The sequence below is a fragment of the Miscanthus floridulus genome, chromosome 8, assembly GCF_019320115.1.
Source record: "Miscanthus floridulus cultivar M001 chromosome 8, ASM1932011v1, whole genome shotgun sequence".
Lineage (NCBI taxonomy): Eukaryota > Viridiplantae > Streptophyta > Magnoliopsida > Poales > Poaceae > Miscanthus > Miscanthus floridulus.
Window position 1 is genome coordinate 208548625 of NC_089587.1, and position 70742 is coordinate 208619366.

The 70742-nt window shown below is 44.4% G+C and overlaps 5 protein-coding genes and 3 non-coding genes across 10 annotated transcripts in view; 1 reads left to right on the forward strand and 7 right to left on the reverse strand.

Moving 5' to 3' along the window:
- Positions 1-11425: 11425 nt before the first annotated feature.
- Positions 11426-12877, reverse strand: LOC136474755 (pyruvate dehydrogenase E1 component subunit alpha-1, mitochondrial-like). The gene is made up of 5 exons (XM_066472309.1): positions 12791-12877; positions 12639-12710; positions 12443-12496; positions 12289-12354; positions 11426-11547 (listed from the first exon to the last, which is right to left on the reverse strand). Exons 1-5 carry the CDS (start codon positions 12875-12877, stop codon positions 11503-11505), a joined length of 324 nt encoding a protein of 107 aa, XP_066328406.1. The 3' UTR covers positions 11426-11502.
- A 5628-nt stretch (positions 12878-18505) lies between these two features.
- LOC136478651 (small nucleolar RNA R71) lies at positions 18506-18614 on the reverse strand. Its single transcript, XR_010764370.1, has one exon. It is a non-coding gene; the product is annotated as a small nucleolar RNA R71 (small nucleolar RNA).
- Positions 18615-31604: 12990 nt separating this feature from the next.
- On the reverse strand, positions 31605-31693 carry LOC136478867 (small nucleolar RNA Z266). Its single transcript, XR_010764535.1, has one exon. It is a non-coding gene; the product is annotated as a small nucleolar RNA Z266 (small nucleolar RNA).
- Positions 31694-31779: 86 nt separating this feature from the next.
- LOC136470557 (classical arabinogalactan protein 9-like) lies at positions 31780-32306 on the reverse strand. The gene is made up of 2 exons (XM_066468363.1): positions 31989-32306; positions 31780-31881 (listed from the first exon to the last, which is right to left on the reverse strand). Exons 1-2 carry the CDS (start codon positions 32304-32306, stop codon positions 31780-31782), a joined length of 420 nt encoding a protein of 139 aa, XP_066324460.1.
- LOC136478863 (small nucleolar RNA Z266) lies at positions 31786-31874 on the reverse strand. Its single transcript, XR_010764532.1, has one exon. It is a non-coding gene; the product is annotated as a small nucleolar RNA Z266 (small nucleolar RNA).
- Positions 32307-32757: 451 nt separating the features above from the next.
- LOC136478057 (putative disease resistance protein RGA3) lies at positions 32758-39601 on the forward strand. 3 transcript variants are annotated; one of them, XR_010764172.1, is made up of 5 exons: positions 32758-33152; positions 33548-34684; positions 34788-36785; positions 37057-37779; positions 39449-39601. XR_010764172.1 is itself a non-coding variant. In XM_066476381.1 (4 exons), exons 1-4 carry the CDS (start codon positions 32877-32879, stop codon positions 37222-37224), a joined length of 3579 nt encoding a protein of 1192 aa, XP_066332478.1. In that variant the 5' UTR covers positions 32758-32876; the 3' UTR covers positions 37225-39601. The 3 variants fall into 3 exon arrangements, 1 of the variants encoding a protein (XP_066332478.1); XR_010764171.1 differs by having other exon boundaries at positions 37057-37284; XM_066476381.1 differs by having other exon boundaries at positions 37057-39601.
- Positions 39602-63629: 24028 nt separating this feature from the next.
- LOC136474756 (pyruvate dehydrogenase E1 component subunit alpha-1, mitochondrial-like) lies at positions 63630-67848 on the reverse strand. Its single transcript, XM_066472310.1, has 8 exons — positions 67078-67848; positions 66893-66972; positions 66400-66477; positions 65188-65283; positions 65036-65107; positions 64840-64893; positions 64686-64751; positions 63630-63936 (listed from the first exon to the last, which is right to left on the reverse strand). Exons 1-8 carry the CDS (start codon positions 67757-67759, stop codon positions 63892-63894), a joined length of 1173 nt encoding a protein of 390 aa, XP_066328407.1. The 5' UTR covers positions 67760-67848; the 3' UTR covers positions 63630-63891.
- Positions 67849-69371: 1523 nt separating this feature from the next.
- Positions 69372-70742, reverse strand: part of LOC136474757 (E2F transcription factor-like E2FE) — a 3337-nt gene continuing 1966 nt past the window's right edge. The window contains exons 8-10 of the mRNA XM_066472311.1: positions 70708-70742; positions 70207-70621; positions 69372-69721 (exon numbers count right to left, since the gene is read on the reverse strand). The exon at positions 70708-70742 is cut by the window's right edge and continues 27 nt beyond it. Of these exons, the coding sequence (XP_066328408.1) occupies positions 69603-69721; positions 70207-70621; positions 70708-70742 (569 nt within the window). The 3' untranslated portion in view covers positions 69372-69602. The remainder of the gene's footprint in view (positions 69722-70206; positions 70622-70707) is intronic.

Genomic DNA, 70742 nt, shown 5'->3' on the forward strand with positions numbered 1-70742 from the left:
GATTTGTTTCTGTCTTTTGTTGAATTTTTTTCACGGCTTGATAGAGAATTTGATAAGCCAATGATTTTTTTCCTTCTTTCATAATACGGTTAACCACCACGTTAACTAATCGATTACGAAAAATTGGATCGGATTTTGCGGTTCTTTTTCTACAGTACCTCGACGTGACATGAGCGTGAAAGAGGTTCCAGAATCTGTTTTCTTTTTATAAGGGCTAAAAACAAATCACTTATTTTTTTGGCCTTTTGGCCCCATATTGTAGGATCGACAGCGACGTGACCATGGACCCCCGCTTCCTCGACCCCTCGCACAGCACGGTCGACTACTACGTGTCTAACGAGGGTGCCTTCTTCGGAGATTTTATGGCGGCGATGACCAAGCTCGGGAGGATCGGGGTCAAGACGCCGGCCACCGACGTTGAGATACACCGGGACTGTCGGCTCCCGAACTAGTTGCTACTTAATCTCGTCGGCAGTGCTGCCGCGACGCATTGAAACGAATATGAAACAAATAAATGAAGTCCGTGTGCAAGTTGATAAGCTGCCACATAACATTTTTATTGGTTCGACATAAGTTCGACATAACATAACCAACTAAGCATGCAAGTATCTTTGAAGCGGGGCTATCTGTAGCTGTGTGTCCTCCCTAGTGGCAATGTCGTACACATCTTCGATCACATCTTCCTCTGAGTCCTCGTCAATCGCCTCCTCAGTGTACGGGGGCTTGATATGTGTCCTCATAGACCTGTGAAGCCACCGCAGGTACTCATCGAAGGTGTGTTGGTCGTGTGGGGGACCCGCATGGACCAGCTGTCGTTCCCTGGTCTGCCACAAATGGATGTACGCGTTGTGTGTCACGCGTCAATCCTTGGTCTTGTACCTCTTCCTACGGTCATACCTGCAACAAAATGATGTTAGTTGTACCACACATACCTCTGAATTATAGGTTTGTTATTAATAGATAACGCACCCGTGTAATTCTTGTTGTTGGAGTAAAGCAGTGGTGGGCAGCATATCATTCTTCCAAACTATCTACAGACCCTGATGGGCAAGTGAATCTCGACCACGTGGAAGAAAATAAGAGGGACGTTGCAGCGATACTCGTCTGACTCGTCCCTAGTGATAGGACTCAGATAGTACTGGAGCTCTGGAGCATCCCAAGGACACCAATGCACCTGAACATTTCATAATTGAGTTGGGTTGTGATATAGTGTACATCGAACAAGACACATGTATGATAGTAAAGAAAGCGTAACCTGGTGTCGTATCAGGACGTCGAGACCGTCTGTGTACTCCATATACTCGTGCCTCGCATTCCCTCTAACTAACTCTGCTTTCATCCAGATATACAGAGTTGTAGGGAGTGTATCTTGCCCGTTCCATTGCTATATTGAACACGATAATAAATTAGCCATTAATAATTTAATCATATGTAACTGCCTCGAAGAATATAGTGAACTGAAGTACTTACCGATAAACCAGTATTAAGGGGCCTCCCAACGGGCCATCATTTCCAACACCAAACCTAGAGTAGGTAGGAGCAACCCCCAAGGTTCGCATACCCTTTGGTGCGACGGCAGACAACGCACAGCTGTCGATACGTCCATGTCAGGACTGCGCTGCCCCAGTTGTACGCCTCTATGTTCTCCCACGACTGGCGTAGTATGTCAAGGAAGATCCAGTTGATGGTGTTGCCCGAGGCGTCTGGGAAGAGGAAAGCATCAAAGAAGTGTCAGAGCCACACTCTAGCGAACCTATCGATCTGAGCCTCCTCAGCCTATGAGTCTAAGTAATCAAAGTGCTCTGTGATCTAGGACGACCAATCTCTGGAACTTTTTCTGAAATTCACCAAAGAAAATAAGACCCGATGGCTGCAGAAAAGCAATGCAAGTATTAAATAGGCTTAAATTGCTCACTTATTTTTCTTTGAAACCTCGTCGTCCGATGGAAGAAAGCCAGTGAATTGAGCCACCAGCTCCCTCCAGTGATCGTTGTCAACTATACCCGTCACTAGAAATCCTCCCAACCGAAGGCCAAAGATAGCCTTCACATCCTGCATGGTCAAGCTCATCTCGCTGTAAGGTAGGTGAAACGTGTGGGTCTCATGCCTCCACCTATTATAAGAATAAAACGACTGTTAGTTGACTCAAATTTATTATAAGAATGTTTACATACAAAGAAGGCACTTGCACCTGTCTACAGCTATAGTAAGTAGTGCTGGGTCAAGGGGCGGAAGACCGTAGTTAACAACACGGACAAGCTCGAGGAAGCCAGCACGTCGTATATACGGCGTGTAACGCTCGTCCCACTGGTGCGCCCTGGTGTGCGTGTGGAGCCTCAAAGCAGGCAAGACCAGCTGTGTGTCGATGTCACTCAAGATGTGTGCTCGGTGCTGGTCGTCCTATTACAATATTCAAAATGGGATACAACGGGTGCTGCGTGGGAGGGGCAATCCTGTTACAAATTGATAAACAAAGGGTTAGAGTATTCAAAATAATAATATTCAAATTAATATTATGTAGCATTGCAAAATTTGAACTACTTGTTATACAATACGAACACAATATGAAAGCACATGTATATATTCAAAGTAACATTAATAGACATATTAAACAACTTCACTAAGAAAATAAGCATTTGACGAAACTTCATCAAGTCATCCAAATCGACGTATCACGCACTATTAAGTAACGACACTTGAAAACTAGTATCTATACCCAAAATCCCTAACTAAATAACTAACTATAAACTAAATAATAAATACCTAATCAATCCCTAAACCCAAAATCCTAACTAACAATAACCTAAACCCTAACTATCTAACCAAACCTTAACTATACTACAACACACAACCTCAAACCTAAAAACTACCTACCTAAATCACAAACAAATTCACTAACCTAACTATCCTAAATCACTAACCCTAACTATCCCAAATCACTAACCATCCTAAATCAATAACAATCATAAAACCCTAACTATCCTAAATCACTAACTATCCTAAATCACTAACCATCCTAAATCACTAACCTAATTATCCTAAATCAGTAACTATCCTAAATCAATAACAAGCATAATAACATGAAATCGAGAGGGGGTACCTTGAGCGGGCGGCCGTGACACGCCGGCGTTCGTGGCGCGGCCAGCGCGGGCGCTGCGCGGCGGGAGTGGGCGGCCGTGTGCGGGCGCTGGCGACGGGCGGGCGGGCGGGCGGGCTCGCTCGCGATATTTATCTGGTCCTGCCGCGCCAAGATTGGTGGCGCGGCAGACCCTGCCATGTCACCGGTTAGCAGCGCCGGTCGTCGTCACGTCAGCCTCCTGCCGCGCCACCATGCATGGCGCGGCACAGGCGTTTCGCCGTGCCATGACAATAAGCGCGGCCAAAAGTGTTAGTTTTGAAAAAAAAATAGTGTTAAATTTGAAATTAGTTTAAAAAAGTGTTAAAAATAAAAAAAAAATTCCCCAAGACAGGAGCTGTTTACTGTTGTGCAGCAAAGCAAATTGCCAAGTGGCTGGCGCTTAAGCGTCTTCCACCCGACAACGAAACTACCCCCAAAAAAAAAGTTTAACAACCTGGACGGCCCAAATGCGAAACGATCGTGAACGCACGAACAGATACCCATGTACGTATGCGTGATGAGGGCGTGCACAATCTGCTCCGCCGCAGCTAGCTGTCTGCTGGATCGCAGGAATGCAGAGAGCGGCACCTGCAAATGGAGAGCGCTCAGCACGTAACTGCGATTATTATAACCATTTTCGTTGCTAAAAGTGGAGTAAACTGGTCTATGCGTGCGTGGGTTTCAATGTCGTTGAAGCAGGGGGGCAAATTGACACCACGACCAGCTGCAGTCCTGCTGGATTTGCTTTGCTGCACAGCTTGTGTTCCGTAGAGATCCACTGATCCAGGGGTCAATTGAACGGAGCCGCGCATTTGAAATACCAGTACGTGCTTTGTTTGTGCTGTGGTAACTAAATTGTCCATTATCACGGGGTTACAAAATAGTCAGCCTTGACAGGGAAATCACAATGACTCCCTGGAAAGTTGACGCGGCATAGTAAATATATATGGACTAAGTCATAACAGACAGTGTTACGGGTAATCTTGGTTCACCATTCATTAAAAACTGCCAGCAAATTAATTGCATTTGCTGAAGAAGAAGAAGAAGAAGAAGAAGAAGAAGAAGAAGAAGAAGGAAGAAGGAAGAAGCATCTGTGCTCCTGGTACAGTTTTGCTGGCTTGCAGCTGATAGCACTATAGCAACATGTTCTGCGAACTGTGATATATGCTGTTTTGTTGGTATATATAGGCAATGCTATAGCTAGGCTGCATATATGCAAACCTGCCAAGTTCCATTGATGCAACTCGTCGCGTGTGACAAAAATGTACGTATATACGTCGATGGCAAATCTTGTTGCGTAGCATGTATTTATGAACAATTGAACATACGAAATTTATACGGTACCGTGTTCCATGTGATGCCAATATTCTTTGTACCACACGCCCATATACATAATAAATTTAACCTTTTTTTATAAAAGTGGCAAGGAAATCAAAATTGGTCAGCCTAACGGCTGAGGCTGAAACGATCATATACGATTATAGATTATTACTACTGACTGGTTTAATGTGAGAAAAAAATACTATTCTAATTAAAAATTTACTATCATTTACAAGGCTATCTCTGATTTTAGGAGGGTGCCGCACTGCCGCCAGGGGGTCCCGGTCAAAATTCGCTCACACGGTATTCCCTGATCGCGGTCTATTCCAGGCCCAGCGTCGCGGGCTAGCCTCGGGGCCCAAGACGGCGCACGCTGTGGCCTGTGGGGCCATAGAACAGTGACCGCTTTTAGGTGTGCACAGGCAAGTTGAGGCCCTGATTAGATGCAAGCCAAAAACAAAAAATTTTCAAGATTCCCTGTCACATCAAATCTTACGGCACATACATGGAGTACTAAATGTAGACGAAAAAAAAACTAATTACACAGTTAGCCGAGAAATCGTGAGACGAATCTTTTAAGCCTAAATAGTCCATAATTGGATAATTTTTGCCAAATAAAAACGAAAGTGCTACAGTAGCCGGAAGCCAAAATTTTTCGGAACTAAACGGGGCCTGACTCTAAAAAAAAAAAAGAGAGGTGTGCACAGGCAAGCTGACCTAAACGTGGCGCCACGTGCTTGGTTCCACCTCCGTGTTCCTCCCCCGATGTAGTAGTAGCGTGCTCAACAAACGTGCACAACAAACGTGAACGTAGTGTCTCGAGAAGAAAAGGGTTTCCGTGTTGGAAGAGTCCTCCGCTGGTGGCCAATTTGCTGGTCCTCTCACGGCGATGGTAAAAGGGACCATACGCCGCCACATAATAACGGGAGCATTTCAGAATTCAGAGGATCTTTATATATACAGCACAAATATTCGAGAATTCAGAGATAGTTGCTCGCCGTCGAGGTCCCCCCATCTCTGCTGTGGCTTCGGCTCCTCCTTTCCTTTAACTGTGGCTTCCGAATGAAGGCTTCCAACTTTCCAAGGCAAATGCCAGCAGCTCGTGAAGCACGGAAAAGTTGTGCGTAGACACGGATGCATCGCATCGCATCGCATCGCATATATGGTTGTCGAAGGCCGTCTGGTGTGTGGTCGGGTCGCGGGTCGCATCGATCCGCCGTGAATGCTTGACGTCGCTGCCAAGTTTTTCCATGGCGTAGTAAAATCCATCGTGCCGTCGTGATAACCTGCTGCGTAACAGCATTCGCTACTCAAACTACTGGACCAACAATTTCGAGAAACAGTTCGACCTCGACACGTACTACTGGAAATTCGTTTTCTGCGTTCTATGGTATTATTTGCCAACGCTGCCTGCACCTCCGGAATGGCGAGCAAAAGTGGGGCCTTCTCGCTGCTGTACACGCACCGCATCGCAAGTTCGCGACGCCGACAGGCCTGCACGTATTGGTTTTCTATGTGTGTGAGTTGTTGAGGAAAAGCACCGGGCAGCTACTCGATCAGCTGGCACATGTCTCCAATTCGTTTTGCAAATTTTTAAGGACAAAAAGGGGCCCTTGATCTCTGTAGTCTGTATACATTTTTTTTAATACATGTGGCGTTTTCCACAGGTAAAGCGGCGTACACGTTGATACATTTATAAAACCCTTGGAGATCTGTGCGGGACTGAGAACAGATCTTGACGAGAATCATTTCACACTAGTAAGAACTTCATTTATTTGATTGATAATACTGGTTATAGAGGGATACAGTATTGTATTTTGTACTAATACCACTACGTGTTAGTAGCCGTGGTAGTAGCGACCATCATGACAGGTTGCCATACTTTTCTACGCTGCAAAACGCTTGCTATGTTGCCGGGTAATCCACGTCTAACCAGGTCCTTTTCACGGTAGTACGTTGATAAAATTGGCAGCGTCTTTTCACCCTGAACTTGACGTCGCTGTCAGGGTTTGTTGCGTGCTTCTTGCAGTGATCCCTTCCCATTGCTTTATGCACGAGCCTGACAAGTGTGAGAAGGCTAATGGTACCATTACCATAGCTAAGTTAGTTTTGGTTAGTTACCTGTACTAAGCAAAGTTGTTTGCCTGCATGTTTGTTACGTCTCTCCATCCCGGGAATGTTCTGATTCTGGGTAGCCTTCTAGCCGTGGATTGTGTGTGATGACAGATTAACAACAGTCATCCGACCAAACGCAACAGTGAACGACGTCGTTGGTGATAGGTTGCGTTGCGTGCGCTAGTTTGTGACTTGGACAAAGGAGTAGTTCTCCCAATAATTGCTGCCACAAAGTAACACCACTACTACTAGTAATAGAACCTCGTAGCTTTTCTCATAGAAGAAAGTATGTATGTATATGTACACAAATGCTGTGAGTTGTTACGGCAATTTAATTTGCCAGTGCTGACAATAAACAAATCCCCAATTTTCTCCGTGCATAACTGCTTACGCAACACTCGTCAATGTCTGAACCGGTCGTGCATGTATATATGCAATTGGGATTGTCCCCGTCACGGAGATTAGAAAGAACGGGCACCGTACCCGCCGGCTCAGCACATCTAGTAGTATATGAGTACTCTACTAAGCTTCAGTTTACTCGATCAAACATGCAAGTGATGCCCATTGTCCCGTCCGTACTAATGAACCGATCCGCGTCCCTGTCTCACCAATCGCGTCTTTCAGTTGCAATTTGCCACCGTAAAAGCGATGCACGGGAAAGAAGAAATTTGTTTCACTAATTTTTTACCGGGAAAGTCCGGAGGCCGGACAGCTCGGCCGCTGGACGTCTGCTTCGTCATCAGCATCCAAGCAACTGGTACTGAAACGACTGAATATGACTATGCGAAAAGGAAGGAAAAAGAAAAGGAAAAGGAAAACTCCAGTTGCGGCGGGTAGTCAAACCCCAAGCCTTAACGCGAAAGCAAGAGAAATGTAGCCGAAACTCATCAGAACGAAGCACAGATATGCCTGTCAACTACAGTAGTAGGAAGGGAATACTAATAACTGTCACCAACAATTGCCCTGTTCACTTGACTAATAAGCCATGACGAAAATTATTGTTGACTAATTTATTATGAAAGAAAAATACTGTTTGTTGGATAAAAGATACAGCTCGTAAGCCTAGCGAACGGGACGAATATTGAGCCGGACTCGAGAGAAGCTACACGAAACTGGACGGGCTCCTTGACCGACCGGAGGATGGGGATGGGCGGTCTCGATCGCGAAAGAGAACACGGTGAATCTTGGGAAAAGCTTTGGGTTTATTCGGGTTGGGTCGTTTTAACTTGCAGACACAGACGACAGCGACCGCGTCTGAACTCTGAAAGAAGGAAAGAACTCCAACGCGTCGCGACACCGACGTTCACACCGAACGAACAACAAAACGGAGGAAACGGGGCAGTTTTCGGGTCTTCTGCGGCCTGGGCTAGCTCTGCCATTCGTGTGGCAGATGCCCTGGTTTAAGAAGACGGCGTGTCATGACAGGCGGTGGCGATCAGTAGAACGTTGCCGCGTAGGTGTGGTGCGGGGCGTGCACCAGAACAGGAATGTGGGGGTACGCTCCTAAGACAAGATCAAGACGTGCACGACGCTGCTCGATGTGCACCGCATAATATTGTATAGTACCAAATAGGATACTTACCTTATAATCATATCTCCTTCAGAGTATATAAGGAGAGGTAGGGGTCCCCTAGCGGATAGGCTACATCAAGCTACTTGGTCGTTCAGATCAATACAATACACTAAAGACACAGGACGTAGGGTATTACGTCGATCAGACGGCCTGAACCTGTCTAAATCGTTGTCTCTACGCCTTGTGTCAACATCTGATTCCTAATTACGCGTATCCCCACCGATAAGGCCCTGTTTAGATGCAAGCCAAAAACCAAAAATTTTCAAGATTTCCCGTCACATCAAATCTTGCGGCACATGCATGGAGTACTAAATATAGACGAAAAAAAATTAATTACACAGTTAGCCGAGAAATCGTGAGACAAATCTTTTAAGCCTAAATAGTCTATAATTGGACAATTTTTACCAAATAAAAATGAAAATGCTACAATAACCAAAAGCCAAAAATTTTCAGAACTAAACATGGCCTAAATCTAGCATCGTGGATAGCTCTCGGTGAACTGTCGACGAGGAACGTTCTTGGGTTCTTCCGGTCACGTGTCCCCTTGCTCTGATTGAACCAGGAAAACGAAACGAAGGGGTGGTGGGCTCGCGCCGGGGCCATCCAGGAACTGGAAACAGGAACGGATGGTGCTGGTCTCGTGGCACCCGTGCAAGCTATTGACCGCTTCCAATTATGTGCCGCGTGCGCTGCAAGTCCTCGTGCGTGCGTGTGCTCGATTCGCGCGTCCACGAATTTTTGTGAGCGAAGAATATCATACAGTGCATACTTGTGCGCGCCAAGAGAAAGAGTTCGTCGCTGGAGAGGCAGGGAAGGAATTGTTTAGCCTTTTTCTTTGCCTCCTGCTAATCAGCCAAAGTATTTGGATTTGGTTTACGTATCCGATTCGCTGGGTCTGGGTGGCTAGTTGCCTTGTGCAGAGGGGCCTTCAGAATATGCTACTAGCACCGAGCACCGGAGCGGAGAGCGGTGCTCCTCCTTTGCACCCACCGACACCGTTCGGCGTTCGTCAGCGTGCTTCGTAGTGGCAGCCGAGCCGGGTAGGTGCCACGAGTCGAGACGTGCTGGAGTAGACTCTAGAGCAGAGTAGCAGTGACATCCGCATGGCGTCATCCCCAGGCGAGGGCCATGCCAGTTTTCTGACGGGCTACGAGCCTACGACTACCGGGCCGGCGTCCAGTTCATGCGACGCGCGAACCAATCGGCGCCGGACACGCGAGACCGGCTGGCTCGTCACACGTGTCGCCCAGGCGCGCCACGCGGGCCGCCGCCGGAAGCACGGCGGTGCGCCGGGACTCGGCCGGCGGTCATGGGGCGGGAACGGTAAAAGGTCTCGTCTCTGACGTCTCTCCCGCGGCCTAAGCCTACGCGGTCAAGCACCGAAGCAGCCAAGTCGCGTACAGCGACGGACACGTACCGGCGTACCTACCCACACCGCGCGCTTTCCCTCCGCTTTTTCTGAGACCGCGCCCGAGGCCTCCTCCGCCTTCGCGTCTCGTCAGCTGTCCGCCTGGCCGATGGCCCCCTACGGTTTGGTTTGGACCGGTAGTCTGAGTGCCCGTCTCATCTGATCCCCACCGGCGGCACGCAGCTTGCGAGCGGGGCAGCGTGCCAGCGTGTGCCTTTCGAGTTTGAAGCGGTCCCGCGACGCGGTGCGCGGCGGCGGCCACGACGATCAGATCGCGTTCGCGACTCGCTTCAAACTCGACGTGCGGGTTCTGACGGCAGCCCAACTACTACTTTGTACTACCTCCGTCCGTAAAATATTGCAATTATGGGATCCGTGCTGGTTAGAGAAGCTCAAATCTGATCAAGTTTATAGCAAATATTATTAGTATTTATGTCTCCAAATAAATTTATTATATAAATATATTCTATAACTAATCAAATGGTACTTACTTTGTATGATAAATGTTTACACTTTTTATATAAATTTAATCAAAGTTTAAATTGTCTGATTTATCGAAAAACGAGAATCGTATGTTTTCGTGGACGAAGGAAGTACTTTCTACCTGCGCGTGGCAGCAGGGGGGACTTGGGGCAGTTTGGTATCTGCGTGCTCTATGGGCTTGTGTGGCTGGTCATGTCTCTAGGTCTTCCTATCAAGTATGATTTTCAGAGTTGTTTGGCTATCTATAGAGCCTTTTACCTACATCTACCGGTACCTCTCCGTTTCTGAATAAATCAATTCTATAGTTATTTGTGTTAAAGTTTATTAGGTTTAACAAAATTTGTAGAAAAGAACATCAAGATTTATACAAAATTAGCATCATAAGATACATCATAAACTAAATTTTCATAATATGTTTATTTAATGTCATAAATATGTGTGCTCTTTTTTATAATTTTGATCAAATATAAATAATTTGACGTAACACAAGTCTGAAAAATTGATTTATCTGAAGAACGCAGGGCTTACAAACTAGCAACGAATTTGGCGAGGAGAATGTCACGTATCGTGTCCAAAGTACGTTGGCACACAGCCCAGCTTTTTGCGTCCAGGACCATCGACCGTCATGCCTCATGCGAGGCTGCCGCCACAGCCCATAGGCAAGAGCCCAAGGCCACAGCCATCGAGTCGCGTTCGGGCGTTCGGCCTAGGCTTAGGAGCGGACAGAAGCCCCAACTCAGGCCTACACAATTTCTTTCAGAAAAGCCCACTCTCAACTGAAGTGCCTCATGTTCCGAAAAAAAAAACTAAACTGGCGCATCCTCCATAAATAAATGCCACGGTGCGACTAGCAGAAAAATCATGAGATCGGTTCCATCTAAAATGCTTAATTGCAATCGTCAGGAGAGATTTAGATTTTGACTATTGCATGTACGATAATCTGAGTTACATTATCCGATCCATGCACCACGTTTGGTAGAAAAAATTAATTAATCTACCAGTAGAAGTGTAATGACGCACTGTATGCTGGTAGAAACTGATAAAGCAATCACCGTAAAGCCTGGGCAGGTCTAGACGATAGGCGTGAACAAATTTATAATCTCCAACTTCGGTTTTCTTGGACCGAATCAACTGCAGACGAGCCTGTTCGCCTGTTCGCTGGTTGATTTCTGAGCTGATAAGCCCGACTAATGCTGATTTGTTATGGTTGGAAAACACAGTTGGCTGGCTGATAAGCCCTGGCTAAAACCAACAAGCGAACGGGCTGATTAGCTTCAAAAAGAAGCCAGCCAGCAGCAGTTAAAACTGAATTGTAGAAATGAAAAAAAAAAGCGAAACAAAGAAGCTGATCCTCCTGACAACGCATATCTATACAGGTTCATTTGCCAACAAAAAATTTCCAGCAATGTCTGAGGCCTTCATCAATGTTTATTTCTCCTGGCTATCATATCATATTACGAGGACTGCCCCCATCATGCTGCCAACCTACGGAAGGGAAGCTCTCAACTCCTTCCTGTCTGGCCCAAATGACTGCACAATCAGCGAGTCAGGTCAGAACTAGCACCCATGCCCATATGATCAAAATGCACAATTTGGAGTAGCAGCCCATATGATCAAAATGCACAATTTGGAGTAGCAGTATATTAGATGATGGCATTAACAAATGAAGCAAAACCACCCGTTCCTGCACTTTTACGCGAGATTCTTGTAAAAAAAGGAAATAAAAACTACCATTAAAATGGGACTACGGTACACTTTCTGGCCATAGAAACTACCAAACTTAGGCATACCTTTACCAAATTTTTAAAATTTCGGCTATTAACAGCTTTCAAAGATTTATAATGGAAATATTAAGCACTTTCATAGTAACACTGCAATCAAAATTAATGACTAAAGTTATGATTCAAGCCTATGCCAATGTCAGGAACAGAAGTGTTTGTGACCCTGATGTAGTTCCAAAAGAGACATACTCTAAGGAAAAAACTGTAAGTCATGGGAACTACCATCTGAAGAGCTGAACATATGTACTACAGTCTACAGGCTGGAGAAGTTCAACTCCTTATAAATAATCCTATCTACTAGTGCCAAGATATCAGAAACAAAACTAATGTCACTTCACAAAATTAAGAGAATGCAACTAATTTCAGGCCGAGAAATGAAAGTTGGGTGTCATAGCCTGCTCCAACTTGCTTAGGACAAAAATTTGATGTTGCAAATGCAAGTAAGGTGTTATGCACTTCAGCTAAGATAATTCTTTTTTTGACAACTTACCTCCACGCCGAAGCCCTTCTTATAAACATTTGTGAAGAGCTCAGAAGTATCAGGCATAGAACTTTCCTGCAGATCAACAGGAGCATATGAAGTGGTAAGCATAACTAATTTGAAGCAAAAGAACTAAAAAAAGCATATCTAAATGCAATGAGACCTTTGCTTTAGCAATGGCGTCATCTACTTGTTTCCTGATTTCTTTCTCCATATCCTGAGAAGATAATAAGCGTATTAAACACTAGAATATGAACTGAAATAAATAATATTTTGATAACAATTGCCCTTATAAACATTCTTTATGCTTCAATTATACATTTATATACTCTTTACGTATTTCCAAAAGAAACCTGTACCTTGAGCTCAGCAGCAGTTGCCAGGTCGTGAGTCAAAAGCAATTTTCTAACCCTTTCAATCGGGTCCCACTCCTGATGATATTGTAACACAATTAATTGAAACACTCATAGCATGATTTAAATTTCAAACTGAAAGATTAAAACAACCTTACCTGTCTGACACCTGAAATCTCATCCCTGGTGCGGTAAGTGCTTCCTGGATCTGACATAGAGTGGCCATGGTACCTGTAGGTATCCATTTCAAGGACCTAGATACATAGAACGTGAGGGTTTTAATAACCATTAAGCACATGAAATAAAATAATTATGAACCAAAAATAAAGCGAGCAAGTTATCAGGAATAACACTTGAGCATATGTACTAAGTTATCATGAGCAACACAAAGTTCCTCATGAGCCAATTTTAGCTCATCATGTGAACAAGTAGTAACATAAAGTAGATGCTTTTGTTGTTCACATGATTTCTTTAGAAATGAGTTTTCATTTTTTAATTTCTTTATTTTAGCCAACTCATTTTCTAAATATTTGATCATGCTACCATATATATCTAGAAGCTCCTCATATGAATCAAGATCAATCACATTTGTATTAGATACCTTGGTGTCACCTTGTGACATGAAGCAATGTGATGTAGTGGATGAGCTTATAGATACATCACTCTCATAACCCGAGCATGATCCATCATCATCACCATCAAGTGTGCATGGAGTAGCATCATCATTGGCATCACTTGTGGCATCATCGTCAATCTTGTCAAGTGATCTTGTGGTATGATCACCATCATCATCATCACTTGACCATGAGGTGGAGCAATCTTCCACAATCACCAAATCGTGGTCATGCTTAACACACTCATGCGCCTCCTTCTTGGGTTCATCATCATCATCAGAGACTGTCGCATACTTCTCATTGAGATGAATCCAAATCTCGTGGGCGGTCTTCATGTCTATGATCTCACCAAATATGCAATCATCCAAAGATCTATACATGATGTTAGTATCTTGGATGTCGAGATCTAGGCATTTCTCTTGTGCATGAGTTAGATTTTCTTCATCCAACACATGAGAAAAGCCTACATCTACCATCCACTACATTTGAGGGTAAATAAACTTAAAATTGCATATCATCCTATTTTTCCACCGTGCAAAGTGCGTGCCATAAAAAATATGTGGACAATCAACATCTAGCCCATAAGTCACCATACTCTTGGGTCGGTGAAGACCATAAATGAGAGACATTGCTCCGATACCACGTATAGGGTCGAGGTGGCGGACTAGAGGGGGGTGAATAGTCATTTCTAAAATTAAACGTGCCGGCTAACCGAAATAAATGCAGAATTAAAACTATCGGTCTAGCCACGACTATACCCCTCTATCTAAGTAATCAAGTACCTTACAAAGATCCTAATTAGGCAACAAAACTGTCGAGCTAGATAGAGCTCACCTAATCAATTCTAGAGCAAGATCACACAAACCTATGCACTAGTACTTTGGTAACCGGAGAGCTCCTACACATATTAGTGATGCAAAAACACAAAGCTCCTAAGCTCATTAGCAATGCTCAATAACAAGGCTACACAAGCCAAATTAGAGAGCACAAATCACTTAGCTACACAAACTAAGCAATGTGACTAACAAGGTTACACAAACCAAATAGTCACGCAAGGAAGCTACTTCTATGCTACACTAGCAAGAAGATAACTAGCAAGCTACACAAGCTAACTAATTACAAGAGCAACTACACAAGCACAATGTATAAAATATAAATACAAGCTTGTGTAAAGGGGAATGCAAACCAACGGGAAGACAAGGATGACAAGATAATTTTTATCCCGAGGTTCACTTGATTGCCACCAAGCTAGTCCCCGTTGAGACAAGCTCTAAGGTTGCCGCTGGTCCTCTTGCTAGTGGTGACCTGCAAGTCACACTCTCCCATGTGGAGTACTTACCACAAGCTCTAGCACTTGACACGGCCGGACCACTTGTCGCCCTTTGCGTCTCGCTCTACTAGAGTTGCTCTTCGCGGCTCCCGCGGGGTGAGCACAATACCCCTCACAATCACTTCTCCGGAGCACCGCACAATCTTCTCTGCATGCTTCGACGGAGACCACCACCAAGCCATCTAGGAGGTGGCAACCTCCATGAGTAACAAGCACCACTGTCTTGCAACTCGAACACCTAGTGGCACTCGATGCAATCTCACAATGCAACGCACTGGAATCATTCACTCGCGATGGATTCACACTTCTCGCAAGCACAAGTGAGTTAGAGGCTTCTCAAACCAAGCACACACAAGGGCAACACATCCCCAAGGTGCTCAACCTCAGCCAAGCCCGAGCTCCACCTCTATTTATAGCCCCCAGGCCAAATAAAGCCGTTGAAGCCTTGGATTACATTTCTACGCGATCACCGGACAGCAACGTGCGGGCACCGGACATAAGGTGGCGGTGCCCATTGGTACAATTGCAATGGCTATTTCAAATTATCCGTTGGAACCCTAGCACCGGACATAGGGGGTGGTGCACCGCCCTAGGGTGGCGGTGCCCCCCGACGAAGTTCCCCCCTCTCTGGAAAAAAGTGGTGGTGCCACACCGCCATGGTCACCGGACAGTTCGGTGACCAAAAGTTTCTCCAAATTTAATTCCACTTCAGGCTTGTATAGCTACTCGTTAGCTTTCCAAAAAGTCCTAGATCATCGAAATCGGAGTTCATAGCTAGGAGTTATTCCCAAAATACGAAAGTCTACTGCTGCTGTTTTTGGGCACCGCTCTGGGGTGGCGGTGTCCTGTCCGGTGCACACCGGAAAGGGCGGTGCCACCCTCTACAATGGTTGTAAGTTGGCTACAAGTTAGGTTGCAACTTTCGACAACCGCACAACCAAAACCTTGCCCTTTTCTTCTCCTTTTCAACTCCAAATTGATCCAAATCAACTCCAACACCTTCTCCTTTGCAAATGTGCTAACACCACCAAGAGATCACCGCCTTGTGCACATGTGTTAGCTTTTCACAAACATTTTCCCAAAGGATTAGCACTCTTTTCACCACGCCACTCGATCCTAACACGTATGCAAAGTTAGATCGTTCAAGTGGCACTAGATGACCGATATGCAAACAAGTTTGCCCCTCTTGATAGTACGGCCATCTATCCTAAACCCGGTCATAAACTTCTCTACACACCTATGACTAGTGAAATGAAATTCCCTACAAATATATATTTGCCTTGTGCATTCCATTCCATCTCCTCCATTGTTGATGCAACATATGCACCAACCAACCACCAAATGATATGATCCACTTCATATCATCACGTGATCGTATTCATTGATCTTGACTTCACTTGCTCTTCACCGTTGCCTCAGTCCATCGATGCCAAGTCATCACTCAACTTGCCCTTCACACTTGCAATCCGGTCCATTGACCCAAGTCTTGTCTTGATCTTCTTCACCTTGATCACATGACTCCACGTCATGTCTCATGCAATGAGCTCCTTCATCACATGTGTGAGCTTTGCAACATATCCAAGCCATTTCACCTCTATGGCATGAGTTTCTCACATAAGTATACCTATAGACTAATCACCTGTGTATCTCATATTAAACATAATTAGTCCACCTAGGTTGTCAGTCAATTACCAAAACTAAGCAAGGACCTTTCACTAGGCTAGGTCTAGAGGGAGGCAATCTTTGCTTGGATTTTCGATCTTGTCAAGAGCATGGTTTGGTATAGCTTTTGTACCCCTATCTCGTTTGTATCTCTCATTATGTTTATATGTTTGCTATAATTGTTATGACAATGTTCTTCATTTCATTCATGTTCCTAGTTATAATGTTCATCGTTTACTTTGATTATATGCTTAGTATAGCTAGATTATCATTATATTCAAACATAAATTCGTATAGCGCTCGCTCTGGTGTACACGGGGTGAGTGGTTGACATTGTGTAAGCGTGGTGCTTATACGTTGTTTACCTATAGATGCACCCTATATTCTGAGCCATGTGGTAGATCACGGATGTAACACTCCCGTTGAGTCCTTTGTAGTCCACTCCCCGAATATAGGACAAGTAGGATGCGGTTACGAAGTAGGACAAGCTCTGTTCTTAATCTTCCTTAGGCCCCGTTTGGCACGGCTTCAGCCGGCTCCGGCTTATCTGACAAAAACATTGTAGCAACACTGTAGCAAAAAGCTGGTTTTCTCTCTCCTACTTTTCTGTCTCACTGTAGCAACGGTACTGTAGCGCACGGGGAAAAGCCAGAAAAAATGGCTTCTCCGGCTTCGATGAACAGTGCCGATGTCAGTGAGAGGGGGAGGGGAGGAGAGAGAAAACCGGCTTTGCGCTACAGTGTTGCTACAGTACCGTTGTCAGATAAGTTGAAGCCGCCGCGAGCCATGCCAAACGGGGCCTTAGTAATATCCCTTATGTGTAGATATAAAGTTGATCTTAGCCATGACTACTAGGTGTAATTGCACTAATCAACATATGCTCACTGTTCGCCTAAACAACCATTTAGCCCGTTTACACACCGTTTAAACGCTACACGGTGGTACACCGTTTCCGTTTAATCGGTTGTTTTGACCGTTTAAACGGCCATTTTCCCGTTTAAACACCCGTTTTGCCCGAATAGTGGGCTAAACGGTAGGTGACCGACTGTTTACCGTTTAGCGTTTAGGATAACACTATATGCTTTGACTTGTAATTAAGAATGACTTAGGAATTATACCTCTAATATTCTACTTAGCCATGCTAATGCCATAGAAAGGAGTACTCTGAGTGATCAATGATTAGTTATTATTTACCATTCATATATATATTTATCTCTTGACTTACCCTTGTTGTGAGTAGAAGTAGGTTATGGTTAATCTCTCCATCATACATATGAGTTATCAATATATTCCAACTGCTCGTCCTTCCGTGTGGTAAAAATATAAATAACGATACCTGGAATACTCCTGAGTAAAGTGCTATAATGGTATATTATTTGTGCGCTTACAGATTCCTTTCACACACATATATATATATATATATTCTTTCTAGTCACATGCAATATTAAAGTACTTCTTAGTGTCATTCTAGAAGTGGCACTAGGTAGTACCAACAAACATTTCTGGCACCATCACTAGAGATGACAACTTAGTAAAAGATGCTAAGAAATGTTAACAACAAGGGTGACTACTTAAAACAAGTGACACGTTAATAAATACCAACAAGTATTTTTGGCGCCGTTGCCAAGGAAGGTAGCTAGACAAGAAGTAAATATTGATAAACTTGTACTTACTGATGTGATTGAGATAAACCATTAACCTCTGCTCAAACAGACTTACCCTTGTTTTATCTACTTTTGAATCTTATGTAGGGTAATGTATGATCGGTTTTGACCTTTCGACAAACTATGTTGAAGATCCAGAAGCATTAATCAGGAGAACAAGAGCCAAACTCAAGAAATTCTCAGCTTTAGAATCAGAAGACAACCAGATAAGGCGAAGCTTAACACCAGAATTTGAAGCCATGGCTGACAAGACTCTTCGTGAATTCTCTGCTCCAACTACAACCAACATCCGTACTAGACCGGTGGTCAATGTCGGAGACAATGGCTTTGAACTCAAACCAGCTCTCATCAACATGGTGCAAGCCAGCCAGTTTTATGGAAAGGCACATGAAGATACGAGTGCTCATCTCCAACATTCCCTGGAGAACCGCATCACTTTCACCATCAAAGGAATTACTAGAGATGCCATAGTACTTCGCCTCTTCCTATTCTCACTCTTGGGGAAGGTTAAGCAATGGTTCTACGCCAACAAAGATAGAAACACTACATAGGATAACTGCTCCACTGCCTTCCTAGCAAAATTCTTTCCCACAGGCAAGACCAATGCTCTGCGTGGGAGAATTTCAAGTTTCCAACAGCAACATGATGAATCTGTTCCTAAGGCATGGGAACACTTTCAAGATTATATTTCAGAATGTCCTCATCATGGGATAGAGAATTGGCTACTCATGCAGATGTTCTACCACGAGTTGACCAATAGTACCCGTGAGAACATGGATGCTGCTGCTGGAGGTGCTTTCCTCTCACTCACAGTCCCAGGTACAATAGCTCTCACAGAGAAGATGGCCTCCAACCAAGGTTGGAATAAAGAACGTCTTTAGACCCGCAAGAGAGGTGGATGTATGCATCAACTCAAGGAGGTAGACATGATGTCTGCCAAGATGGATCTACTGATGAAGAAGCTCGAAGACCGAGCCATAGAGAAGCAAGAAGTCATGCACATTTATGATTTCTGCATGACATGTGAAGAGTGTGGAAACACTGGGCATTCAGGGAATAACTGTCCTAAAATTCACGAGGATGTGAACTTCATCAACAACAACAACTATTGTCCTCAAGAGAATTAAGGATGGAATCAGCAACAAAGGCCAAACTACCAAGATAATTACCAGGGTAACTATCAAGGTAATAATAATTTCAATAATCAACCACCCTTGAGAGAGTTAATTTCTAGCCAAGCTAAAATAATGAAAAGTTTATCTAGAAAGTTAGCTTCTAATGATAAAATTCTAGAAAACATAAACAATAGAATGGATAGCTTCTTCTCTGCCATTAAAAACCAGCATAGCTTTAATAAAATGATAGAATCACAAATAGCTCAACTGGCGGTTGTTGTTCCTCCGACTGACAAAAGTAAGATTCTAGGACAACTAGAAGATTTAGAAACTGCAAATCTTGTCGATATTCATATTGCAGCATACTACTGTATACAACCGTTAGCTGGAGGATGGATAGATTATTCCTTGCCAGAGAAGAAAGGTGATCTGGGAAGACCTATCATCCCCATCGCCATTGGACCTCAGATTTTCCAAGAAGCTATTTGTGACTTCAGCGCAAGTATCAACATCATGCCTAAGGTAATATATGATAAAATTAATGGAGATACTTTGTTGTACATAAATATGTGTTTGCAGCTTGCAAATCAGTCACTCTGCTACCCCAAGGGAATTCTTGAAGACATCTGTGTACGAGTGGGACAATCATATGTACTCGCAGACTTCGTGGTTTTGGAAACAGGTGGAGATGCAAAGGCACCCATCATCCTAGGCCGACCCTTCCTGAACACCGCGAAAGCCACCATCTACATGGACAGTGCCAAGATCTGTTTCACAATTAAGGATAAAAAAGAGTTTTCTTTCAAGAATCGCATCTTGCAATCTCCTGGTCATCCACAGACATCGTACCCGCCCGAAGAGACAACAACAAGCAAGAAGAAAACCAACAGAAGAAGGAGGAAGAACAAGGCCAGGCAGCCACAAGAAGAATCAATCAACATGATCAACACACTCTGATCAAAGTACGACCACCTACTTGCTTCACCATACCTTATCAAGAAGGACGATCTAGGCATACCCGTGATCGAGTGTACAATTGGGCAAAGAATATTCCACAAGACCTTCTGTGACATTGGGTCAGGTGTCAATATAATGTCCAAGGTAACATATGAATATTTATTTGGTGACGAACCTTTGTTCCCTACATATATGCATTTGTAGATGGAGGACAAATCAATCCAATTTCCAGAGGGAATAAATAAAGATGTCATAGTAAGAATACATGATCATTATGCTCCTACCGACTTCATGGTCCTAGACATGGGAGAAGAAGAAGACGTACCTATCATCCCTGGAAGACCGTTCCTCAACACCACAAATGCAATCATCTACGTCGGATTTGGACAAGTCCACTTGCAATTCCCTGGACAAAAGGTACACTGTTATTTCAATAGTTATACCACTTATGAACAGCCAAAGAAGACCCACTGCAGGAGGAGATGTCGATCATCCCAACACCAAAGGACTCAACCCCCAAAGAATAAATGGGAAGAAGATGAAGAATTTGAAGAAGTTGTAAAAGATGAACCTACTCTACCAAAATCGAGTCCACAAACCAAGCAAGTATGGAAGGAAAAGGTAACAACATCAAGGTCACCATCACAAGAGGTGCAGCCATCAAGGTCTCCATCTCCGAGACCGACATATGCACCCAAGGAATGAACAAGACTGGAGAATGTAATGTCCGAAGGACTTAAAAATCCGAACCCTCGCCAAGAGGTAAAAGTTGGTAGTTATCCATATTTACTTTTCTTGCATTGCATGAATTATTTCACTTTAGCATATTTACTTTTCTGCATTAGTATTAGTAAAAGAAAATAAAAAGTTTATTGTTGCATTTTAAAATCCTAAAGCCCCATGTGAATAATTCCTCGAAGTGTAAAGACTCGCAAGGATATTTACCGTGGTGGCATAAAAATAAAAATACCATGCATACGTATTTTCTTTTCTGCATATCATAAATAAGAAAATCCAAAAGTATTAGGTAAACATCCTGCTAAAATTTTGCTAATATGAAAATATTTCTAAACCTCAAGAACAACTAATCTCAGGACAGCTGACCGCTAACCCCTTATCCTAATTCGTTCCACGAGTTTTGGTGTTCTTGTTGGTATTTTGTAGGATGGTCAAGAGCAAGTTCACCCGGTCGACTTCGTCTCACTCCACCTTTGGATGAGAAGGACACCCGATGGTAAGGCTGCTCTAAGAAGGACCACGATAATATCTAGCTTGGGGGAGGAGCAACCCCATGTATCAAGCTACGTATTTCTTTCCTTTTACTATGAGTTTGCTTCATGCTAAAAGAGAGAGATGCATAATTAAAAACAAAATAAAATTTTATCTTTGTGTTAAAAATATATTAAGTATTGTGTAATCTAAAAAATGATGAAAACAAAATAAAAATGTGTGTCTAGTTTTAAGTTTGTTCTTAAAAGCTAAAATAAAAAGGACTCTAAAGATGATCTCTTGAAATGGAAATGATGAATAGTTGCTCTGTTGTATTTCCTTTCAAGTACCTAGTTTTCAGTCTTGAATTCTCCTAAGTTTTAGACAAGACTGTTTTGATATAAGAATTTATTCTAAACTTGAAACTCATGGGTAGGATATGCTTGAACTAAGTCTAGGTAATTGATGGATATAATATGAGAAGATCTGGGCTACTGTTTATCTTGTTCCAAGTGATACTAAAGTTCTAGAGATTTATCTTTTGAAAAACATAAAAATGTTTCATGATGAGTTCTTGTATGACAAAGCTTGAATTCCTACCAGAGCCATATATGATATTTACACTAGAAAAACTTCCACTCATGTGCTGCTTGTTTTGCATTGAGTTTAGTCAACCTTTGTTAACCCTTATGAGAGGTTTGTCATGCTCTTAAAATCAAGATCATGTACACACCACCCACATATGCACTACTCCTACACTAGGGGTAGGTGCAAAAACATGCCATTCCATCTAGATCCGCTCAAAAATGTTTTACTCCTACACTGGAAGTGAACACTAAGAATATGCCTGTTAGGTTGTGCATCCACCAAATAAATGCTCTAAGTTCTTGTTGCTATCTCTCAAAAGTTTTATTGCAAAAGAAAGAAGCATGGGGCTATGCAAAAGTTATTCATAAAAAAAGAGTTGAAAAAATGGACAAGTGTTCGAGATACTAAAACAATGGGTACTCGAATGCCCGCCTGAAAAAAAAGAGAAGAGATGAATAAGATAGCCCATGTTCTCTTGCAAAGTTGTTTCTAAATTCCAAAAGACAGATATGTTTTCAAGGAGCATAGTAGAATTAGGTTAGCCACATATATATCCACCACATATAACCACCATACATCCATACACATGCACAACTTGATTTGATTGTATGACTCAACTCTCTTTGGATCCGAGGTTTGACTTTGCAATATATGTATTGCAAGTATGCTCTTTCATACTTTCTCCACTCCTATGAGCTCCACATAAGCCTTAGTTGTAGGAAGAGAAAGGCACAACATCTTTATTGCCTTGGTGAGGATCCATAAATACCACATATATTGAGAGATTTGAGAGTGACATACAATGGAAGCTCTGAGTTTTATTTTGACAATCTATAAAAACTCTAGAATAATAGTTGAGCAAAGAACTTGAGACATAGTGCTTGACATAATCATTCTGTCTTTCAATTGCTCAAGACCCAAGTGAAGGCTAAGAAGCCCCATGGTTGAAGGTAATATGAGTAAGTTTGAAAGTCAGACAGGTTTATTCTAATCCAGAGGAGAATTCTTGTTTGAACAAATGTGTACTTTTAAGGAGTGAAAATATCAATGCAACTCCTAATCCATTTGCTGAGTTTAGCATTGCTTAGGGATGAGCAAAGGTTAAGCTTGGGGTAGTTTGTTGACGGTAGTTAACGAACATTATAAACCATCAATGTAACATGTATAAGGGCATGAATATAATCACCAACATAGGTTTAGGGGTTTAAACTAACAAATTCTACGAGTTTTAGTGAATCTATATTTTCTGCAGGGTTTATCCAGAAAACCATCAATGTGGACCTAGATGTCAGAATTAATCGCGCTTAATCATCGGATAAACAGCTCTAGAAGGTTCTAGAGGACACCACACCGAAGCGGAGGGCGAGGGGCCACCAGGTGGGATCGGCCGGTCCCACTTGTAGGCCGACCGGTCTGGGGCCCCACCTGTTAGCCTCCATCTCATTATGTCGGTTCTCCACCGCCTTCTAGATTGCATCTATGCCATTTATTCAAGTCGGTTTGATCCAAGGGCATAGAATTGACACTCCGGCCAATATATACCAGCCCCTACCCCTCTCCCACAGGCATTGTATTCAATCAAGAGAAGACAGAAATCCTAATCATCCTCAGAGCTCCACCATATTCTAGGACATAGCTAGCTAGGCTAGATCTAGAGGGAGGCAAGCTTTGCTTGGATTCCCGATCTTGTCAAGAGCGTGGCTTGGTATAGCTTTTGTACCCCCTCTCATTTGTATCTCTCATTACTTTTATATGTTTGCTATAATTGTTATGACAATGTTCTTCATATCATTCATGTTCCTAGTTATAATGTTCATCGTTTAATTTGATTATATGCTTAGTATAGCTAGATTATCATTATATTCAAACATAAGTTCGTATAGCGCTCGCTCTGGTGTACACGGGGTGAGTGGTCGGCATTGTGTAAGCATGGTGCATATACGTTGTTTACCTGTGGATGCACCCTATATTTCGGGCCATGTGGTAGATCGCGGATGTGACACTCTTGTTGAGTCTTTTGTAGTCCACTCCCCGAATATGGGACAACTAGGATGCGGTTATGAAGGAAGACAAGCTCTGTTCTTAATCTTCCTTAGTAATATCCCTTATATGTGGATATAAATCAACGTATGCTTTGACTTGTAATTAAGAATGACTTAGGAATTATTCCTCTAATATTCTACTTAGCCATGCTAATGCATAGAAAGGAGTACTCTGAGTGATCAATGATTAGTTATTATTTACCATTCATATATATTTATATCTTGACTTACCCCTGTTGTGAGTAGAAGTAGGTTATGGTTAATCTCTCTATTATACATATGAGTTATCAATATATTCCAACTGCCCGTCCTCCCCTGTGGTAAAAATATAAATAACAATACCTGAAATACTCTCGGGTAAAGTACTACAATGGTATATTATCTGTGCGCTTGTAGATTCCTTTCATATATATATATTCTTTCTAGTCACATGCAATATTAAAGTACTTCTTAGTGTCATTCAAGAAGTGGCACTAGGTAGTACCAACAAGCATTTCTGGCACCATCACTAGGGATGACAACTTAGTAAAAGATGCTAAGGAATGTCAACAACATAGGGTGACTACTTAAAACAAGTGACACGTTAATAAATACCAACACTGACCGAATGCGCCGGTCGCATTGACCGGATGCAGTAGCCCCAATGTCTGGTCGCTAGATGGAGGCCACGTGCCCTCACGTTCGAGCTCCTCCGCTCGATCCCAATGGTCAACAGACAACGCGCCAACGGTTAAGTCGAGACCGGACGTAGCCGAGCAGGATCAGACGCACCAGCGCCGTGTCCACTCACACACGCACCCACGCAAACAATGCCAACACCAGACGCACCACTGCGTGACCTGATGCTTGTAGGGTTGACATGGCAGACTAGAGGGGGATGAATAGTCCTTTCTAAAATTAATTGCACCGGCTAACCAAAACAAATGTGGAATTAAAACTAACGGTCTAGCCAAGACTACACCCCTCTATCTAAGTTCTCTAGCACCTTACAAAGATACTAATTAAGCAACTAAGGTGTTGGGCTAGCTAGAGCTCACCTAACCAATTCTAGAGCAAGGTCACACAAACCTCTGCACTAGTACTTTGGCAACCGGGGAGCTCCTACACATGCTAGTGATGCAAAAGCACAAAACTCCTAAGCTCACTAGCAATGCGCAATAACAAGGCTACACAAGCCAAATTAGAGAGCGCAAATCACTTAGCTACACAAACTAGGCAATGCGACTAACAAGGTTACACAAACCAAATTAGTCACGCAAGGGAGCTACTTCTATACTACACAAGCAAGAAGGTAACTAGCAAGCTACACAAGCTAATTAATTATAAGAGCAACTACACAAGCACAATGTAAATGAAAGTAAATACAAGCTTGTGTAAGGGGATTGCAAACCAATGGGATGAACAAGGTTGACACGATGATTTTTATCTCGAGATTCACTTGGTTGCCACCAAGCTAGTCCCCATTGTGTCGACCGCTCACTTGGTGGTTTGGCGGCTAATTGGCATCACCCGCCAAGCCCATATGTTGGGCACCGCAAGAACCTACCCACAAGTGAGGGTAGCTCAATGACACGCTCAACTAGAGTTGCTCTTTACGGCTCCCACGGGGCGAGCACAATACCCCTCACAATCTCTTCTCTGGAGCACCGCACAATCTTCCTTGCGTGCTTCAACGGAGACCACCACCAAGCCATCTAGGAGGTGGCAACCTCCAAAAGTAACAAGCACCACCGGCTTGCAACTCGATCACCTAGTGCCACTCGATACACTCTCATAATACAATCGCACTAGAATCGCACTACACTCAATCGGATGATCACTATCAAACGTATGTGAGTTAGAGGGCTCCCAAGGACACCTACACAAGCCACCAAGGCTTAAGGGTGCTGAGCAACCAGTCCAAGGCTGAGCTCCACATCTATTTATAGCCCCTAAGCCAAATAGAGCAGTTGGAGCCTTGGATCACATTTTTACGCGGTCACCGGACAGCAACGTGTGGGCACCCAAAATAGGGTGGCGGTGCCCAATGGTCAAATTGCAATGGCTATTTCAAAATAGCCGTTGGGACCCTAGCACCAGACATAGAGGGCGGTGCACTGCCCTAGGGGTGGCGGTGCCCCCAACGAGTTTCCCCCTCTCTGAAAAAAGGGGCGGTGCCACACCGCCATGGTCACCGGACTGTCCAGTGACACAAACTTGCTCCAAATCAATTTCCACCACCTCAAGCCTATAGACCATTTCATTAGCTTTCCTAAAAGTCCTAGATCATCGAAATCAGAGTTCGAATCTAAGAGTTATGCATCGGGGCTTGCCTTGGGCAGGCGCGGTGTTAGCTGAGTCAGTCAGTGGTAGCTCCAGGACCTCATCCTGCATAAGAATCTTCTCATTGTACTCCTCGACGATCTCCTCGAACTCATGATCGTCGGTGGTCACGATCTCTGCCAACTCATTTTCTACATGCATGAGGTGATGATGCAACACTTAGCATTTAGGCAACAACAACTCTTAAACTAAGAATATGCATACTAAGCTACTAAGCTAGCTCTAATGACTAAGGTACTAAGCTAACTATCATCTTCATCAAGCAAGGTGTTGGATTCAACTAACAAACCCTTAGCTTGGCAAATTAAGGATATATCTTTATTGATACTAGTGATCTAATGTATATTGAAACAAAGAGCATTTAACTACCCTAATGCTTAGTCTATTCTAAGACTACAAAAATTACAGTGAGCATATGATAATACAATGAAACTACCATAAAAATATCAGGATTAAAGCTATCACCAATTTACCACAAAAATTCCTACAATATTTAACCTAATAATAGTGAGTACTCTCAAATGATTTAATAGCTCCTGATATCAACATGTATATATATGAACTAAATACACTAACAGATAGAGCACAATTTTAGGAACCTACCAAAATTTGTTTCACAATTTTTGGACACCTACACGATTTTATATTAATTGCCAAAGATCAGCTTAGAAATTAAATTAGAAAACTATTTCTAATTCCTTATGAAAAAGAAAAACGAATTCTCCCACGCGGTCCACACACGCGGCCCACGCGACACAGCGCGTGCACGCGCGCAGCGGCCTGTGGGCGTGGCCCACGCGAGGCCGGCCCACGCGGAGATGGCCCGCGCCGAGGAAAGCCCGCTCGCGCTGGCGATTTAGCAAAAGAGACCTAGAACTTCTCCTGAATTACAACTAAGTGCTAACACTATTTCTTCCTCTCTCTCAAACCTTCTCACTTAACCCCCTGGCTTTCCTGGAATTCCCCCGCGCACACCCCCGGTGACCCTGCGCACGGCGACCGGTGACACAGCGCGGCTGCGCCGGCCACCAGGGACCTACGATAGACCACCTACCAGGCCAGTCACCATCTTTGACCCGAGTGGCTACGCTAAGCGGCGGAGTGGGGTGACACGACTAGCTGGGGAAGGCTGCAGCGGCGCGCGGCCATCCAAGACGGCGGCGCCACTATTCTGGTGAGCTAGGGTAGCTACAGGCCAAATCGGTTAGCGCGTGAGCATTAGGAGGCTACCATGGACCAGGGCGAGGTGACAGTTGGGGCGGAGGATGACGGAGGAGGGCTGGCCACGTGCGGCCGAGCCGTGCGGCGGCGCGCCGCGGCAGCACGGTCGCGTCAGCAGCCTCGGGGAGGCGGTAGCGGTTCCACTAACGTACGCAAACTAGAGAGGGAGGCAAGGTGAAGCTAGTGGTGCAAGTGAATTGGCTCGGGAGGGACAGTAGTAGGACTCCCCTTGTCCACGGCCGGGCGCGGCCTTAATGGCACGCCGGTGGAAAGGAGCCAAATTGTAGCTTGGCCAGGGCGTCATCATGGTTGTGCGGGGTCGAGCAGCGAGAAGACGGGAGGGCGAAGGTGTAGACGGGCGGAATTGAGTAGAGGTGATCGCTCTCTGGCTCGCATGTGGGCGTGGCTCGACGGCGGCAGAGAGATGAGAAACAGAGAGAGGGCGGTGGGGTACGACCGGTGGCTCGGTGTGTGCGCGCCTTGGCTAGATGTGGTTGGCGTGACCATGGAGACCCATGTCTAGGCGCTAGCAGACAGGCGTGCGCGTTCACGACCGGCGTGTCCCGCGCGCCGCAGTGCCATCAATGACAAGGCGACGACGAGTCCAGCCACATGCGCGCGGCAGAGGCGACATCGCACTAGGTCGGCAGCGGCGTAGTGATGCAGAGGGAGGCACGGACATGATGGCTAGGCGACGGCACCGGCAGTGGCTGCGTCGCGGCACAGGGAGGGTCGGCAGTGCGACAGCACTGCCTGGCTGCGTAAGCAGCAGCGACGGCTCTGCGTGCCAGGAGCCAGCGGCGGCCAGGCCACAGCCTGGCCAGAGCAGCCGTGGCCGGCCATGCGCGACAGCTCGTGTGCGCGCGGGACAGCCAGCGTGGTGACGCCGAGGGCCCGAGCATGATGACCGCGCCCACGTGGCCCACCAGCTCAAGACCGTGTCGTGCACGAATTTTAAATTGCCTATAAAAACTAAACGGTTGCTTCTGGACCTTAACTATCTTTACCATGCTCAAGATGGTATATAAGGCTACCAAACCGAGCTAACACATTACACCTTTTCTTAACCCGATTTCGCAAAATAAATTACCAAACATGGCATTGTCTAACTATCAACGTACTTGAAAATATTCTAAGTCTTTTGAGCTGAACTTGATTCCAATTTGTATTTCTTGGCTATTAGAAATATTTGCTAGCAATGTTATTTTTCTACAGCAAGTATTTCATTGTCATCTATAAAGTTCATATTTCAATCTTTATTTAAGCGCTACATATATGTTCTATAGCATTTTTGTTCAATAAAAATTAGTTTTAAACCCTACTTGATATACATGAGTTATTGAATTAACTTTCGTTTAACATTTTTATTAGTCATTTTAGGTTACAAGAAATTGATCTACACACTTTATCACATGCACTAACACATAAACATGATGCTTATGACATATTTTAGTAAATGATTTAAGAAAAAGAAAAAATACTGGAATTCTGGATTTTTCCAATTTCTCTCATTAAAATATTTCAAAATTAAGAATGGGTTTAGTTACTTAAATTCAAAAAGTGAATCAAAGAATTTTAGTATCTAGTTATTAGTTAAAAAAATATTTATTAAAATACAAAAAAAGATTGAATAATTTTACTTTCTAATCATTTTTGCAGGTGTTACAAAAGTGTCGCCCCCTCATAGTGTAATAGGCCGACGTGTAGCACCTCTCGGTAGCCAGGGATCCTCCCAAATCCGAATCTGTACCCCATCTCCTACTCTCCATATAATACCTCTCCTCAACGCTTTGATTCCTCGGACTATGCTTCTCCATGAATAGGATATACTTGGACCTTCACCAGCCTCCATAAGTCTCCCATTCGGACAATGCTTAGCCATCAATAACTGGGCACATAGAGAATCAGGAGCCATCACCAGCTCTTGATTATTCTATTAACTTATAAGGCATCACGTTGTACTATTTGTTTGGTCATCACATTTTCCAATAATTTGATCTAATTTTCTATAAATGTTTTATTTGATTATTCTATTAACTTATAACAAGGCGCGCCACATTCTTCTCGTTTAAAGAAAACTCATGGGGGACCAGCTCGATGCGTCAACCAAACACGCGGTTGGAAACTTGGAACTACTAGATCATCAGTCTGCTCCATCGGTCCCTAGTCTCGGACGGTTCCTTCTCGTCGCGTGTTCGCCGGCGACGAGGGCAGGTGGGCCGGTCCCCTTCCCGGTCCCTTCCCGTCCCCCCTCCTTCTCTTCTGTAGAGTTTCCCTGGTGGAATAAGTGCCCAAATGAGTGTTTTGAGGACTCTCCTCCTCACTGTCGTCATCTTGGAGGTGGGCGAGCTCGCCGCGGTCATGGTGACTGACGGAAGCTTCCTCCAGATCGACGAGGTGAGTACTACAATAAAGCCCTTCTCTTCTTCTCATGTGCTTCGCCCTCCCCCGCTCCCTAGATTTCTGGGCGGCATGGTGCCGCTTCGATCCAGATCGAGCAAGGGTAGAGGCACGCCTGGCGACAACTTCAACAGCAGTGCCGACAAGGTCACCTACAACACCAACACAAGGAGGTGGTTGGTAGGGATTCGAGTGCCTCGGGTCCTCGCGTCCCTGGGCGAGCGGATCCTGCAGGTCGGAGGCGTGGAACACGCGCATCGGCGCGCCTTCTCGGCCTTCTTCGTCTCCAGCGCCTGCGTCCATGGAGGCCGGGGTCGGCTGCATCTCCCGAGTGGTGGAGGTTGCGCCGGCCTTCGCGTCCGTAGTGGGGACCATTGCGGCGGTGCTGTTCGCTGCTGCAGGTTCCTGCGTCCGTCCCGTCTTCGACTTCCTCGGCGCTTTCGATCCGTTCGGTGCGGGTGTGGCCTACCTGCTGCGCTATGGGGTCCATCTTCTGAGGGCTAGGCCCCACCAGTGCAACGTGTATCACATGGAGGAGGCTACGCTTTCATGGGCGGTTCCATGCCCATTGGAGAGGCATAGTTGACGTCACGAGGTGGCCATCTCTTGCTCCGTGGGTCTGCCAGGCACAGCAAGTTTATATTCTCTGTCAATCTATTTTTTTTATTTGTACACATGGAAGTGGTAACACAGCCATTGGTGCGGGTTAACCGCCGATGTCAGTTGAAGCTGGTCCTCGGATTTTTTTTTCTTTTGCATCGGTGGCTATGGATCCATATTCTTGACTCCGGTGAAGCGTCCATCCTATATACGATTCAAGACTATTTGTCCTCGAAGACACAGGCCGATTAGACAGTCGAGGGGAGCGCCGGTTGTTCTATCAGAGTACGAAAACGAGAACCCTCGATATTTCTATCGTGGCCACTTCTCGTGGACCATGTGGCCTCGACGGGCCCCGCGCCCCGACGGAAGTATTACTTATGTCTACAGAAGCAATTCAGAGTAGCTTTAAGGCCCTGTTTGTTTCAGCTTTTCTGAGTCTCGCTTATAAACTGAGTAGGCTTATCTGATAAGTCACGATCTAGAGAATCTGCTCTCTGAATAAGCTGGGTATTTGGCTGTCCTGATTATTTCTGGTAGATTATCTGTCCTGAATGTAAATTGACCTATGTACCCCTAAGGCTGATGATACCTCTTTTGGTTCGTCACAATAATCTGAAGACAATGGTGGGAATATTTTTAAAGTTTGAGATAGCAATATGGTTCCATTAAGTTGCAATGTACAATAATAGTCGAAAATAACATCCATTTGGGTAATGTAATTGCTACAAAATACTCAAGTTTCTAACCATGAATCACCCAACCAACGCATTAGCAATAGCATCACGGAAAGCACACATATTCATATCATCCGCTAACTGAACAAATTGATTCATCATTCCAGCCAACCAACTGTGTTAGGAGCCTAGGACAGCACAAATCCCAGTCCAAAGACACTGCAACTGAACAAATAACCCTAAGTTATACTACCAAAACACAAAGAGCTCTAGTAACATTCAACAGATAAGCCATATAATACAAATAGTAAGGGAGGATAGGCATGCCATTAACAAAATGAAGCAAAGATGTACATACTGCTAACAATAAAAAAAACAGAATGCAGCAGAATACTAAATAGATGCATGGCTAGCCTCGTTCGGCTTGCTGAAACTTGACTGAAATGAGCTGAAAACATTGTTCTGGCTGAAATGTTGTGAGAGAAAAATACTATTCTGGCTGAAAAAAGAAGCCGAATAAGTCGGATTTAAGGTAAACCGAACGGGGCTGTAGCAGAAAATTAAACAATAGCATGGCAGGTCGGACAGAATGTATGCCTCAAGAGTTAAGTTCATAAGGAAACTTCACACATCTAATTGATTCATCATTCCTTGCCAATGAACTATTCTATGAAAACACAAAAGCAGCAGTGCACCGATATCAACAATGGGCACTTATACAAGTGTCGCATAATGCAGAACACTAATCAGTGGACTGGCAGTTCAGACTGAATGTATGCCTCAAAAGTTAAGCTCATAAGGTAACTTCGCACATCTAATTGGTTCATCACTCCTGCCAACCCACTGCACTGAATGCAATTGAAACAAGCGATATTGGATTGTCACAAGTGGACGCAAAGGACTGAAACGGAAAATGTCCCACCCGTGAAAATCAACTGCTGGAGCACCTAATCACCTTGCTGTACGGCAGCCGGCGCCCTTGCTGTAGATCCAAAGAAGGGGATGGGAGGGCCGCCGGCGCACTGGCTGGAGCACCGGCGGAGGGGGAGGGGAGGGGAGCCGGCACAATGCCTGGAGATCGAAGGAGGGGAGGGGACGGCTGCCGGCGCACTGGCTGGAGCACCGGCGGTGGGGGAGGGGAGGCCTGGCGTTGGGGAATGGGAGGCAGCGGCGGATCTGGTGAGAGGAGGGAGTGTCGGGCCAGAGGGGAATGGGAGGCGGCGGGGAGGGAGCGAACGGGGGAGGGAGAGAGCACGGGGGAGGGAGAGAGCATGGGACCGCTCAGGTCTTGAGGGAGGGGTACGGAGAGGAAAAGCCTTCGCGATTTCGGAAAAGCGGGGTCTTGCTCGTGATTTCGGATATGTTGCGGGCGACCAGAGATCGCAGAAGCGCGTTCGCTTTTTGGCCCTGATCGCAGGGCGTTTATGCGAGATTATTTGCTTATTGAGCTTAGAAGCTGAGTAAACGCTGTCCCAAACAGGGCCTAACTTACCTGTGCTCTGAGAAATTCTTTTCTCACACCGGTATAATGTGTTTTAACGTTATATATTAAAAGTTGTTGTAAAAAAACCCAATTGGATTCCGTGTTTAAAAAAATCCATTCCGCCTATAACGACTTCACGCGCACTGGGAGGCGGAGTGTCGGAGTGAGTTTCCATTCCGCGTTACCCTTCTAAAAAAATCCATTCCGTAGTGGTAGGCGGAGTGGACAGAGTGACAGATATTTCACTTCTCGCACCTGCAGACTTCAGTTGTTAAATAGTCGAGCCGTTCTTAAAAAAGAAGAAGAAGAAGAAGAAGACGTCGAGCCGTTGACCTGCGATCTGCGGAGTCGTTAGCATCCATGGCTGGTGTCGGGGAAGCGCTGGTGTCCGTAGTGCTCAAGGAGGTGTTGCGCAACCTGGGATCTGCTGTCGGGGAGCAGATCAAGGCGCGATGGAAGCTAGAGCAAGACATGGAGTACATCAAGTGCACGCTGGTGGTAGTGCAAGCGGTACTCAAGGATGCCGAGAGGCGGTCCGTGAGGGAGGAACCGGTCAGGCTGTGGCTCAAAATGCTCAAGAATGCCGCCTACGACATATCCGATATGCTCGATGAATTTGAAATCAAATTGTCACAGGTAGATCTTCTCTTGCGTGTGCTCTAAAAAACATAGACTTCTTCGTAATAGCACCAATTACAGTCCTGTGTCCTGAACTACTGCAGCAATCATCTTCATATGTTTTTGTTACCTCTTTCATTTAGGCATATACTACTGTGCAAGATGCTTAGACATGGCCACATGGGTGCTTGAAGAGAGACGATGTTAGTCACATCATTGAGCACTTGTACAAAAGTTAATCTCTCTGATGGAACCAATTGTTAGATAGGTTCAACACGTTGTTATATAACATTGTGTAGGTTATTTGGTAATACTAAGACTGTCTGCTGACAAGCTGTGCATCAGTTATTTAGGAACTTCGTTCGTTTTTTTCCCTTTTAAAACCTATTTCAATTTAATTCCATATTGAACAGGGGACAATCTCTAGCTTTGTTGCAAAGTTTTCTATGGGTAAAAAGCTGAAGAATATGAGAGAAAAGCTAGCAAACATAGCAGCACAGAGGACACAGTTCGGATTCATGCTAGACGCCTGTTCAACAGACGAGGAAGAGATCAAGAAGAGACAAACAACATCAAAGATCAATAGAGCAACTATTGTTGGAAGGCACAAAGAGAAGGAGGAAATTGTAACATTGTTAAACTTAGATGATGAAAAAGAAACACTGGTAATCCCTATCTTCGGGTTTGGGGGTATTGGTAAAACCATATTAGCTAAATTGGTTTTCAATGATGACCGGATGCAAAGTTTCGATTTGAGAGCATGGGTTTTTGTGTCTCCACATTTTGATCTAAGAATGATTGGGAAGAGTATAATTTCACAGATCAAAGGGAAGGTTGACTGTTTAGATGATCTACAGGCAGTAAGTAATTGTCTTGAAGAGACACTGGATGGTAAAAGTTGCTTGATTGTTTTGGATGACCTATGGGAAAGCAATTGCTTTCGGTTGGGTGAATTAATGTTGATGTTAAGCAGCTTTAAGAAGGAAAGTATGGTTAGGGTGATTGTAACAACACGGAATGAAGAAGTTGCAAGGAACATAGGTACAGTCGCTCCATACAAGCTGAAGCCACTGTCTGATGATTATTGTTGGGCATTGTTCAGACAGATTGCTTTTCAATCTGGTTGCACTTTAGGAGAAGGCGATACGGATGCGCTGGAAAGCATAGGGCAGACAATTGCAAAGAAGTGTAAAGGAGTGCCATTAGCAGCTCAAGCTCTTGGGTTCATGCTGCGCACTAAAGATGTCTGGGAGTGGGAAAATATGAGAGATAGTGAGATTTGGGAGGGACCATCCACAGATGATGTGCTTCCATCGCTGAAACTTAGTTATTACCATATGCCTCCTTACTTGAAACTATGCTTTTCCTATTGCTCAGTGTTTCCTAAAGGTTGTGAAATACATAGGGATAATCTAATCCAACAGTGGATATCCCTTGGGTTCATTCATTCCAGTTCTAGGAAGGATTTAACACTCGAGAAGATTGGAGAAAACTACGTGAATGAACTTTTGGGAATGTCCTTTCTCCAATACTCTAGGATAACATCCTTGGTGAGTCAAAAAATATACCTAAGTAATCTAATCCTTATCTTGTATTAAATATTTTCAGTGACCTTTTAGGATACGTCTAATTAATATACTCTGAATATTTCAGATTACGGAGGACACAAAGAATTGTATGCTGCTTAGCATGCACGACCTAATTCATGATCTTGCAAGATCTGTTATGGATGATGAGCTACTACTCATGGATGGAAAAAAGGACTACGATTCTGAATATGGCAATTACCGGTATGCATTAGTAGTCAATTGCCCAAGGCAAACAGCTTCATGCAGTGATGTTCCTGCTAAGTTAAGAGCTTTGCATGTTTTTGATTGTGGTGAAATTCCGATGTCTTTGTATAGTAAATCCTTGCGTGTACTAGATTTAAGCAAGTGCTCCAATGGGAACCTACCAGCTTATATTGGCAAATTGAAGCAATTGAGGTATCTTTCTGCTGTTGGCATGCAACATGAACAGATTCCTGAGCACGTCACTGGCCTTTCAAACCTGATCTATTTGAAACTAAGTGGGTCTCCAAAAATTTCAAAGCTGCCAGACTCAGTAAACAAACTCAGAAGCTTGCTACATCTAGACCTGTCTGGATGCTGTGAGCTTTGTTCATTACCAGAATCATTCAGTGACCTGCAGAACCTCACACATTTGGACCTGGCACATTGTTCTGCTCTTTATTCTTTGCCGAAGTCTTTCGGGAGGCTAAGTGAACTTCACTATTTGAACCTGTCATGTTGCTTTAAACTAAATCTACTGGTTGGCATGGAGAATATATGTTGTGTTACTAGCCTACAGTATCTAAACCTGTCCCGTTGTCCAAGTCTCATCTATCTACCTGAATCTGTAAGCAATCTAAAGAATCTCCAGACTTTAGATCTCTCAGGATGTCAGTGGATAGAGAATTTTCCACAAAGTTTATGTGAAATTACCAGCCTCAAATTTCTGCTAATACAAGGATGTTCGCCCTGGTTGCAAAAGCGTGTCAGGGAGTCTCAGTTCAAAAATGATATTCTGACATTGCCCAAGTTTATTGTTCAAAGAGCAATGTTTGGGAAGTGTAGCAATATTTCACGGCTACAATCTGTATATCCAGCTGAACTAGAAATTGAGTGCCTTGAAAATGTGACATGTATTGAAGAAATTGGTGCAGTAAATTTGGCAGCTAAATCAACACTATACAATTTGACAATGGCATGGACACCTGCAGTTGAACGCTTTGTGGAGGATGAAGCATTGCTGCAAAATTTACAGCCTCCTGAAAGTCTAGTTACTTTGAAACTGCAAAGCTACATGGCAACTTCCTTTTCTGGATGGATGATAGACTTGGCGTCTTGTCTACCAGATCTTGTTCGCATTGAGATGGTAGATTTACCCAGATGCGAACATTTACCACCGTTTGGCCAATTACAAAATTTGGAGCAGCTGATTCTGAAGAGAATGCCTATCCTAAGGAAACTGGGAGTGGATATTTGTGGTGGCAATGGAGCATTTAAAAAACTAAGAGAGCTTACCTTGGCTAATCTTGGTAACCTCGAGGAGTGGGTCACCAAAGTTTCAGCAAAGGGTGAGTTTATGTTCCCTAGCCTTTACAAGTTGGAAATCTGTCATTGCCCTAAGTTAAGGTTGAAGCCATGCCTTCCTAGGGCAAATGAATGGAGAATAGAAGCAAGTGATGAAGTTGTAGCAAGTCAATATGATGCAGCCTCATCATCCTCTTTGATGCTATCAAAACTGCATGTTAGAAGTTGCCGACTTCTGCCCAGCAAATGGGCACTGCTTCAATTTATCCCCACTCTTGAGGTATTGGAAATCTCAAATTACCACGGGCCGACATTGCCAGAAGGCATTCGTTTTCTGGTATCACTCCGATCACTGCAGATAGATGGCTGTCATAGTGTGGAGCTATCAGAAGAACTGAGAATCCTGTCATCACTGCAGGAACTCATTATTTCTGGCTGCACTAGACTTAGGACTCTGCCTGAATACGTACTGACATTTACTGCTCTGAAGAAATTGGAAATCAATGATAATGACGCATTGCAAAGATGGTTCAGGGGCCATTATAACTGGATCAGGCATAGCGACATAAAAGATAAGGTAACTTTAGGCACTCACTAGCCAGTATTAAGTTAGTTCTGTCGAAGCTCTATTTTCTTTTACTGGTGGAGGAATAGCATAAAGCATTCATGGTTGCTACTCCATGTGACCGGTACTTTTTCATTTAGCATTGCTTGTGTCCCAAACTGAGGAAGCCATCTTCTAACAGTGGGTATTGTGCTAATATTAGTATAAATACGGCACAACTTTAAAATCAGATGTTCATTTGATTGAATTGAGACTAGAGTTCTAACACGATTGGTGTCTCCAGATTTATTTTGATGGCAAGTTGATGAAACATTCACCCGAGGATGACCGCAAAGCCAACATCTGGGAGGGAAGCAATAGCCCTGCAGATACAAAAGAATGGGGTCAAGATGAAGATCTCGAATATTTTACCATGTATGGATATGGTGAATCATCACGGGCGGGGCGCTGAACTTGATGGAATACTCTTGAGACAGTTTTGCATGAATGTCGCATACCTGCTACACTCGAGGTAAGAGATTTATCTGTCCGACAGATCTTTTGGTACTAAATCTATTAGATTTCATAGAACATCACATGTATATCGTGTGAGCGCGGCGGCCCCTTGTTCCCATCCCCGGTCTTCTTCTTCCCAGTCTCGGCCTTATCTCCCATCCGTCGCTCTCTCCCCCTTCTCTCTATTTCTATCCCATCTCTCTCAGCTGCTGGGAGCGAGGGGTGCAGCTCTGGTGGAGGTGGCGAGTTAGAGCGCGTAGGGAGGAACAACCTCCTTGGATCCATGGCGTGGAGGTGCCATTAGCTCGCTAGGATCCCGGCGGCCCCAGGCAGTCGGACTCTCCACTCGCGATGAGAAGCGGTGGCTTGCCTGTCTTCAGATGCATTTAGGCGTCGTGGATGTGTCGTGTAGTTGAAGGGGTTGCGTTCGTCTTCGGCGAGTCGTCCTCAACTCCGAGAGATCTAGCAGCGAGGAGCACAACGACAGGCTCTGGATCTCAACGTTTGCCAGGTGAGCTGCAGGTTTTTGCACTGCGAGGAAATCGTTTCTTATGGATTTCCGACTTCTCTCATCCAACTTTATAGATTGGATTGTTATAATTCCAGTTCCGCCTCTGCTACCGCATCCAGGATTTCACAACGATGAACAAGATTAGTGCAGTGTTCTAACACCTCCTTGAGTTTGTGCCTTCATAATTTATTTATTTTTTGGCGAAGTTCATAATTTATTTGGGTGCCGCAATATTCAAATGAGATGTATGCCACAAAGTTCAGTAGAGGCTCAATAAGTCTAATGAGTTGCAGCCTGTTCGCTTGCTCGTAAACGATCGTGAATTTCCAACCGGGAATAGTGTTTTTCTCTCACACCAAACCAGCCAGCAGTAAATAATCCACGATACGATACGGCCTCCCGAACAGGCCGCATCTGTGCAACTATTTCATACAGAGGAGTGAGGTCAATCGTACTGCCAGATGGACTAAAGAGATTGGTTATAAGTGAATATTATCTTATGATCGTCATGTTGATTACGTATGAGCCATAGAGTACTGAAGGAAATGGAGCAGTTCTTTCACCATTTGCTATTTTGTAGTGGCATAGTTTCAGTATTCACAATTAATAATAACCCTAGACATAACTAGAAATCTCTTCTCATGGTGAGATGTATGCTAATACACATCATACTTGTGGAAAGCATGTTGTGTGTTAGCATGCCGTAACTCAAGGGTTATTATACTGAAATAATAGAGGCTAATGGTTGGAGCAGATGAGATGTATGCTAACACACAACATACTTTCCACAATGATATTTTGCATGTTTCATATCTCAGGCTTCTTGACATAACTAGAAATCTCTTCTCATGGTGTAAAGTATGCTGTGTGTTAGCATGCCCCAACTCGCCACTGGATTTGCCTTGTGGAAGCTCTCAAGAATTGGATTTTTTGTGTCAGTAATTTTAGCATAACAAAATTTTGAAAACCATATGTTGTGCTTTTTTCTGCTCAGGGAAGAGATGGTCCTACAAATATCTGCTCGTCAGAACTATTAGTTTGTAGCTCTCTGTCCTACCATGCATTAAATTATGTACTCTTGACAATGGTTACTTGTATACCATACCATAAAGGCTTAAATGAGTATAATCTAATAAATGGAATTTTTTTAAATGATCCCATTGCAAGTAACTTTTGGTTTCTTGGAAATTGATGTCTATCGAATGAAACAACACCCACGGTCACCATTTTAATCCAATTTTGGAAAAAAAAATCCAATATGAGAGCGGCCTTTATTATGAGCCTTGAGATTCAACCATCATATTCTTCTACATGTGTAGACTGCAGCTATTATTTGTGTAATACCTGTGCTACTGCCATTCTGTTTTTTTTTCTCCCTTTGGACATGTGGGTTACTCTTGGAAGAAATACACAGGATGTTAGAGTTGAAAATTGATTTGGGAAAAGGAGGGCAAATAGAATGTCTTACGGACCAGTAATTTATTTATTGAATATTACATCGTGCATTAAGAAATATCATTTAACATTTCCTTGGTAAATGGCTACGGCCTCAATGGTTCTTTGCAGATTATTGTAAGCCATATTTCTGTTTTTTTCTTTTCTTTTTTTGGCTTGCATCTATTTTCTATGTCATACCATGCGCTGATGTACTGTGTGTGCCAAATTGCAGGTAACTGATAGGGCTTTGACTACTTTGCTCTGATGATGATACTCGTGATTTGATTTTTCATGATCACAATGGCCATTGCTACAGGAGGCTACAGGATTATCTATGTAGATGTACCATTAATCCATTATATGCATAATGATAATAGGTTTTATCTTTGGTCTTCTTTTTTTGTAAAACTGTTGTCAACGAGTGAATTCTTTAGTTCTTTTGGCCTTGTCTCACTCCCTGAATGTAGCTTTGTGATCTCATATGTTTTACTTACTTATCTATGGCCTTTGTAGTGTTTTACCTGTCAACTCAAGATTATAAACCGTTTATGCTTTTTTTAGGAAATTAGCCATTATGATTTTTTTTCTGTTGATAAATGAAGCAATTCCCTGATGGACCTGCTAAAATTCAAGTTGCGGAAGAGAAGTCACGGTAGGGCGCCCTTTTGGGCGCCTGATGTTCTAGTCTCTTAAAAGATATTTGGCCACGCGCTCGCACCATATTTGGCCACGTCGCCCGCTGGCCGTTGGATCCGACGAGCAAGCAACGTAGTCCGTCGTCCTCCGTCCGATGCGGTAGCGATTCAGGTCTTTGCCCGATTCTCTCATCCGATGGCTCGCGAAGTTTCTTGGGCCCTTGGCCCGTCGTGCTCCCTGGGAGAGCGGGCGGCAGCGAGGGCACGGCGACCGGCGAGGAGACGCGGTCGCCCAGCGTGGCACAGGCGCCGCCGCCAAGCACCCCGTGCTCTCTAGACGCGAGCGCAGCGGCGGTGGCGGAAGCTCCTCTGTGTGAGGCGAAGAGCGAGGCCACTACCGAGTCACAGCAAGAGAGACAAAAGAGCACGAAGTGCTCGTCGTCACCTTCGCCGGAGATCACGCCCACAGAGAGCTCTGCTCTCCTTCAACAAGGTAAACTCGAGCCAAATCCCTCATATATGGCTATATCTAGCTCCTTCAACTGGTTGCGCATCCCGTTTGAATGCTTCTTGATGTGGATCTGTAGCGGTTTGGTCCTTCCTTCTCTGTATGTGTTTGCTTGTTAGGACAAGAAAATGAATAGTACAAGCTAATAAGAACTTGCACATTGGTACTAATCCATGCAGAAACTTGTGAAAATCATAGGAAAATAACAATAGATTCAAATACTATGAAATTAATTTTCTTAGATTCATAACATAATCCTCTACCTTTTTAAAATATGTTTGCATATGTTACTCGAACCAAAATTTATTTATTTATTGTAATGTGCAGAACTTGAATAAATGCGAAAAAAATTCCCAGAGGGCTGTACAAAATTTGAACACCAATTTAGCTTGAGAAATCCATATGCACATGTATTCTTTATTTATTCTAATGCGCAGAACTTGAATAAATACAAAATAAATTCCCGAGGGCTCAACAAATTTCAACACCAATTTTGTTGGATCAGTTGTGATATGCCCTTAGCTTGAGAAATCCATATGCACATGTACCTTTACATTATAATGAATTATGCCCTTTAGTTAACTTACTTTGGCAAAAATTATTAGCTCTCTGTCACAACGATAGTAGTAGGCAGAATAATATGATCTTGTGGTGAAAACATTATTTTTTCTACAACCACACTTATGTCCTGTTGAGTGGTTTGACAAAGGACCATACTCTAATCTATAGCTCATTTGTTTATCAAAGTGGATTGGTTTAGCAAGTGTAGAAATAGAACCTAGGTAACAGGATTAACTTCTAGCTTACCTCCTGGAAGTTTGCTTTCCCTATCAGTTGATGCTACTTGTATTTTCTTCAACTGTAGACTGCATCTAAAATCCTCATGTGAATGATTATTTTTGCCTATGCCATTTTGTATTTCAGGCTATCGTACCAGCCCATCGTCATGACAGGTGAAACAAGGATGATGATGAATCAGATAGTATGAAGGACAAGGACACTGAAGCTCACCTGGACAATGCTTGTCTTTGCACCTACAAAGTCTTGCTGGCAGCCAAGTCTATGACCTGGTACTAGTACCTTCCTGAGCTTATGATATGAGTTGTTTTCAACAATACACATATCACCTATTTGATACTTGATAGTTCGTATTTCACATTTATATAGTAGCTGTTTTGTTTTTATTGTCCAAAGTGAGCTCCAACATCACATCAAAATTAAAACAAATTTTCTAGGGTCAAATCATTGTGGTCACCGATATACTCATAATAGTTGCATAAACTCAAATATGAGCGCTACAAGATGAAATTAAATTTAAATGTACAGAGACTGGTCATATTGTTTGATATGCCACATAGAAATAGAGAGATTTTGGTCAATGCAGATCAACCTAAAAAAATGAAAGTCCAATTTTTACAATCTAACTATTTTATTCAGTGTTATTTTATTTGTGTGGTCATCTAATTTTAAGCATTTTTGAGCATTAGTGTGCAAATAGAGAGCCATATAAAACGCCTTCATAAAGGCTTGAGCCATTTCGCAGAAGATTTAAAGCATGGTATTCAAATCGATTGTGCATTTTTCTCTCTCTCTCAATTGCAGAAGGGAAGATACCTCCAAATAAACTTTCACTCCTTGCTCCAGTTCCGGCCATTAGCATGTATGAAAAAAGGAGGCTTGGCTCACCATAGCAAGCCTTTGATATATTTTACACAGCGGGGGCAAGAGGTTCTTGAAGTCTAAGCAGATTGCAAGCCATGCTTCTTAATTTCGTGATACTTAGCTTTTCTAACTTCACTACCTCTATTCTAATCTTCTTCCCACATCAACAAGGAATACAGGTTGTTTACTCACGAGTTTGTGGAGCACTTCAATATATCGTTGTCGTCCACCAGAATCCTGTAGACGGGCTCAGCGGGTCGATGACACTGAAAAACAAACAGCTTCCCGAAGGATACTTGCTTTTGCTTCCTTGCTAAATGCAATTAAACTAGTAGCTATACTACCCTATTTGAAATAGGATAATTGGATGACTCGCCATTTCTAATGCCCGTGCAAACATGTGTAATACAGATTTGCTAAGTTGGTTAGTCTTGCGAAATATAGAAGATCATATAGCTATGTTTCATTTCTGAGATCATAACAACACAATAATACCCAAAACAAATGAGCAGACCATCATAGTTTGAAACCTGTACTTATGAACTGGTATAATCAAGGAGGGCGCGGCAAAGCCGCGCCTGTGTTTCTAGTGTGCAATCTGATTCTGGGTAGCTTTTCCTTGCCCGTGGATTGTGCGTGATGACAGATTAGCAGTCATGCGACCAAACAAAGCAGTGAACGACGTCGTTGGTGACAGGTTGCTTTGCGTGCGCTAGTTTCTGACTTGGACAATGGAATGGTTCTTCCAATAATTGCTGCCACAAAGTAACACCACACCACTACTAGTAGAACCTCGTAGCCTTTCTCATAGAAGAACTGTGTATGTACGGTTATGTATATTCACAAAAGCTATGAGCTGATTCCGGAAATTTAATTTGGCAGTGCTGACAGTAAAACAAATCCCCAATTTCTCCGTGCTATATATATGGAAAAATTTTCCTACTCCCTGCTCTTAATTACACACTGACACACACATATACACCCGTGGAACGTTAGCGGGTTTAAAAAACAAACCCGTTAATCCGATATATATAGAAAGATCCACAAGCATCTCGGGCCGGAGCCCCACCCGACGCATCTCGCAGTCACCGCCGTCCTCTTCCCTTCCTCCTCTCTTCCACGGCCCTGTCGGAGATGTGAGCGCCGCCATCGTCCAGCGGGCACGCCGGGCTACGCGAGCCCACCGGTGTCCGAGCTCCGTCCCCGCCGAGCAGTTCCGTGCTGAAGTCCAAACCGTGACGGCGGCGGCCCCGACCCTCCTGGTTGCGTCGACGGCCCTCCCCGCACGCACGGCACTGCAAGCCCGTGCGGTAAGCGTCCCTGGCAGCGACGGCGGCCCGACCCGCACGGCGCCCCACGATAGCGTCCAGATCCAGGTCAGTTGATCCGGCGGCACTCCCCAGGCCTTGTGGATCCGGCGGCGCTCGCTCCACAACCGCGATCGGCGACGGTTGAGGAGCCTGCATCTGGCCGGCGCTGGCGCCTGTCTCCCACGGTGCCTCTCTCGATCCAGATCCAGGCATTGGTTATCCTTTTCTTTTCTCACTATGCCTCCTTGAACAGATGCCTCATTTTTTGATTCTTGAGTCCTCGCATCTGATGGATTCAGATTCTATTTGGATTTTTAAGCATTGATTTTTTTTTCCACCATAGGTTTCAGATCGGACTTCAACGTGAGACTACCGATCATCAGAGTTTCCGTCCACGTGAAGCTGCTCCAATCGGCATCCGCTGCCCGCCGTCGTCGTGGGATTTGATTCATGCAATCCTGCCTACATGAGTTGTTGCTCCACCGGCGGCTCCACGCGGGATACGGTGCAGGCATAGGCAGTGAAGGCTGATTCAATTATCTATGAATTTTTAGTACTGACGATTTGATTTTGGCATGTGCGTATTACATCGGTGTAATTTTGTTGAGAAAAGTATATACGCGTACTCTCTTATCACAAAAGTATGCACATATATTTTTTCTCAAAATAAGTATGAATACATACTCTCATTGTTTTGTATATCTCCATACATGAATGTATGCACATACTCCGATCGTGTGGTTTAGTATGCACTTGTAGTATCTAAATCTTTGCGTATGTTTGCAAGTATGTATAAATACTCTAATCCAAAAAGTATGTACACATACTCCATTCTTCTAAAAAAGTATGTAAAGATACTCAATTCCAAAAAGTATGTATAAATACTCTATCCTAAAAATTATGTACAGATACTCCATTTTAAAAAGTACTATATATAAATACTATATTTTAAAGGGAGTACATGTACTCCAATCTGTTGTACTGATATTTTCTCGTTGGTGGCATTCAAATGTACTATGCATGCATGGAGCCATCTCCCCTATTGGGTTTCTGATGTACTCGCTAGGAGGAGGGAGTAGTTACTCTCGGGAGTATAGAAAACTCACCCTATATATGGAAAAATTTTCCTACTCCCTGGGAGTAGTTACTCCCTGCTCTTAATTACACACTGAAACACACATATACACCCGTGGAACGTTAGCGGGTTTAAAAAACAGACCCGTTAATCTATATGTATAAATACTATATTTTAAAGGGAGTACACGTACTCCAATCTGCTATACCGATATTTTCTCGTTGGTGGCATTCAAATGTGCCATGTATGGAGCCGTCTTCCCTATTGGGTTTCTGATGTACCCGCTAGGAGGAGGGAGTAGTTACTCTCGGGAGTATATATATATATATATATATATATATATATATATATATATATATATATATATATATATATATATATATATATATATATATATATATATATATATATATATATCCTACAACTAAAAAGACTAAAAGTAAGACTATTTTTTTGTGCGACTTTTTTTTTGGGTCGCTTCTCCCTTTCGGCCATGAGATACCCCGCGCGATAGAAAAAGAAACGGCCATCCTTGTGATCCCCGTCTGCTTTGAAGGAAACAAATCGATCACCTAAGGCCACATGCATAGAAGGAATGTATGCACATACTCCGATCGTGTGGTTTAGTATGCACTTGTAGTATCTAAATCTTTGCGTATGTTTGCAAGTATGTATAAATACTCTAATCCAAAAAGTATGTACACATACTCCATTCTTCTAAAAAAGTATGTACAGATACTCAATTCCAAAAAGTATATATAAATACTCTATCCTAAAAATTATGTACAGATACCCCATTTTAAAAAGTACTATGTATAAATACTATATTTTAAAGGGAGTACATGTACTCCAATCTGCTGTACCGATATTTTCTCGTTGGTGGCATTCAAATGTACCATGCATGGAGCCATCTTCCCTATTGGGTTTCTGATGTACCCGCTAGGAGGAGGCAGTAGTTACTCCCGGGAGTATAGAAAACTCACCCTATATATGGAAAAATTTTCCTACTCCCTAGGAGTAGTTACTCCCTGCTCTTAATTACACACTGAAACACACATATACACCCGTGGAATGTTAGCGGGTTTAAAAAATAGACCCGTTAATCTATATGTATAAATACTTAAATACTATATTTTAAAGGGAGTACACGTACTCCAATCTGTTGTACCGATATTTTCTCGTTGGTGGCATTCAAATGTGCCATGTATGGAGCCGTCTTCCCTATTGGGTTTTTTATGTACCCGCTAGGAGAAGGGAGTAGTTACTCCCGGGAGTATAGAAAACTCACCATATATATATATCCTACAACTAAAAGGACTAAAAGTAAGACTATTTTTTTGTGCGACTTTTTTTTTGGGTCGCTCCTCCCTTCCGGCCATGCGATACCCCGCGCGATAGAAAAAGAAATTGCCATCCCTACGATCCCCACCTGCTTTAAAGGAAACAAATCGATCACCTGAGACCACATGCATGGAAGGAAACAATAATCATGCATGAAAGGAAATAATTGACAAAGATCAAGCAAGACTCCTCCCTTCCGGCCATGCGATACCTCGCGTGAAAGAAAAAGAAACTGTCATCAGTGCGATCCCCGCCTGCTTTGAAGGAAATAATTCGATCACCTGATACCACATGCATGGAAGGAAACAATAATCATACATGGAAGGAAACAATTAGCAAAGATCAAGCAAGACGACTCAATGAGGTTGGCCCTTAATTTTAGTGTTTTCAGCATGCAGACCTGAAATTAAAAAGTGTCTGCTCCTTAAGAACATCTGTGGCAGAACCGCCTAATTCAATGCCTCACAGGAGTGCTTGTCTTCCATTAGACACTAAGCACTCGAGGGAGAACACTAAATTACTCGATTCCGTCGGGCACACCCCAGGGGAGAACCCGAAAATCCACATTTTTGCCATCAGGATCACAAATGAGAGAATAAAGCTTGCATCATTCTTAACCATTTCTTACATCACTTTACATGTACATTAGAGTATAACATTTATTATTATAACAGCGGAATGTAATCGTATTATCAGAGTTATGAACAATTTAATATACAGCGGAATATAAACATGTGATCAGAATTATAGCGGAAATAAACATCTATTAATGGCATGATGAAGTATTAATATATAGCCTACGGCAACAGATTATGAAACTTTCATTTATAAAAGTATTTGGTGAGAGTCATAAATAACAACTACGATCGCAGCGTAAAGAAAATCCTCTCTGAGCCCATCAGGAGGACTCCACACACAAAGGTCAGCTCAAGCGTCCACCTGTTACCTGCAACAGGGGGAATAAAACCCTGAGTACTTAATTGTACTCAGCAAGACTTACCCGACAGGAGAAAAGAAAAGACTCCAAGGATATGCAAGGCTATCTGATTTGTGGGTTGCATTTGCAGAAACATTACTAAGCGTGTGTCCTTATATTGGATTTTTAATAATAGCCGCATTGGTTCATTAACTAACCATTCTATGTAAGCACCTGTGCTACTTTCAAGCAGGTGGTAAGCAATCAGATTTTCTTTATCCATCTTCCATCTTTTAGTTCTTACTATGATGCTAAACCGTAGACAAGCCATACCGGATAGCCCGGCGATTTGCAAATCAATACCCCCAGCTGGGTACCCCGAAAACACACGCCCCGCTTGTACCCTAGACACAAGCAGGACCAACCCATCACTTTCCTGTCCTGGGTGTCCAGGTTCCCGTCCAAACTAGGACTACAAGCCCCCGCCTCTGAGTCCCGGACTCAGTGCGGTGTAAGGACCTCCTCCACCAAAAACAAACACTGACAGTCGGTCCGGAAAGAGCCAGATCCGCGACAAGAGAGCAACAAGTCTTCCAAGCGCCCATACACAAGTATGTGCTTGGGATAATAAGTCTGTGACCTACCTAGAGTCATATGCACGATCGGTCCTTAATCGACCAGACAGGAAGAAACGGTGTAACCAAGCTATGACCCACCTCCGTGGTGGCACAACTTCTTACACCCACCAATACCCAAACCATATCCCTGTCCGGTCACTATTTTCCTTTCCACCATTTTATATATTCCAGGTGATAATCATATAGTAACATATTTCCTAAATCTCGCGAGTGACGGCAATCACTCGACTTCTACCGGAGTCCTGTAGCATAGCAATCTACACGATCCGATCATACTAGTAAGACTCATAGGATAAAGATATATATATGTAAGTGGGTTTCATTCAACTCCTTAAAACTTAATGTACAAATATTATTTAAACTGCAGAAAGTAGGGGTTATGCACCGGGGCTTGTCTGGGTAAAATATAAGTAGAAGTTAGCTTTCCATCATGGCGACATGATCTCCAAAGGCACCATTTCTCCAGCAACTCCCGATGATTCCGTGATCCATCGACGTCCCTATCATAATATGCAGTGTAATGAAATGCAAGGGTATGATCAACTGATTGCAATCGTGACTCATATAAATACGCTCTACGTATCTCAAGTGAACGAGCTAGTTCTAACGACGACCGTACTTAGGCTACATATCCATGTTGTCGCATAAGACGTTATTTCTCAACAATTCTTTTAGTTGTATAAACCAACGGTGTTTCTTTATTTCTCCCTATCGATTTAATCATTATTCGAAATAAGACATCATTATCTATTTAGCAACTAATTATTTTGGAGCTACAAAATTATAGTGAGCAGCTAATATTGCTAGGAACCTACTGTAAAGATTTTAGATCCAACGCTATTACCAATTTACCACGAAAATCTCTACAAGTTTATATTTTACAACATTAAGTGTCTTAAATTAATTATATAGCTTCTAAGAATATTATCCAACTATGTAAACAAATTATACTAGCCGGTAGATCATGATTTTAGGAGACTAACAAAACTGGTTTCACCATTTTTAGATCCCTATTCTATTTTATATTTATTTTACAAGTTAACTAGAAACATATATTAGCAAAACATTAGAAACTGGAAGGCCGGCGGCCACGTTCTATCAGCCCAGCAGCGCAAGAGCAACCCCGGCACTACAGTCCTTGGTAGGCCGGCCCAACGCGCGTACAGTGGCAAACCGACCCAGCAAGCCTACGCCAGTAGCGTCGGCGGCCCAGGCGGCAACTCAGACCGGCCCCAGGCACGGGAGCGGCGTACGGCCCAGCAGCGCGGCGCCAGGCCTAGGGGCAGGGGGCGCGGGCAAAAGCCCACCAACCAGCCCATGCGGCCAAGGCATACCGGCCCAGCGCTGGAGACCGGCCCGCGCGAGCAGCCTGGCCAAAGGCCCAGGCGGGGCGTGGTCAGCGGCGACCGACCGGCCCAACGCGCGGCATGCCCTAAACTTGTTAAGCAATTTGCAAAAAGGGGCCTGTGTTTCTTTCGATTTAGTGTTCTACTGTTTACGGGAGTCACGTACTTAGCACTAAGATCCCTGTACAGACTTTTCTCCTTCACTTCTTACCCTTCTCCCCTCTTCAGCGAAACAGAGGAGCAGAGTAATGGGCGTAGAAGCCTCACCGATGGCCGGGTCTGGCAGGGGAGGACGCCATGGCGATGCCAGGACGGCCGGCCCCCAGTGTGGGTCCCTCCGTGACCCCAAGGAGTTCGCGGCACAGCCGGAGGCGGTGCCAAGCGTTGGAACCACGCACCGCGGTGGCCGTAGAGCGGAGCAGGGGAGCGCCGGGGTGATTTCGATTCCGGCGGGGAGGTCACCGGAGGAGATGCGGCGCGGGGCTCGTCGTGGCTGCTTTCGGTGGTGGCGGCGTTCGGGTCGCGACAGGCGAGGCGGCTCGGGCGCGCAGGCACGGAAGGAGCGGCGAAGGGGCAGCCGGCTCAGATGCGACCGCAAGGACGCGGTGTGGGACCACGCGGAAGAAGCAGCAGGGGCAGAGCTAGACCGGGGATGCGCGCGCGCGGTGGCCGAGCGGCGAGAGCGCGACCATAGAGACTTGGCGAGGAGAGGCGGAACAACGGCGCTGATGGAGCGTTGAGGGGCCGCCAATCCAGCGTGGAGTGGTGCGCGGCCATGGCCGGCACGGGCACTGGGGAACCGAGCAACCACGGCACGGTAGCCGACGTGCTGGGCCTAGTGGCTCGGGCGTCCCGGAGACGGAGGTCCGGCGTGGAAATGTGACACGGCTGCGTTGGTGCATAGAGCGCGTGCACGCGAGGAGCAGCGATGCGGCCAAGGAAATTTGCGCGAGGCCGCGACGAAGAATGGGAAGACGACGAACCGCAGTGGTGCGGGTCCGGGGCGGTGGAGGTAACCACGGCAGCACGGAGGAGCGAGGATGAGCAAAGAGGGAGGCGCAGCAACGAACAACGACGACGAGGCTTCGGCTTAAGCAAGAAGACAGCAGGCAGGCGTATTCAAGAAGCCGAGGGAAAGAAATAAAAGCAGCAGCGTCGGTAGCAGCGCGAAAGAAAAACAAGGGCAAGGCCTGAGCGAGTGCAAACGAACACGTGGTCCGGTCACGCGTGGGCTGCCGGGGAAGAAAAGGAAAAGACGACGGGTGACAGTGACAGCCGTGTGACAAGGCACGCAGGCACGGCAGCAGCAATAGAAAATTGAAGGAAAATAGCGTGAAGACTTGGCTTGGCTTGCTTGTGCTGAAAAGTGCATTGATTGCTGCTGCTCCCATTCAAATTTCGGACAAGACCAAGATTAGACATGTGTAGACAAGGTTGCAGAGGAGCAGATCAACTAACACGGTTATATGTTCATTGATTAAGAGTTACTGTCGTAACATGTGTATATATATATATATATATATATATATATATATATATATATATATATATATATATATATAACAGTTTGTTATTTTACACAAATTGTAACGTCCAGGCATAGCAAAATTTCTGCAAACTCGCATTTAAATTGATTCAAAAGCTATATATGTATGTATATCGTTCTATTTATGAATGGGTTTTATTTTATTTATAAATGTTGCTTTTCATGCTTAATCTAATAGAACGAACCGTTTGCTATCGATTGGTTCGAATTGTCGTTCGACATTCCTAATTATTTCTATGCCCGGTGTTATTTAACTTGAGCGTTTACTTGAGTCCGCGAAACTAAGTCACACAGGATTCGCGTATCGCGTCGAATACGTTTTAAATAAAAAATCCGAGAAACTCGTTTTGAAAACTTTACTGAGGCCTAAATCGCGGTGCTAAAAAGGATCGTAACGCCGGGGTGTTACAACATTAGTGGTGCCAAATAAAAGATGTGTAGGTTATACATGGTGAGACTGGTGAACCTTCTGCAATTTCCTAAATGAATATTCTCATCATTCGTATATAGGTCCATTCCTCTGCGTTTCTTCGTGCTTCAATTAGCATATAATATGAAAGTATTGTTATGTTCATCACGACTTCCAGTTGATTACTCCCATTAGCATATACTTCCTCTGCCCCAAAATATAAGTCGTTATGGGATGTGTGCAGGTCAAACTTTCTTAACTTTGACTAGATTTATAAAAAATACGTGCAACATTTGACAATCAATTGGTCGACTCCTGATGCCACATGCATGTAAAAAATACATGTATTATAATTGGTCGTAGTTAAAAAAAAGTTGTGTTCTCGGGAAGCGAGAATGAATTCTATTTTAGGACAGAGGGAGTATATGAAAGCAGTGTTGAAAATATTTTAACAATCAAGTTCGTCTCAGTCTGATTGCTAAGCTTAAATATCATAATTGCATAAAAAATTTTGACTCTCGTGGACACCCTTATGGATCAGTGCAAAGCATCCCAATCATACAGCATACACAAATGGCAACCTTAAAGACCATCTTAGACGTTCTGGCATTAGAGTATATACGTGCAGACATATAGGCATGGTAGTGCAAGTGAGCAACCAGCAGAAGTCGAGAGTTATGGGGTGTTTGGATCCTAGAACTAAACTTTAGTCCCTGTCACATTGAATTTTTAGATATCAATTAGTAGGACTAAACATGAGCTAATTATAAAACTAATTATATAAGTAGTAACTAATTCGCTTGTCAGCGCCGTGTACAGGATGGTATGGAGATGTGGTGGAACTTATTCGTGGATTTGTTGGCGCACGAAAGAAATGGATATCGGAAATCTCTTCCTGTCGGTATAAAAATGATCTTAGCCGCATCATGGAAAGATCTACACAGTAGAGGTTGTGAGCCTGCGACGCCATGCTCTCTATAACTGTGTAAATTTTACGAACTTAGCTTTTTGGATTAAATGTCACTTTAACGTCGGTCATATACTTTTACAGTATTTTATCTGTTCGCTTGTCTGAATTCCGGAGGAATCTGAATGGTTCAGAGGAATGTTAGAGGAATTTATGAGAGAAAAACACTGTTCCGGATGAAAAAATAAGCGGATCAAGTCAGGTTTAAAGGCACGTGAACGGGGCCATTGTTATCTTATCGTGCGATCCGTGTGTTTTTAGTACAAAAGTTTAGCTGTCCCATAGCAACGCATGGGCACGAACCTATTTACATATATACTCGAACCTGTGTGTACATGATTATATGGAGATACAGTGGAACTTATTCATGAATTTATTGGCGCATGAAAGAAATGGATATCGTAAAATTCTTTCTGTCGATATAAAATATTATCTTAACAGTATCACGAAAAAGTCTATACAGTAGAGTTTGTGAGCCTGCAACGTCGCGCTCTCCGTGACTATGTTAATTTCACGAACTTTGCTTTTTGAATTAAATGTCACTTTGATATCAATATTTAATTTAACAGTATTGTTATCTTATCGTGCGATCCGTATGTTTTTAGTACAAAAAATTTAGTTATCCCGTAGCAACGCACGTGCACACTACCTAGTATATATATATGGAAAATTATTTTCTACTTCAGGGAATAGTTACTCCCATATGTATATCTTTAGATTTAAAGTATATATACCCCAACAAAATATATAATCATACTAAACCATCGTCGTGTGTATGCCGTATGTAAGTATACATTATATTTATATGCTATTGGGATTGTCCCCGTCACGGAGATCAGAAAGAACGGGCACCGTACCCACCGGCTCAGCGCATCTACTATATGACTACTCTCCTGTTAGTTTTTAAAAATTTTCACCTCAAACTGTCACATTGAATCTTGCAGCATATGCACGGAGTACTAAATATAGATGAAAAAAAATTAATTACACAGTTGAGTGAGAAATCGTGAGACGAAATTTTCAAACCTAATTAGTCCATAATTAGACACTAATTGATAAATACAAACAGAAGTGCTACAGTAACTACAGCTAAAAATTTTCGCGAACTAAATGCGCCCTAAGTTTCAGTTTACTCGATCAAACCTGCAAATGACGCCCATTTCCCGTCCGTGCAAATGAATGGATCGATCCGCGTCTGTCTCACCAGTCGCGTCTTTCAGTTGCAATTTGCCACTGGAAAAGCGATGCACGGAAAGTCCGGAAGCCGGACAGCTCGGCCGCTGGATGTCTGCTTCGTCATCAGCATCCAAGCAACTGGTACCGAGGCCCTGTTTGGTTGGGCTTTTGGCTTTGGTTTTTGTCTCAAAAGCCAAAAGCTCAACCAAAGGGGTTATTTTTGGAGGCTGCTTTTTCAGAAGCAGCTGTTTTTCTGTAGTTCATTTTTGAAAGCTGATTTGACCCTGTTTTTAGCTTTTGGCTTTCTGCTTTTCGAAATTGGTGGAATAAAAAGTTCTTCCATAGTTGTTTCAAGAGAGATAAAGATAGAAGGTATATTTTATACTTTTTTAACCAAACAGCTTTCAGCTTTTCTACAGCTCACAGCCCACAGCAGCTTTCCCACAGCTCACAGCCCACAGCAGCTTTTTCCCACAGCCACAGCTCAACCAAACACACCCTGAGACTGTCTCCAACGATGAGAGCGCAAACATGAGACCTATTTCGGATTTGAGTCATGTATAGGAAAAAAAGTCACGGACCCAAATCCCTCGTTCTCCAACAACGAACCCAAAACAAGACTCGTCGTTTCCTCCGTCCGTCTGGTGTCGCTTGCTCCTCCGTCTTCGTCTTCCCGCGGCCGGCCACCGAGTTGCGAGCTCTGGCACGAGATCCGGCGAGGCGCGTGGCCCCTTCGCGCGGACGAGCCCCTCCACTGAAGAACAGCGATGCTGCAAAGAAATAATAGAAAAGACAACGCACGAACCGAAGACAAAGAATGGCGGACACAAAATCAACCAAAAATCAGTCAAATCACAATGATTTGTTCCCAAACTTTGCACAGGCCATCACAAGGAAGTTGTCGAGCTACTCCTACAAGATCATGGCTCAAACCAACCTCAATCTCTGGAAAAAACAGATCATGGCCAAGAACACGAAAAAGTCCCAAAAAACAAAATTCAAAATTCAAGCCGAATTTGTGAGGGACTTAGAGGGGGATCATATCAAAGATGCTCCCTAAGGTCCTAGCAACATTTCTCCTCAACCAATTCCATGAGATTCGGGCTCAAACACGAAGAACAAAAAATCCCCCAAAAAAGGCTCCGAAAATAGGAAGAAAAAACGCACAGGAATTAAAGATTTAGCACGAACCAAAGGCTAGGAAGATCAAAGATTTAGCACGCACGAAGATCAAAGATTTAGCACGCACGGGAATCAAAGATTCGCATGGCAAGCAAAGCACAGCAGCAGCACGCACGGGAATCAAAGATTCGCATGGCAAGCAAAGCACAGCAGCAGCTCTCCAGCCTCTCTTGTCCTAACCAAAGGACAGCTCGAGACTGCACTGCACACCGGCAGCAGCAGCGACGCGACGAGCCAAGGTGAGAGCAGACCAGAGCAGAGTGGTCGATTGAGATGAAGAGCCGGAGGCAGAGCAGCGGGGGCAGTTCGGCCGCGTGCGCCGTGGGGGAGACGAACACGCACACGCACAGCAACGGTGGCGGCGGCGGGGGATGCAAGCTGGAGAGGAAGGACGTGGAGAAGAACCGGAGGCCGCACATGAGGAGCTCTCTCCCCTGCGCGGTCGCGCCGGACTTCCGCTGCCGCCTTGCCTCCTTCACGCCGTCACGTCGTAGAGATATGGGTCGAGGAGAGAGGAGGACGCTTTTTTGGGTTCGCTTTGCCCCGGTAGCCAAAATGCGTCGCGCGGATGGGTCAGCTGTTGGAGCGGGTATTTGACAAGCAAAAGCACTGTATGAGACTTATTTTTGGGTATGAGTATCGCCGTTGGAGTCAGTCTGAAACGACTGAATATGACTATGAAGAATATTACGAGCCATGCGAAAAGGAAGGAAAAAGAAAAGGAAAACTCCAGCTGCGGCGGGTAGTCAGACCCCAAGCCTTAACGCGAAAGCAAGAGAAATGTAGCCGAAACAGCATATGCCTGTCAACTAGTAGCAGGGAAGAGAATACTCCCACAACAACACCGAGCCGGACTCGAGAGTAGCTACGCGAAACTGGACGGGCTCCTTGACCGACCGGAGGATGGGGATGGGCGGTCTCGATCGCGAGAGAACAGGTGAATCTTGGGAAAAACTTTGGGTTAGCCTTGTTTAGTTCGCGAAAATTTTTTCCAAAAAATGCTACAGTATCCATTATATTGAATCTTGCGATACGTGTATGGAACATTAAATGTAGATAAAAAAACTAATTGTACAATTTGGTTGAAAATTACGAGGTGAACATTTTGAGCCTAATTAGTCCATGATTGAATACTAATTGTCAAATAAAAACGAAAGTGCTACATTAGCCAAATTTCTAACTTTTCATGGACTAAACAAGGACAGGTTGGGTCGTTTTAACTGGCAGAGACAGACGGACAGCGACCGCGTCTGTAGGAAGGAAGGACTTCAAGGTAGTGTTTAGTTGACGAAATTTTTTGAGAAATGGTACTGTAACACTTTCGTTGTTATTTGACAATTAGTGTCCAATCATAGTCTAATTAGGCTTAAAAGATTCGTCTCGTGAATTTCGTCTAAACTGTGTAATTAGTTTTATTTTTTATTTATATTTAATGCTTCATGCATGCGTCAAAAAATTCGATGTGACGAAAAATCTTAAAAAATTTTATAAATTTTTGATAACTAAACACTGCCCAAGTCTCCAACGCGTCGCGACACCGACGTTCACACGGAAAGAACAACAAAACGGAGGAAACAAACGAAGCCAGATCAAATCAAACCGAAGCAGCTAGCTCTACCATTCATGTGACAGATGCCCTGGTTTAAGAAGACGGCGTGTCATGACAGGCGGCGGGGCGATCAGTAGAACGTTGCCGCGTAGGTGTGGAGCGTGCCCAGGAACAGGAACGTTCTTCGTTTCTTCCCGTCGCGTGTCCCCTTGCGCTGTTTGGAATTTTGGACCAGGAAAACGAAGGGTTGGGGGTGGGGTTCGCGCCGGGGCCATCCAGGAACAGGAGAGCGTGTGCCGTGTTTTGCTGGTCTCGTGGCACTCGTGCAAGCTATTGACTGCTTCCAATGTGTCGGGTGCGCTGCAAGTCCTCGTGCTTGCGTGCGCTCGATTCGAGCGTCCACGAATTTTTGTGAACGAAGAATATTATACTGTGCATACTTGTGAGCGCCAAGAGTTCGTCGCCGGAGAGGGAGGGAAGGATTTTTTTTTTTTTGACAATAGGGAGGGAAGGAATTGTTTAGCTTTTTTCTTTGCCTCCTGCTAATCAGCCAAAGTATTTGGATTTGGTTTACGTATCAGGGCGCGTTTAGATGTAAAAAAATTTAGGTTTTGGCTACTGTAGTACTTTCGTTTGTATTTGACAATTAGTGTCTAATTATGGACTAATTAAGTTTGAAAGTTTTGTCTCGCGATTTCTCGTCCAACTGTGCAATTAGTTTTTTTTCGTCTACATTTAGTACTTCATACATATGCCGCAAGATTCGATGTGACAAGTACTGTGCAAAAATTTTTGAAACTACACATGCCCTTAGATTCGCTGGGTCTGGGTGGCTAGTTGCCCTGTGCAGAGGGGCCTTCAGAATATGCTACTAGCACCGAGCACCGGAGCGGAGAGCGGTGCTCCTCCTTTGCACCCACCGACACCGTTCGGCGTTCGTCAGCGTGCTTCGTAGTGGCAGCCGGGTAGGGGCCACGAGTCGAGACGTGCTGTCTAGCAGAGCGGCAGTGACATCCGCATGGCGTCATCACCTGGCGAGGGTCACGGCAGTTTTCTGACGGGCTACGAGCCTACGACTACCGGGCCGGCGTCCAGTTCATGCGACGCGCGAACCAATCGGCGCCGGACACGCGAGACCGGCTGGCTCGTCACACGTGTCGCCCAGGCGCGCCACGCGGGCCGCCGCCGGAAGCACGGCGGTATATTTGGCCATGCAGCCCGCGGCCCGCCGACCCGGCCCGTGGCCCGTTGTTTTGGCCCGGCCCGGCCCGAGCCCGGCCCGGCCCGGTGGCCGCCGTGCCCGTGCCGGCCCGGCCCGAGACACCGGGCCGTGCCTGGGCCGCCGGCCTGGCCCGTGGCACGGCACGGGCACGGCCCGGTGCATGATGCGGCTCGGTGGCGGCCCAGTCGGAGAAACGGCCCACGAAGGCAGGCCGCCGGCCCACCCCACGCACCCCTCTCGGCCTCTCCCCTCGTCGTATATAAGCCGTCCGCGTCCGGCCGGCCGCGGCGCATCCCCCTCCCAAACCCTAACCTAATCCTCTTCGGCTCTTCCTCTCCCCCACCGCGGCTCTCTCAGTCTCTCGCTCTCGGCCTCTCGCTCAGTCGCTCCGCTCTCCCATTCTCGATCCAGATCCAGATCCACCGCCGCCGACGCCGACGTTCGTCCGTCCTCCCCATCACCGGTGAGCGGTGACCGCGCCGGCGCTCCTCCCTGGTCCCTGCTTCCCCGCCGTCTCCTCCTCCCTCCTTTTCCTCTACTCTCAGTCCCTCACTCCCCTCTCGGTGAACCATGTGAGTGTTCATGGCAGTCCCTCATCCTCCACCACCTCGCCGTCGATTCTAATCCGTGTCTGTCTGTCTCATCCGCTGCTTGGCTGGCCTCTTCATCACCGGCACCGGGCTCCGGGTACACAGGTTGGACTTCTTCCCTAACCCTAACCCTAGATCTGTCATCTGTTCTTCTTCTTCTCACTTCTTCGTCTTCTTCTCACTTCTTCTTCTTCAGTTCTTCACTTCTTCTTCTTCTCGCCGTCGATTCTAATCCGTGTCTGTCTGTCTCATCCGCTGCTTGGCTGGCCTCTTCATCACCGGCACCAGGCTCCGGGTACACAGGTTGGACTTCTTCCCTAACCCTAACCCTAGATCTGTCATCTGTTCTTCTTCTTCTCACTTCTTTTTCGTCTTCTTCTCACTTCTTCTTCAGTTCTTCACTTCTTCTTGTGTGCAGGTTGGCGCCTGACGCCGCGTCTTCCTCCTCTGGAGTAGACATGGCCAGGCCGCCCAAGCGCCCGTTGAGGGGCGGTGCTGGTGCTGCTGGAGGTCGAGGTCGGGCACGGCTGTCCGGCTCGTCCGCGGGCGGTTCTGGCCTCGCAACGCGGGGGGAGAATCAGCATCCCCTCGGCGACGGCGAGGACCAGGCGCCGTACGCGGATGACCTGCTGGAAGTCGAGGACGACGACGACATACGTGATGATGCAGCCGGTCTATTCGGCATCGACCTCGGTGACGGCAACTAGCCCATCGATGTCGATGGCGACGACGACGATGGTGGAGTTGAGGTATCCACTGACACTCATGGTACCTCCTCTGGTAAGAAAGTTTCTGCTGTTTGGGATTACTTCCATGAGATTAAGGAGAAGGGAATTCGAGTACGTGCCATCTGTAAACATTGTCATGCGCGATACACTGCTAGATCGGCCGCTGGCACTGGCCATTTGAGACGGCACATGAATTCTTGTATGAAAAAACGTGATCAGGCTAGTCTTGTCCAGTCTAAGCTTGCTCTGAATCCTGATGGTTTGAACAATTGGGTATATGATCCTTTGATTGCTCGCACTGAGTTGTGCCGTTTGATTGCTAGGCTAGACCTTCCTTTAGGGATAGGTGAGACTGATGCTTGGGAGGATTACATTAAGCGTGCTCATAATCCTCTGTTCCAAAAGGTTTCTAGGCAAACCACCACTAGAGATATGTCTAAACTGTTTGATGAACAACGTGATATGCTTATGAAATCTGTGTTGCCTACTGCATCTTCTGTTTCTTTGACATCTGATATTTGGTCTGGTAATGCTAAAGAGGATTATATATCTGTGGTTGCTCATTATGTTAATGCTGATTGGGAGTTACAGAAAAAAGTAATTGGTTTAAGGCTGATTGATGTTTCACATTCTGGTGATAACATTGCTGATAGGATTGCTAGTGTGGTTGAGGAGTTTGGTTTGATAGACAAGGTATTTTCTGTGTCTCTAGACAATGCTTCTGCTAATTCTATGGCATATGAGATTTTGCAGCCTATGTTCTTTGGTTATTTGGGTTCTTATCCTGCACCTACCCCCACTGATCCTAACAAGGTGCAGTACTTGCTTGTGCATCAGCGTTGTGCATGCCATATCATCAATCTTATTGTTAAATCTGGCATGAAGAGGTTGAAACCTTATACTGAAGATTTCAGAACTGCAATAAGTTTTTTAAATTCCTCTAATCAAAGAATTGCATTGTTTAAAAACTACTGCAAGGCTCAGGGTCTTAGACCTAGGAAGTTTGGCTTGGACATGGATGTTAGATGGAATTCTACTTTTTTGATGCTCAAACATTTGCTGCCATACAAAGAAGTCTTTGATGTGTTTATTACCTCTAATTATAGTTCTACTTTATTGACTGCACAGCATTGGCATGTTGCTGAACAAATAATGATATTCCTAGAACTCTTCTATAACTCTACTGTTGTGCTGTCTGGGGTTTATTATCCCACAACTCCACTTGTTTTGCACCATATGCTTGACATGGCTGAACATTTGCAAAATGCTGAAAGAGATGCTAATTTTAGAATGATTGCTACTCCTATGAAGCTTAAATTCCTTAAATATTGGGAGAAAATTCCACTCATTTATTCATATGCATTCATTCTTGATCCTAGAGCTAAGATGAAAGGGTTCTTTAATGTGCTTGAATTGCTTGCTAAGGCAACTGGATGCATTTATAGTTCATACTATGCTGATGTAAAAGATGAATTATATAAATTGTTTGGCAATTATGAACAGAAATTTGGTGCAGTGAGGTCTCAGAGGGTTCCAATCCCTTCAGCTCATACTGGTAAGACAAAACAGGCATGGGGAAGGATCTTTGGAGGTCCTGGTGATTCCCCTGTCTCTTCTTCCCCCTCAGCTCATACTCCATCTGTTGTTAGTGAGCTCAAAGCATACTTGGACAGTGACCCTGTCACATGTTATGAGGAATCCTTTGACATACTCCTCTAGTGGCGTGACCACAAGCTAACTTATCCAATCCTGTCTATTATGGCTAGAGATATTATGTCTATCCCTGTGTCTACTGTCTCTTTCGAGTCCTGTTTCAGCTGTACATCCAGGATACTCGAAGATCGGCGGCGGCGCTTGTTGGCTGAGCATGTTGAGATGCTCACCTGCATCAAGGACTGGGAGCAAGGTGCAAGAAGAGAACAGCATACACCTGAGGACCTGGACCTTGAGGAGGCATTCAAGAACCTCTTCCTCGATGAACAAGGCGAAGGCAGCGGCTCCGGCAGTGTCAGCGGCAGCGGCGGTACTGCTGGTGCTGGTGCTGCTGGTGGATAGAAGAAGAAGAAGAGAAGATGAGAGGTAGTCACTCAACATTCAGCTATTCAAGTTCCATTTTGCATCTTTTCTTTACATTCAAGTACTGCTGGTACTAACATTGCTTTGCTTGCAGGAACTTTTGGTGTGCTGTAGTGAGTCACTATGATCAATGAAGGAAGAACTTTGCTAGTTGCCACTGATGACCTGATGTTGTAATAGGATAGAACTTTTGCTGTTCCTGGCTTCCTGTTGCTGTGATCTGTGAACTCACTAAGTCACAATGACTTTGCCACTGATGTTGGCTATCCTAATAGGATAGAACTATAAGACCTTGACATTTAGAGCTGGCTGCACTCTTTTTTCCTTTCTAGGGTTTCTCACAAAGGTGAGTTTTACCTAAAGGTTTTTAATGAGGCAGCATTGCACAAAACAGCTCATTCTGAATATAAGTTCATCATCATATGATCTGTCATCTGTGTGCTGTGTGATTGTGTGAACTGTGAAGTGTGCATGGGCCATGGGCCGGCACGGCCCGGTGAAAATGGCCGTGCCCACCGGGCGGCACGGCACGGCAAAACGGCCCACGGGCCGTGCCATGGGCCGTTGGCCAGGCACGAGCACGGCCTAGGCACGGCACGGCCGGCACGACGGCCCGTCGAGGCACGATTCCGTGCCGTGCCGGCACGGCACACCGGGCCAACGGGCCGGGCCGGCACGGCCCGATGGCCATCTATACACGGCGGTGCGCCGGGACTCGGTCGGCGGTCATGGGGCGGGAACGGTAAAAAGTCTCGTCTCTGACGTCCCTCCCGCGGCCTAAGCCTACGAGGTCAAGCACCGCAGCAGCCAAGTCGCTTACAGCGACGGACACGTACCGGCGTACCTACCCACACCGCGCGTTTTCCCTCCGCTTTTTCTGAAACCGCGCCCGAGTAAGGATGGCAACCGGATGTACCCGTCGCGCGTTTTCCCTCCGCTTTTTCTGAAACCGTGCCCGAGTAAGGATGGCAACCGGATGTACCCGTCGGTATCGTTGGACCGTTTTTTACGTTTTTTTTCCCTGCAGAGAATTCAATCTGTGTTCTCGTTAACCATCTTGGGTATAGATTTTTGTCCATCTCCATACCCGTTGGACATCGGTCAGGTAACAGATACCCGACGGGTACTGCATATCCGATAAACAAAGACACTTGGGGTCGCAGCTTTGTAATCGGAGACGTTTCTTCTTCGTCCGGGTATAAATATCGGAGTCTCAGAGATGCCGAGGAAAAGGAGCGAGGTTGCGAGGAGGACAAGCAAAGGTGGCAGAGAGACCGAACTGAGGAAGCGAGGGGCACGAGCGCTCGTGAGATAGACGTGCTTGTGCTGCTGACGGAGATGGTGAGGAAAAATTGAACTAGGGTTTCCTAGAACACAAACTATATATATGATTGTTCATATTTGGACCAAAATACCTATGTTGAGCTTCTTTGGGCCTAATACTCGCATGACAGCTCAAATAGCTGGGTTCCCCAATGGGTAACGGGGACGGGTAAACAGGGAATGTTCCGTACCCGCTATACCCGTCAGGGATAGATTCTTGCTTATTTAGATGCCTGCGGGTAAAGATATGATCACATTCTCATCCTCATTCTCTAATGGATCAAATACCCGTCAGGTATCGGGTATCGGGGGCCGTCTTTACGCCCGAGGCCTCCGCCTTCGCGTCTCGTCAGCTGTCCGCCTGGCCGCTGGCCCCCTACGGTTTGGTTTGGACCGGTAGTCTGAGTGCCTGTCTCATCTGATCCCCACCGACGGCACGCAGGTCGCGAGCAAAGGCAGCGAGCGGGGCAGCGTGTGCTTTTCGAGTTTGAAGCGGTCCCGCGACGCAGTGCGCGGCGGCAGCCACGACGATCAGATCGCGTTCGCGACTCGCTTCAAACTCGACGTGCAGGTAGGCGTTTCGTTTGGCTGTAGCTTGTCGTAAATGATCGTAAATTTCTTGTCAGAACAGTATTTTTCTCTCACACAAACTAGCCAGCAGTACTTTTTCACGAACCAGCAACGATACGACCCAGCCAACCGAACAGGCTTCTGACGGTAGCCCAACTGCTACTTTGTACTACCTCCGTCTACAAAAGAATGCAATTATGGGATCCGTGCGGATCAAAGAAGCTCAAGTTTGACCAAGTTTATAGCAAATATTATTAGTATTTATGTCTCTAAATAAATTTATTATAAAAATATATTTTATAATTAATCTAATGATATTTACTTTGTATGATAAGTGTTTGCCATTTTTTATATAAATTTAGTTAAATTTTAAATTATTTGATTTATTGAAAAACGAGAATTGTATTCTTTCGTGGATCGATGGTGGGAGTACTTTCTACCTGCGCGTGGTAGCAGGGAGGGGGACTTGGGGCAGTTTGGTATCTGCGTGCTTCGGCCTGTTCGCTGGTTGGTTTCTGGGCTGGTTTGGGCTAACTGGTGCTGGTTTATTGTGAGAGAAAAACACTGTTGGCTGGCTGGTTTGGGCTGGCTGAAACCAACAAGCGAACAGGCTGCTTGTCTCTAGGTCTTCCTATCAAGTATGATTTTCAGAGTTATTTGGTTATCTATAGAGCCTTTTACCTACATCTATTGGTACCTCTCCGTTTCTGGATAAATCAATTATATAGTTATTTGTGTTAAAGTTTATTAGGTTTAACAAAATTTGTAGAAAAGAACATCAAGATTTATACAAAATTAGCATCATAATATACATCATAAACTAAATTTTCATAATATATTTATTTAATGTCATAAATATGTGTGCTCTTTTTATATTTTTGATCAAATATAAATAATTTGACTTAACACAAGTCTGAAAAATTGATTTATCTGAAGAACGCTGGGCTTACAAACTAGCAACAAATTTGGCGAGGAGAATGTCATGTATCGTGTCCAAAGTACGTTGGCACACAGCCCAGCTTTTTACGTCCAGGACCATCGACCGTCATGCCTCATGCGAGGCTGCCGCCACAGCCCATAGGCAAGAGCCCAAGGCCACAGCCATCGAGTCGCGTTCGGGCGTTCGGCCTAGGCTTAGGAGCGGACAGAAGCCCCAACTCAGGCCTACACAATTTCTTTCAGAAAAGCCCACTCTCAACTGTTGGGCCTCCAAAGCGTGGAAGCTATGACTCCCGCAACTGAAGTGCCTCATGTTCCGGAAAAAAAAAACTAAACTGGCGCATCCTCCATAAATAAATGCCACAGTGCGACTAGCAGAAAAATCATGAGATTGGTTCCATCTAAAATGCTTAATTGCAATCGTCAGGAGAGATTTAGATTTTGACTATTGCATGTACGATAATCTGAGTTACACTATCCGATCCATGCACCACGTTGGCGCACTGTATGCTGGGAGAAACTGATAAAGCAATCACCGTAAAGCCTGGGCAGGTCTAGACGATAGGCGTGAACAAATTTATAATCTCCAACTTCGGTTTTCTTGGACCGAATCAATTGCAGACGATATTAGCTTCAAAAAGCCAGCCAGCAGCAGTTAAAACTGAATTGTAGAAATGAAAAGAAAAAAAAAAGAAACAAAGAAGCTGATCCTCCTGACAACGCATCTCTATATAGGTTCATTTGCCAACAAAAAATTTCCAGCAATGTCTGAGGCCTTCATCAATGTTTATTTCTCCTGGCTATCATCACCATGTTCGCTTGATCGTATCAAGCATACTTATCAGCCATGATACAGTGTTTTTCTCTCACAACAAAACAACATTAACCGGCTTATAAGCCACATAAACGATTTAAGCGAACTGGGTGCATATCATATTACGAGGACTGCCCCCATCATGCTGCCAACCTACGGAAGGGAAGCTCTCAACTCCTTCCTGTCTGGCCCAAATGACTGCACAATCAGCGAGTCAGGTCAGAACTAGCACCCATGCCCATACGATCAAAATGCACAATTTGGAGTAGCAGCCCATATGATCAAAATGCACAATTTGGAGTAGCAGTATATTAGATGATGGCATTAACAAATGAAGCAAAACCACCCGTTCCTGCACTTTTACGCTAGATTCTTGTAAAAAAAGGAAATAAAAACTACCATTAAAATGGGACTACGGTACACTTTCTGGCCATAGAAACTACCAAACTTAGGCATACCTTTACCAAATTTTTAAAATTTCGGCTATTGACAGCTTTCAAAGATTTATAATGGAAATATTAAGCATTTTCATAGTAACACTGCAATCAAAATTAATGACTAAAGTTATGATTCAAGGCTATGCCAATGTCAGGAACAGAAGTGTTTGTGACCCAGATGTAGTTCCAAAAGAGACATACTCTAAGGAAAAAAAGAAGGTACTGTAAGTCATGGAAACTACCATCTGAATAGCTGAACATATGTACTACAGTCTACAGGCTGGAGAAGTTCAACTCCTTATAAATAATCCTATCTACTAGTGCCAAGATATCAGAAACAAAACTAATGTCACTTCACAAAATTAAGAGAATGCAACTAATTTCAGGCCGAGAAATGAAAGTTGGGTGTCATAGCCTGCTCCAACTTGCTTGGGACAAAAATTTGATGTTGCAAATGCAAGTAAGGTGTTATGCACTTCAGCTAAGATAATTCTTTTTTTGACAACTTACCTCCACGCCGAAGCCCTTCTTATAAACATTTGTGAAGAGCTCAGAAGTATCAGGCATAGAACTTTCCTGCAGATCAACAGGAGCATATGAAGTGGTAAGCATAACTAATTTGAAGCAAAAGAACTAAAAAAAGCATATCTAAATGCAATGAGACCTTTGCTTTAGCAATGGCGTCATCTACTTGTTTCCTGATTTCTTTCTCCATATCCTGAGAAGATAATAAGTGTATTAAACACTAGAATATGAACTGAAATAAATAATATTTTGATAACAATTGCCCTTATAAACATTCTTTATGCTTCAATTATACATTTATATACTCTTTACGTATTTCCAAAAGAAACCTGTACCTTGAGCTCAGCAGCAGTTGCCAGGTCGTGAGTAAAAAGCAATTTTCTAACCCTTTCAATCGGGTCCCGCTCCTGATGATATTGTAACACAATTAATTGAAACACTCGTAGCATGATTTAAATTTCAAACTGAAAGATTAAAACAACCTTACCTGTCTGACACCTGAAATCTCATCCCTGGTGCGGTAAGTGCTTCCTGGATCTGACATAGAGTGGCCATGGTACCTGTAGGTATCCATTTCAAGGACCTAGATACATAGAACGTGAGGGTTTTAATAACCATTAAGCACATGAAATAAAATAATTATGAACCAAAAATAAAGCGAGCAAGTTATCAGGAATAACACTTGAGCATATGCACTTATGTTCAACCACCTAATGTACCTTTGGTAACAAAATAGCAGCAGCAGCAGCACATTTTAAGTTACTAAGTTAGCATAACAGGGAGTTCTTCTAGTAGCAAGGCAGACCAGTGCCCAGCATGCTAGGCTGGACAAAACACCTAGGATGTGCCACGACGGGTTGTGGACTATACGGATGTCTAGGGCAACAAACACAAAGCACTAGTATATGATTCAATCATGCATCGACCGCATAGCTAGCATCATTGTATAGTTATTTTCATTTTCTCATTTTCACAAGTGAACAAGGATCAATAACAGTAGCTGACATAGGTCAATTGTACAGCTGCTTTGATCAGAAAACGTACCACTCTTTAGCAGACAGCCTACACAGATCGTCATTTTAATTGCACCACCTCTTTTTTTTTTAAAAAAAAAGATATGCTAATCTAATCCTACAATGGCACTGTTTGGGACCGCGTTTCTCGCGGCGGTGGCCGAAAGAAGTGAAGTATCCCGCCAAAACGTTCGCGGTGTCCGTGATTCTTCCGACCGCACAAGAGACTACGACCGCAAGATTGAACTGCACTGCAGATTCCTGTTACCGCGGCCATGGAGCCACAGTTCGGCTACCCGCACCGCGCGGCCACAGACCACGGTCCCAAACAGGGCCAATGTTGGATCTCGCAGACAAATAATATATGCAGCCATGTAGGTAGTTCAACAATTAGTACCACTATTGAAGACTTAATTAGCTGAAATAATGGTAACAAATTGTGTAAGTTTTTGACAATGGAAGATCCATACATTAGAATTATATATTATTATGTTTCCCCAGCATAAAATGGTGAGTGTAGTGCTACTATGTTAAATTTTGGTCTATGCTTCCAGTTCTTCATGCGAATTTAACTACTAAATCTAGAAACATCAGAACAGCCAAGCCAACCCCAAACCCCTAATAGTAGTTCTCCAACATGGGGTGCATCCAAATAACAGAAGTCAGCAAAGATGCATAGTACTCACAATTGGGCCATTTGCAACAGCATGATCTTTTGCAAATTTGCACGCTTGCTTCACAGCAAGAACATCCATTCCATCAACCTGCACGAAATACAATTTAGTTATATTTGTAGCAAACACTAAAAGTAATGCCATTATGAAATCCAAGCTTAAGCTATTCCCTTAACAGTCAAAGCTGGAGTTAACTCAATACGGGGGAACAGGATGGTTTGCAAATGCATACATCATTCTTATATAATTGCAAATCAATACAAGGTGCTTTTTCCACTCAACTGTATGCCTATACTTTGATCAATGAACAAGCCCTATTCAGCAACTAAAGGGTGCAACACAGAGAACCTAGAGTCCAAGGCCCCATATAAAACCACCCTAAAAAATCAAACATATCACAAACATAATAAACAATCAAACATACCACAAACAGAAACCAAATTTATCATACCAGCCAGCTATCGTGAATTCAGACACAATACAAGCAAACCCAAAGAATAATTACCTTCAATCCAGGCACATAGTCGCCACGCTTGTAGTAGGAGGGGCTCTTCGCTGCCCTCCACTCCGCTGTTCCCATCCCATCTATACAACAGAAATCAAAACCCAGATCATGTCATATTTCTCACGATGAACAATCAGATTTATCACGATCTAACCCTGATTCCCGGAATTGACGCACGAACTCACAATGGTTGTTCTCGCAGACCAATATGGCAGGCAGCTTCCAGAGGGCCGAAATGTTGAGAGCCTCAAAGAGCTGTCCCTGGTTAGCCGCACCGTCACCATAGAGCGCGAACGTGGCCGTGTCCTCCTTCTTGTACTTTTGAGCGAAGGCGAGGCCGCATCCGAGGGGCACCTGCGCGCCGACGATGCCGTGCCCGCCGTAGAAATTGGCATCCTTCTTATAGAAATGCATGGATCCGCCCTTCCCGCGGGAGCAGCCGGCCTCGCGGCCCATCAGCTCGGAGAAGGCGTAGACGAGGTCCCCTCCGCGGGCGAGGTAGGTACAGTGGTCGCGGTAGGCGGTGATGATGGAATCGGAGCGGGTGATGGCGGCCTCCATGCCGACGGCGACGGCCTCCTGGCCGTCGTAGAGGTGGCAGAACCCGCGGATGAGCTTAGCCTTGTAGAGGGAGTCGGCGGCGATCTCCATGCGGCGCATGAGGGACATGTCGCGGAAGAAGGTGACGAGCTCGGCGGGGGTGGTGGTGACATCGCGCGATGGCGGGTCGACGAGGTGGGAGGTGAAAGGGACAGATGTCTCGATGGTGAGCGCCGCCGTTGAATCGGAGATCGAGCGCGCCGCCATGAAGACCATGGCCGGGGCCCGCGCGGCGGGGATGCGGCGAAGGAGGGCGGCCGCGGCCATGGCGACGATCCGCTAGGGTTTGGGGGTGGATGCGGGGCCGTGGGCGTGGGGAGGGAGGGAAGGAAGGAAGGAAGAAGATAGACGCGAGATTTATGCGCGTAGTTGTTGCATTCTTAAGAAGGAGGTGGGTTTGGTTTGGTGTTTGGCCTGCCGCCGCCGGGCTTCGGCGGGCAGACCGCGAAGAACGCAACAATGTGTACGTGTCGCGAAAAGTAGATTACGTTTCACTAATTTTTTAGTGAATAATATTTATATTTATGGCTTTAAATTAATTTATTATAAAAATATATTTTGTAATTAATCTGATGATATTTATTTGGTATCATAAACATGATATTTTTTATCTATAATTTGTCAAACTTAAGATAGTAAAACGTAATATTGTGCTACAATTGCATTCTTTAGGGGAGAGGTAGTATATATAATAAGTACATATATATTATAGTAATGCACCCCTAATAGATTTGCAATATGGTTAAACAAATGACACACGACAATTGACAATAGGATTTTATTTGGAGAACAAGTGCATCTGATCGACCTTTCAATATCAATTTCCTGTGGTATCTGATCACCACAAGTTTTCTCGATTATAAAAACATTGCCTAGTTGGCAGAATTATGTTTGAAGCAAGACAATGTACCGTTTTTTTTCTCTTCTTTTTTCACTCATGGAACATTAGTAGTGTTGGAAAATTACATGCAGAATTAGTTACCGCATCTGCAAGTAGATTAGAACTTTCTTATTTGCACAAAGATTTAGAATTTACTAAGGGCCAAACCAAATCAATTTGGTATCAAGTTGTAGCCATGACAACAGCTTTGTAGTTGAGATGCTCTCCATAATCCAAGCAAAAATCATGAATGGTTGGTGGATATAGTGTTCCTGTCGGCTGTCGATGACGTTGGGGGAATATTTGGTTAAAATTATTATTAGGTAGACAAACCAAAAGACAAGTAGCCAACTAAACATCTTTATTCAAAACAACCCAAGCAATGGCGAGGAGCCAATCCCTTGGAACACTGTCTCAATCAACCATCCTTTTCAAGCGTTGTATAGCGCTCGGTGGGTCAAAGCATCTTAGCGCATAATAGTGATAGAGCGTTGGAGTACTATTTTGGTCAGATCCATTTACTCAAAATAACAGAGTTTTTCTTTTTTGTATGAACTGGTCACCATCAATTGCTTTCAGGTGTACAATATAAACAAGTGTTTCAGGCCCCAGAAACTGTGATCCCAATATCTTGGTTGTATGGGCTGTCCTTACATCATCTGGATACAATTAAGGCAAGACGATTGGGCTGTCTTTGCATAATCTGAATACAGCCATACAGGCCAGGCCGGAGACTTTCTCTGTTTTGTAGCGTCTGAATTCTAGCAAGAATTATGATCACAGCAAAAAGGAAAGAATGAATAACATTTGTGTGATTGTATCTGAATTGTAATTTGAATACAATTGTTTTTTTTTTTGTCGTGATAGATATGTGCAAGATATACTTCATCATTATGAGAAGTTTCATCAGCGTGGCCGGTGACAGACAAAAAGTTTTAGAACCCACATAGGTAAGCACATAAACAACAATTAACAATAAAAAGCCCACAGGTGAGATGATAATGATGTTTCTATTAGAGAGATTGGGAAACAGCTCACACCCCTAGGGTATCTCTCTAAATAGTTCCACTCTAGTTTTCCACCTGAAATAGCCTAAAGACATCCTGCATTGAGTAAATACAATGAACCCTAGGCCCAATCATGTCTTTGTTTCCTCCCCTTTTAACAGATTGTACAGGTAAAATACACAAGCGTGCACTAAGAACTGCAATGCTTGACCCTATATTTTGCCTACAAAAAATGGTTAACAGAATGGCCAAAGTGTTGTTGCATGATGTTGCTGCCTTGAGCAAATTCAGAATACCATGTCTTCCACGCTTCGACATAATGGGCAAAAAGATCACCGAGTGCTGCATTCAGAAAAGAGGGAATGCTTTAGTGCAACATATAGCTGAGCAAATTCTATATCTAGCAATTATTCCAGTCCTACTTCAAACTCCCAATAAAAGAGGTTGCATAGACGTGATAATAAATGTCAAATGATCATAATGAACTATTGGGCATTGGCTAGCGTCCTGCATAATAGCTTATAAAAATCAACAAATCTCATATTAGCTTCTAACAAATAGAAGATCATGATGTTACACTAGAGATGTGTTGCAGTGTTCCTGAGGTCATATTTCATTTTCAGACTTTCTAGCTGACTGGTTGCAACAGGGGCTGCCAAAGCTAACATGAAGAAACAGGATGGGCAGAGAGTTTCCATCTGAAGACCATCAGATGCCACTATTAGCTTAAGCCTATTATATAAAACTACAGCTAGAGAGACACACTATACAAGAAAAATTCTAGCATTGTCCTAAGAAACAAAACAGGATTAAAGTATTGAACCCACCTTGGTTCTGGTACTGTGGTCGAAATGAAGCAGAAAGGCTCTCCCAGTCCTGAGCCCTCTCCCTTTGCCCAGGTTTATTGCCGCCATCAAGTTCATGTTTCCTTGCACCAGCAGGGTGGAAAGGACCATAAACAAAGCCATTTTGTTTAACCTGCCCAAGCTGACTCCGCACAGCTAATTTGCAATTTGTCAAGACATCACCACCACTCTGTGCCAGTTTTGCTTTCTTCTGAATTTTTGAATCTAGATTACTTCTATGTATGTCAATGTTAGTGAGTTCAGTTCCAAATGCTCTTTTGTTCGATGTGGTCTTCCCTGGTGGGGGTACAGCAACTGTGACACCATTTTCAGTGTTCGGCATTGTGGCCCTACCCAACCAACGAAACGCAGGCTTTCTCGAGTCCCCTTGCTGTATCTGGAATCCACAGTTCAAGAATGTATGTTAAGAAACATGCTACTACCAGATTGCAACTTAATCGTCAGCAAGCATCAAAAGCCTACCTTCTCAATAAGATTCAGTGAAGACAAGACATTGG

Coding starts and splice junctions, on each gene's coding strand:
- LOC136474755 (XM_066472309.1), bottom strand. CDS start 12,877: ATGGATACCTACAGGTACCATGGCCACTCTATGTCAGATCCAGGAAGC. Junction 12,355..12,442: donor ACGCCATTGCTAAAGCAAAG/GTCTCATTGCAT, acceptor GTTGATCTGCAG/GAAAGTTCTATGCCTGATAC. Junction 11,548..12,288: donor AGAAGGGCTTCGGCGTGGAG/GTAAGTTGTCAA, acceptor CTGATTGTGCAG/TCATTTGGGCCAGACAGGAA.
- LOC136470557 (XM_066468363.1), bottom strand. CDS start 32,306: ATGCTCTCTCCCTCCCCCGTGCTCTCTCCCTCCCCCGTTCGCTCCCTC. Junction 31,882..31,988: donor GCCGGCTGCCGTACAGCAAG/GTGATTAGGTGC, acceptor AATTGCATTCAG/TGCAGTGGGTTGGCAGGAGT.
- LOC136474756 (XM_066472310.1), bottom strand. CDS start 67,759: ATGGCCGCGGCCGCCCTCCTTCGCCGCATCCCCGCCGCGCGGGCCCCG. Junction 66,478..66,892: donor ACTATGTGCCTGGATTGAAG/GTAATTATTCTT, acceptor TATTTCGTGCAG/GTTGATGGAATGGATGTTCT. Junction 64,752..64,839: donor ACGCCATTGCTAAAGCAAAG/GTCTCATTGCAT, acceptor GTTGATCTGCAG/GAAAGTTCTATGCCTGATAC.
- LOC136478057 (XM_066476381.1), top strand. CDS start 32,877: ATGGCTGGTGTCGGGGAAGCGCTGGTGTCCGTAGTGCTCAAGGAGGTG. Junction 33,153..33,547: donor TTGAAATCAAATTGTCACAG/GTAGATCTTCTC, acceptor CATATTGAACAG/GGGACAATCTCTAGCTTTGT. Junction 36,786..37,056: donor ATAGCGACATAAAAGATAAG/GTAACTTTAGGC, acceptor TGGTGTCTCCAG/ATTTATTTTGATGGCAAGTT.